Source organism: Styela clava, chromosome 8 (genome assembly GCF_964204865.1).
Source record: "Styela clava chromosome 8, kaStyClav1.hap1.2, whole genome shotgun sequence".
Lineage (NCBI taxonomy): Eukaryota > Metazoa > Chordata > Ascidiacea > Stolidobranchia > Styelidae > Styela > Styela clava.
The window spans coordinates 16621777-16677797 of record NC_135257.1 but is presented as its reverse complement, the minus strand read 5'-3'; the positions used below and the strand labels follow the sequence as shown (position 1 = coordinate 16677797).

The following is a 56021-nucleotide window of genomic DNA, read 5'->3' as shown; positions in this document are numbered from 1 at the left end:
ATTGAATGTAAACGATCTTATTGCTAGCACATTGTGCGCCCTAATGAATTTCATCGAAGCGTACAAGTTTTTTACTTTATAACGTACAAAATTTACAGACCAGTCGTCGCTAGTGGTGTTACAGCTCTTAACAACTTAATGACAAGATATTTCCACGCCATTGCGACGCCATCATGTCTTCCACATTCTAGTTGATAAAACTCAATTCTAATTTCAATGATATCCAACAGTGAAAAATTAGCCTTGATGTTTCTATAAAGACGCGGGGTTCAAATTGTTTGTTTGTTTCTATGCAAAGTGTCAATCCCGATAAATGCCCACAATCGTTACTAACTCTATTTTGGTCTTACACACATGATAAAAATTCGAAAATTGATAATTTTACCCAATATCTATGCCACCCTATAGCAACTAACCCCCAAATGTACCCCATTTCATGTTAAAAATATGAAAACAAAGTTAATTTTTCCCAAAATTCGAACAAAGACTTTCGTAGGAATCAAATTACACCAGGTTTAAGAACATAACAGGTTCCATCCAGTCATTATCAAATTAAAATCTATATTCTCAAGACCTTTGGCACTGATTGAAATAATTATATCTAAGTTCCCATCCGTACGATGTACCTAATTACCCTTGTTGAGATAATAGGAATTTCTGTTTATAACGTGAATCACGAGCTCACGTTTACAGCATTTAATTGGATTTATGATCAACGTATAAATACGACTCCGATATCTTTCGATAGGGAGAAGAGAAGACGATGTAAACCATTCTAAGCTAGTCTGGATAAATGTTATAAGATTTATATTCTGTGTGTTGTGGAAATTTACGAATAAAAACATATAGAGATTTTTAACGCATCTTCATTCACGTGGGCGTTGAAGCTGAAGGGTGAACGGGTGACTTTCAAGTTCTGAGACAATCTACGAAATAGCAATATATGATAACATCACATTCATCTACCATTTATATATGTTATAAATGGTGACAAAACCGACTTGAATTAACCTTCTGAAACGGACCAGATCAACGGACAACAATCAGGACAGGCAACAATTTGACGGAATCAACCAAAAAGCTGACCAAGCGAAAGCTTTCAACAAGTGCCGAGAAACCGTCTCTACAATACGTGCAAAAATCAAATTCGACCAACTTACGAACGTCTGGGAGATTCGAATTGCCTGGAACAACGATTGAAGTAGCAAATTGCTGACAAGCCGAAATAATCAAAAACATTATGAAAAGACAATAATCTCAATTGAAAACAGTTGAACTATGGTAACGGACTCTGGAAACGTTAAAATCATGAATATGGACTGTATTGAACATCGATCGAAATGAACTTTTTTAGAAAATGATATATGTTCGAGGTGAAAAACCTAATCAAAAAACGAACTGTTGAAAACAATGAACTCTATGGACTGTTTTACGGTAATTCACGCGCTCTATTCCGAACAATAGAGAAATTGTCGCGCATACCTAATGCCTAATGGATATACAGATCAGGAACATGTTAATCTACAATTTGTTTCGTGATTTGCAGGTTTTTCTCCTCATTGAGACAGACATTTTTCATTCTTCCACTAATACTAAGGTAAAGTACTTCTTTTTCTTATATATACATGGCGTTTCATTCGGCTTTCAATTTTTATAAATTAATTAATGGTAAAACTTTGAATATTCTAATTTCAAATACCTTTAAAGAGATTTATATTATTGAATATTTGTGGTTAGCATTCTTTTTCGATTAAATAGATTTCGTTATTATTAAAATGCTCTCTAAAAGTAGATTCGAGCGAGTCATACTTTTAATTATTTACAAAGCCGTCATATAGAACGGTTAAATAATAAGCTCGTTAAACAAAAATTGTATCCAAAAGCGTTATTTTTTCAAAAAAGCCCTGAGATGGCATAAACTTAAAAATGCGTTTTTTTCTTCCCGACATGGGACAAGCATATATTGACCAACTAGGTCTACAAAATCGTAACAATGCGATAAAGCGAGTATAAGCATTTTAACTTAGCGAAATACATTGAATTGAAAATATGTTTTAACCGTCCAAACCAAAATTTTCAAAATAAAAATACGCCATCCTTCTGTAATTCTACTTTACAACCTTTACCCTTTCTATAAACTTTTCTTTACTTCAATGTGTTGTCTCATTGTAGATCATATACATGTAAATATTTTTTTGACCTATATATATCATTAATTTTAGCATTGTGTATTGTATTTTTCTATATATTTTCAATTTATTAGAGGTGCCAAATCTTTAAACTTCCAGTTAGTAAGATGGGGAGATAATATAGCAACTAACCCCCAAATGTACCCCATTTCATGTTAAAAATATGAAAACAAAGTTAATTTTTCCCAAAATTCGAACAAAGACTTTCGTAGGAATCAAATTACACCAGGTTTAAGAACATAACAGGTTCCATCCAGTCATTATCAAATTAAAATCTATATTCTCAAGACCTTTGGCACTGATTGAAATAATTATATCTAAGTTCCCATCCGTACGATGTACCTAATTACCCTTGTTGAGATAATAGGAATTTCTGTTTATAACGTGAATCACGAGCTCACGTTTACAGCATTTAATTGGATTTATGATCAACGTATAAATACGACTCCGATATCTTTCGATAGGGAGAAGAGAAGACGATGTAAACCATTCTAAGCTAGTCTGGATAAATGTTATAAGATTTATATTCTGTGTGTTGTGGAAATTTACGAATAAAAACATATAGAGATTTTTAACGCATCTTCATTCACGTGGGCGTTGAAGCTGAAGGGTGAACGGGTGACTTTCAAGTTCTGAGACAATCTACGAAATAGCAATATATGATAACATCACATTCATCTACTTAACAACCCATTTATGCTATAACCCATCCAAAAAAAGAAATTCTATATTTCGCGCCAATATTAATGCCTTTCATAATATATATATACATGTTCGCCAGTTACTTTTCTGACAAATAAATATTCACTCAAAAGAGGAGATCAAGTCAAATAAATAATATATTATGTTATACACTCCAGATTATTAGATTTTCTTGTAACCTTGATATATGCCGTTATCCTTCATTCCATGCATGTAGTTTATTTTTTTAATATATTTGGGCAATAAACACCTTGTTGAAAATTTGCGATACGCATATTTTAATAATATGACATGTAGCCTACCTTACTAATAGTTGCATGTTTCTGTAGTGTAATTTGTTTGTAGTTCTGCCAGTTTGTTAAAATAAGTTCTGTGCAAGTAGCAATACTTACATCAGGATTTTTTATAATAAAATGTTTATCTCTTTGTTTTATATTTTTGGTCTTATTGGGTGTTGATTTATCGAGTGAAGTTGGATAACTTTAATCCTAACTCCGTATCTGCTGACCATATCGCCCGAGCCGAGTTATCTGAGAAACATCTGCGGAAAATTAGTTTTTCGGGAAAATGTTCATTCGTTTCGCCGCTGCGAAAGTTTGGTCCGAATTTTTGAGCATCGTTTTCTTTTAATCAAATGTTTAACGATCGCAGGTTTAAATCTCTTGGTTAGGTTAGGATCATACAACGATAAATCTCTGGACACAAAATGGCGGATGTGTCGTCGCGCAATCGCTCATAACGTTACCAATGCATGTTCTCACTTGATTTATAGTCAGGGATTCCATCGATCTGGAACCCAAAATAAGGACGACTGGAAAAATTTCTGCATTGTGAGCAGAAATAGCTGGCTTTCCTATGGGCTCCAGGTTAATGTTACAAATACAGACGTCACAGTATGCGAAGCACTCACTCTTCAAGCTTCGTTTAACTTTGAATTCTTTCCCGTATTCACGAAAAACGTTCTTACGTTTGCTCATTTTTAAATTTAGGCTAAAATATCCACCACCACGACAAAACCTAAAGATCGCCACACTAACAATGCTTCATGCCTATCTGTGCCTTGCTGCTTTGTGTTCCAAATATGATTATTTGCTTTTATGATTCCGCAATAAAGCTTTGGCGATAAGACAAACAACACAAAGCTTCCTTTATAAAGTCCAAATAAGACAAAATAAGGACACGCGAGCCAAAAATAGGGACGCAAGCTAAAAATAAGCCAAAAATAAGGACAAACCTTAGAAATAAGGATTAAGGACGGTATGGAATCCATGTTTATAGTCAATTTGGCAACGACCAAAGTGAATATCAATTAGGCAGCGATTTTGAATATCAAACGTCAAGTTTAATCTTATATCATTATCCAAATACCGTAGCCCACCATCACTAATATTTGAAAGGAATTCTGTACGACATACTAACATTTAACACAGAGGAAAACTGTTCTACTTTCCTATATATCTCAAAATACTATCATATTATACGTACAGGCCATGGTAGGATAGGATAGGATTTACATATTTATCCCGGGGGAGAGGAAATCCGCTAAGACGACTAAACCATATGGCGAACGACGGCCTCTCGTCAGGTTACCATTCCAAGTCAGGTATGGAATTAGTTATTTGTTTTCAGTTTCATGGACTTGGTGGCGGAGGAAGCCGTCTGAGCGAAAGTCGTGAGTGAGCGTCGTAAAAAGGTCACAAATCTATGAATTAGCACTTGTGTGCATTTGCGCACACGGCCATTTTCACTCTCAAGTATTGTTGTTTTGAGGGATAGATAGACATCCTGATTCTATAACATTGCAATTTAGATCTTATATCAGCATATGTCCCTGGGTCCAAACGGCGACCGTATGGGTGCGAATGAGCGCGGGTGAAAATGTCTATGTCTGAAAAACATGAAGGTTACGAAGTGACATTACAAATGTTCCAAGTGCAAATAGACAGATGCTAATGTGATGTAATGCGCGGCGGTGTGGCTCAACGGGCTAAGCGTTAGGAATACGCTCGCCACCGCACCTCTAATTACTCTGCGTGGGTTCGCAGGTTCGAATTCCATGCAAGGATGGTTATGTGCGAGAGGATTGCTGGACTCCTCGCCGTCGTTGGGTGGTTCACGTAACCGCTGGTCGGTTACGGCTTCCTCCACCACCAAGTACATGCTTCCGAAAACAAGCAATATAACTAATCCCATACCCGACTTTGAATGGTAACCGGACGAGAGGCCGTGGTTCGCCATATGGATAAGCCGTCTTATCGGCTTACCTCTCCCCCGGGATAAATATGTAAATCCTATCCTATCTATATTTAATTGTTATACTTGTGCTTCTGTTTCGGTGAGAAGGCTACCAATCGCGGTGTCGTACGGGCAGAATGACACCATAAATTATTTTATTAATTTTGACCCAGTGACTATCGGTAGCTTTTAATATAAGCATTAACATGTTTTGATTCTAGAATGTTCAATTTAAGTAGTTTCAAAGTCTAAGTCAGCAAAACGAAAACATATATGGGTTGGTTATGAACAATTGCTAATAGAGGTATCGGTAGAGGGAGCTAGGGGAATGCGAAATATATGTTTATTTCATTGAGATTCCTATCTCAGAGAGGGGGTCGGCAAGATGTAGGTTATAGGCCACACCCACTGGAACTTGGAAGTGCTATAGTGCTATATCAATATATTATGACAAATCCTCCGTGTCTGGCTTTTTGTGTCTCCAGTTCTCACGATAAATTTGGATCAGGTCGGACAAAATTAACTCTTCCTGGACCGGTACGTTAACGTACACAGGCAGACAGGTCAGTAGGCTTACCCAAAGCGTATATATAATATACACATACGTCCCGCTTTAGGCCGTTTTTTAGCGTCTTGTCCCGACAAATTAGCCAAAAGTTGGCGTTCAGCCATCCAGCATAATACAAGAACATGTTCTGGTTACTGTTGTTTCTGTGTAGCGCAGAGCTAGCCTACTTACTGCTGTACTGAGGGTGAATGCGTTTGTTCCGTTGTTTCCCCCTAACATTGTTAGAAAACGTACGGTATCGCATGTAAAACCAATACTAATTAGTCTAAATTCGAATTATTTGTACTGGCATCGGTAACGTCTATTCCTTGCTATTTTTCGAACTGAACCCGATATTTGAACAGAGAATAGGCTATGCGCATGAATTCTCGATGACAATATGGTCAATGAAGACAGCCGGGATAGCTTTAAATGTACCGGCAGACCGGTAGGCTATCCTATTAGAGTTCATTATTCATATTTTATGTTTTAGTATGAATTTAAAATCCGAAAATTGTAATTAGCATTGTATATCAATTACATTCAAAACTTGACCATGTCTGTTGATACCTCACATTTAATGGTACGTTCAAAATTAGCGTATCAAAATCAAATTTTGAACCTGAACCTCGATCCACAAATACGAATGGATGAATTATGGGTGCAAATCCGAGTTAATTGTGGATTCTCAGATGCTCAACTTTTCACTTTGAAATGGTTAGACGAGGAAGGTGATCTGTGTACAGTAACATCTCAACTGGAGTTGGATGAAGCATTAAGACTGTATGAGCTAAATGAGGATGATACTCTGTTTCTTCATATATTTCAAGGAATACCTCCTGAGCCCGGGGTTCAATGTGTGGGCGAACATAAAATTTATCGTCGTGGGGCAAGAAGATGGTACAAACTAAAGCGTAGGTTGAAGAAATTAAAAGGACGTCGTCCACGAATTCCGATTTCCAATCCTACTGATGATCCTGGTTCTGTGCATATTCAAGAGGGGGAGGCTCAAAGGGTTCATTACAATCCTGCCACTGGTACAGGTGGTGAGGCAGTGCATGCGACATCGAGGACAACGTCTGGCTTTGGTTTGAGAGATTTTGATATGTTGAGAGTTATTGGTCGAGGAAGTTATGCTAAAGTACTTCTTGTGAGTTTGAAGAAAAGTAAAAAACTTTATGCGATGAAAGTTATAAAGAAAGAGCTTGTCACTGATGAAGAAGATGTCGACTGGGTAAATGTTCAATATTTTATGTTCAAATTTTCATTAATGTGTTTATTGATATAACTAAGTAGGGTTCCAGGTTCAGCTCTTCTAACTGTTTCGAATATTCGACTAACCAGCGATGGAGCCATTACATTTTGTTGGAGCTAGAGCCAAGCTTACCTTAACAACACCAAACAACTAAAACTTCTAGCAGCTCCAGCTCCCAACCATCTAATTCTTGTTCCATACTTTTAATTTTCTTCTTTTTTTTATGTTTTTTGGTTATGATTTTTTTCAATATTTGTTTTCATAATTTTGAAACTTTTCAGTTAAAGTTGTATAATTGGAAGTTTAAAATTCGAAATTTCAAATTTTAATCTACCATACAAATTTTTGAGTCCCACTGCAGCGAAACTGCATTTGGGCTGATGTTCATGGTGAGGGTTCATGGTCACATCAAAAAAACGAGCTGTCCTGTATGTAACCCAGCTCTGAGGTAAAAAAAGATCAGGCTTCGTTGCTGTAGCTGGAGCCATTTCAAACCAACTCATTGGCCCTGTTACTATAACATTCAGATGTTCAATTCTCATTTACCAGTGATTTTTATCAAGCCTATTTTTTGAAAAATTTCTTATTCTCTATTTTTTCAGGTACAAACTGAAAAACATGTTTTTGAAACTGCTTCAAACCACCCATTTCTTGTTGGATTGCATTCATGTTTTCAAACAGCTGATCGCCTATTTTTTGTTATCGAATATGTGAATGGAGGGGACCTTATGTTTCACATGCAAAGACAGGTCAGTTATTACTTATCGATTTTAATCGGTAAGTATGTTGATAGGTATTTGTCTGTCTGTTACATGCACGCGATATCTCATGAAAGCGAGATTGAATCTGCTCCAGATTTTGCATGTGCATTCATCATATGTCGTACCAGAATCCTATTGATTTTGGATGAATTATGTGGTATAATTAGCGAGTTTAATTAATTATTTAGTGATGAGACACAAGGTGTCACTATGGAGTAAGAGCGCTGTTTTGGGGGATCCCCTAACTTTCAAGCGATAAGTCTTCGGTCTCTGACTGATATTCTCGTTAACGTGTTTATTTAATATATCAAAAGTAGTACAATATTGTTAAGTTTGTTCAAAGTGGTGTTATTGTTTTCTTTTACTTCTATGCATCATGCAGTTGAATTTAGTTCTAAAAGACATTGATTTTTGATGGTGTTTCATGGTTTTTATCAGACTGTAGATGAAATCTGTTCTAAAGCCACACTAGATCTTTCTTTCTAACTGATAATAAATAAATACTCAATTTATTAATCTTGGATGTATCTTTGCAAGTTATTTAACATATCTTTGCTTCCTAATGATTGGTGTAACCTAGCATTATGTGCCATGGAATTGATAAGACTGGATAATTTATTTTGAATTCTGCCACTGCTCGAAATAAACACCCAGCTATACGCGATTCAAGAGTCCCGGTGCACACAAATGTATTTCTGTAAGGATTCGTCCGACTAAAATTAGACTTTCTCATACAAGCAGTTTACAACAATGACAAGAAAAGAACAATCATGCGGTTTCAAACACACAGGATGGCAATTTGAATAAGTTTCCAAAACTCGAAATAAGATTTAAACGAGCGACTCATTTATAAATGATAGCTGATAGGCTTCACTTGAATGTTTATAAAACATTTTTATATTTCAGAGAAAACTTCCAGAAGATCATGCTCGTTTCTATGCTGCAGAAATAGTGCTTGCATTACATTTCTTGCACGAAAAAGGCATTATTTATAGAGATCTAAAACTTGATAATGTTCTTCTTGATAGCGAAGGTCACATAAAACTGACAGATTATGGCATGTGTAAAGAAGGAATTTTGAAAGGTACATTTACGATAATTTCTCTCACTATTTATTCTTGCTTGTCTACAAATCATGTTTAACAGGATTTTTAAGTGTATACTTTTTATAGGTGACAAGACGTCTACCTTTTGTGGTACTCCAAATTACATTGCTCCCGAGATCCTTCGGGGAGAAGACTATTCATTCTCGGTTGATTGGTGGGCACTTGGAGTACTCATGTTTGAAATGATGGCAGGAAGAAGTCCATTTGATATTGTTGGTATGGCAGATAACCCTGATCAAAACACTGAAGATTATTTGTTCCAGGTCAGATTTTCTCATACTATAATATGCGAGTGAAAGTTATTACAATCCTAATGTATGTCTATGCTTCATTTCTGAGCTCTTTCGCCCGTATATAATATAATGCATCCCCAGAATCCAGATATTGCTTAGTAAAATGTTTACAATTACAGGCACTTTGTGGTATGTCAACTAAAATTTCTGTTAGCTACGGCTCCATCTATATTGGTAAGCCTGATTTCAGCTCCATTGAAATGCGCAGGCACGACTTCAGGCCAGCTCCGCCTCCTTAGCCCTGCATGAAAGGATAAAAAACTAAATTGAAAAAAACAGGCATACAATATTTCCACCGCAATTAATGAGGGACTACGAAAAGACAAATAACACTGTTCGTTGTTTCATGTTACAGGTAATTCTTGAAAAAGTGATTCGCATTCCTCGTTCTCTGTCAGTGAAAGCTTCATCAGTCTTGAAAGGATTCTTGAATAAAATGCAGCAGGAACGTCTCGGTTGTCATCCTGAAACTGGTTTCCAAGATATAATTGATCATGCATTTTTCAGGTCTATTGATTGGGAGATACTGCAAGCAAGACAGGTTATTTAAATGTTTATATTATCAATTGAAATAATAGCGTAATAAAAATGGTTGTTCTAAATCTGGCCCCCTCAGAAAGCTGATTATTATTTACTAAATTGTGACTGGCTCACATTTATTTGCTTTATTTGTGCCTGATTGTCAATAATGCCCCTATGAACTAATCTTTCTGCATTCATATGTTGCTTGGATGAATAGAAACATCTAATTTGATTTCTTTTGTTCAGGTTATTCCGCCATACAAACCTCTTATTAGTGATGAATATGGTCTTGAGAATTTTGATGCTCAATTCACCGAAGAACCAGTAGCACTCACACCCACAAGTCCAAGAACTATAGCCAAAATTGACCAAGCTGAATTCGAAGGATTTGAGTACATAAATCCTTTACTAATGACTAGTGAAGATGTAGTGTAATAGGTTCGCCAATGTCCAATTATATCAGGTGCTGTGATTCCGTAAAGGAAAATTATGAACAATATTTTTTTGTGTATTGGAGCAACAATGACTTCGGCTTTTCGGGAAGGAATTCTTCATTGCTTCATTCAGATCTACTCAAATCATATATGTAATCTTATATCAATAATCTTTATTTTATATCGAGCATTATTATCTTTTTCAATTAAATTTTTATATTCCACTGATAAGGATCTTAAAGGACCATCGATACTGGCAGACACGTTATTCCCATTCATATGCATCCACTGAATTCATGGTCTTCTCATAGCTTTCCCCCTATACACATTTTGCTTCTCTGCTGTAACATTTCCTACCATGTGCAACATTGATATACAAACAAATAAATAGATAAATTATTATTTTTAATAATTTGTTAAATCATTGCTTCTGTAAATTCACTCCAGAAAATATAGAAAAGAACCATATGCATGCACAAGGAAAATATGTTTGTATTGTTGATAAATTTTTCGAAAAATTGTATTCTTACTACCGGTTAGTCAGTATTCGATGCAGTATTTAGTACAAATGTTAAAACGAAAATTATTTTCACTTCGCATTGTTTTATTTTCTGACTATCCTATTTGTTATCGGGTGGATGATGATCATGGCTTTGGTTTCCTTTTTATTGAATCAATTTAATGTATTGCTACATAATAAAATACTAATGAACCAATCTCCATCTGCGTCATCATTGGTTAGGGAAGCTTGATTTAGGGTTGTCCTTTGATGGGTACTCCCGAAGTATGGGAACCAAGATGGCGGACACCGGAACGTAGTATGTGTACCAGGTTAGGGTTAGGCCATAATTCCAGGTACAAATACTACAGCCATTTAGTTAGTCCCCGAACTCGTAATAGAACTAAAATTGGAATAAAATTATGGCCTGACCTGGTACACATACTACGTTCCGGTGTCCGCCATCTTGGTTCACCCTTTGATGAACCATTGACGAGCATATAAGTTCCCAATGTCTAAGATCATATTGACTGATCCAAGAAGTGGCGTAGCCAAAAATTTTCAAATTTATATTTGCCAAGTTAGATCGAAACAGCTAGCGGGCCCGGCCGAACGACGAAAAACGTGTGTTTTCATAAGTTTTGAGGGTCTAAAAAGCATTTCAAGCTACAAAAAATCGCTATGTATAATACAGAAAGATGCTCTTTTTGTACATTTCAAAAGTGGGGGTTCCAACCCCCATAAAACCACCCTCTTGGCTACGCCCCCTAGATCCAAGCATGGTTTATTGTTACATGCTTTGTATACAAAGGGATTTGCAATAAAAAAGTGTAAGCGCAACCTTAAATGGACGAAAGCTTTAGTTGTGGGTGTAACGAAAATGTGGACGGAATGGAAATAGTATCCAATCTGTTGTCCGCGGGTATAATTTGTTGACGTCGGCATAGTTCTTCCATCCCCGTTCAGCCTCTGATGTTTTGAATTTCACAAAACTGCCCACTAAAACGTTGTTAAAACTTACGAGAGATTTGTTGCGCTTTATGCTCATTTGAAAATTGTCATTTTCAATCGAAACCAACTGGGAGGGTATATCGATACATAAAGGTGCCATAGTCGCTACGTACAAACATAAAATCCAGAGTACATCTATAAAAGCGAGCTACTTCGTGGCAGAAACAATCGAAGCCATTCTCACATTGTGAATTCGATAAGCAAGTATTATTCGGATTGCCAATGTTTATGTTATGTTCGGAAATAAAAGAGGCGTTTGCAAAAATAAGCCTGTCAAGACAGACAATTCTCGTCGTGTTGAAGAGCTTGGGAACTCTGTAGCAAAAACTTTGATTGCAAAAGCGGGAAAGTTTTTATCGTATTTCCTGGCGCTTGACGAAAGCACTGACATCAAGTCTACTGCTTATCATGCGGGGAGTTAGTAATCATGCTTTTGAGATTACCGAAGAGCTCGCAGCCATTGTCCCAATTAAGGGCAAGACTATGGGCATTGATTTGTTGGGAGCTGTGATGAAAATGATCAAGCGTCTTGGCTTGTCTTTGGCGAAACTTTTGGGAATGACCACTGGTACGTCCCATCAATGGTTGGGAAACAACAGTTTTATTGTTCTATGATAATTGTGAAAGTTTGGCGTGAGGGTATTGTTTGTTTTTTCTTCAATCTGTGTAGCGAAACTAAAACATACCTACCATCTTAAGTGGCTCGCGCACTTAATAGTAAACTACATGTGGCCCTTCGGCCAAAAAGGTTTGACGACCCTGCTCTACTCCATTGCTGTCTTCTTTTTTGTTTCTTATTACACAAATATTGATTATTGTACGTTGTATTATTCTGGGCTTCCAAGCTGTGTATAGGGTGTAAAAGCAAGAACGTAGCTGCCTATATTTTTTTCATGACATGTATATATATGCATTTACAGGACCAGTCTCTAAAACAGAATTGCATTGTCTGCAAAAATATAAAAACACTATGTGTTGGTATCATGAATAGCCTAACTAAGAATGTCGTTATCTCGTAAGTTTTGTTTTCTAAAATTTACTTGTGCAGTTTATATAATCTTTCAGGACAACTATGTGAATACGAGAAATACGTGAACACGAAGGTTTCATGACTGACTACGGTACCGGTAGCGTATGTGAGTTTAACTAGAATCTGTTATCTGATCAAGCAAAAGCTTCAAACCAAAGTTGCAATTATGCAAAATTAATTTTGAAGGCCAGATTGTATTAAAATAGTCGTCATTAATTAGTAGCGATTACTCTTTCAAGAACTGTAGCAATTAACATCAACTGTATGCCGGTAGGCTACCTCGATCTCGTAACAAAAGTTTAAAGTACATCCATACAGCATAGAAAATAGCACAGCTTTCGTGACCTAAAATAAAAACAGCAAATATTGGGGTGAAGTATCCGGTCCCATACGACTCATACGTCCCATACGAGGGAATTTGAAAAAAATAGAGGTAATAGCCTTCTGGTGGCAGTTAGGAATTGATAGATTAATTTGTTCTAAATAATAACAGCACTTCTCCAATAAAGAGATCTTCGACAAATAGTAATTTTAAAATTCCCAATTTGCAATGATTTTGAATTTCATTTCAACTAGATTTCATGCCATCGTTGTTACTTCTCAATATTTTCGAAAGTACTTGATATTTAGGAGATCTCTTGGGCCATGGTGGTCTTCGCCTTAATTGTGATGGGATCTGTAACATAATTTATCTATTATAAATGTATTTATAGATTTGGATATCGAAATTTCACACTTTTAATGGAGTCAAAGTTTTCTACTGACATTCTAAAATAGTCTTGCATAAGCTAAAATATAAAAGGGCTCTGTAGTTGAATGCAATATGAAAACATATTTTCAGCTATAGAACGTCAGAAATGTATTCCTAATTGGATTATGTTTTGAAACAAAAATATTTTTCCTGTTAATTGTCCAGTCATGGAAAATGAAATGTCGAAGCTCAAAAGTTTGAATGAACTTTTTTTTAATTAATTTTCTATTTTGTAAAATTACTAAAGTTTGAATATGGAATGTAGAAAGATTTATTTTATCAAATATGACTATTTTTCAATGTATTACAAAATTTAATTCATTTTTAACATCCATGTGTGTGTATTATTTACATTTGCTCAGGACAAAAAGGGGATAGCTACCTCAAATGGAGCATGGCAGCAAATGTTAGTGCATCGAAACTCTCGAATCACTTAGATCAGACAAATGTAATTCCAATTGATACTCTATATCAGTGTTCTTCAACCTTTTTTTATCGTGGTATACCTTTTACAATTTTTCAAGAACTTTGTATACTTTACAAATACCAATGTTCATTCAATACCTAAATAAACATTAAATTTCAAGCACAGATTGTACTGCAATATCATCATGCAACCTAATAGGCTAGTTATAGACGTTGTGATTTGACTGCCTTTCCTTAGCGTGAACGGGAATATTGCTCAATGTAAATCGAGCAACATGCATGGCAGCCAAAATCACCAACCCAGACATGTGCCCACATTATCAATATAATTTGTGACGTGACAATGTGCTCGAGTCGGTTATTTGCGTAAATACCATTTTATATTTCATGTGCGCCTTGTTTGCATTGTGTGTTATATTTATACTGTCATGAATATTGAAAAGAAATCTTTCTTGCTTAATTTCAATAGAAGTTTAATGCCGTTACAAAGTATTTTTCAGAAAATCCTTTTTTAGCAATGCAGCGTTCATTGTGGTTGTATTGTTGAGCCATAATATGTTGTCATCCAAAATATGTTAAGATGTGTGCTGTATATACAATTTCACTGTGTCTGATTTTTTATAATTGCAGCAAAAAGTAGCATTTGCGCAGAACAAGGATCAGGGGTGCACATTTGAACAGGATAATCACATATTATGTGGGTTCAATACTATTTGGACTTTTATCATTAGCCCCCTCATGCATTCAATTTTACTATATAATTATTTTAACTGCGCTGGATTCTGTCACAGGCATTGTCGGGATTATTCGTTCACTTTGTGAATCCACAAACTGTGGATTTATGGACTGAACTGGCGGTCATGTTATGCACTTTAGCACAAGGTTCCATTCTTAGTGATTTTTACCCATTCAACCAGCACACAAAAATCGACTAAACTAATCCTTTATTTTCGAAACAAAAAATAGCACTTTAATAAGCTGCTGTTAAATTCAATAAGTTGGTATAGTTGATTATTATAATATATACAAGTAGGCTCATCTTTCACTATTCTTTTATATTTTTAAGAATTTATCGTTGCTTTACTATATACAAGAATGATAATCTTTCACTTTTCAATATATTGAAATAGGACTTTAAATTTAAACAAGTTTATGTAATTTATTTTTATTTTCTGGATGGAAGATTTCAATCAGACTTAGCCATTGGATTAATTCCAAGATTGTGTATTGACAGTCAGACAGCATGACAGATCAACATCCACTGTTTTGGTGATATAATCATCATTGTCCAAGTTATCGTTAGCATACACGAGCAAATTCATCCGAACACAGAGTGCATTGCATGATAATCCAACCGATTCGAAATCTGAAACGCTGTCGCAATTTGTGTAGTAAACTTGAATGATGTCTTGAGCTGGAAATTTAAATTTTAAATTATGTATAATATAGTACATATGCACAGTTGAATAGGATTCAATTAAATTGATTTATCTGACAAATTTTAGCAACTATGAATATTTAGTTTCAATTTCATGCCGAACATTACCAATATCAGACCTTAGTCCAGTGTTTCACCAACTTCCATTATTCGGGGCGCCCTTATATAGACTCTTTGAGACCTGTGGTAATTCTATAAAAAAAATACCTAATTAGGCTTCTACCGCGTTTCAATCAATTATTTTATGTGCGACTCTTAATAAATAAAAAAACATAAGCGAACAAGAGGAATAAATATATTGCAGCCGAAGAATTGAACAAATCGCAGGCAATTTACTTTGCAATTTAAGTTAATGTAGTTACCGTGAACGACACGTAGTGGCTTCCGTCATTTCATAGCTCACTAGGAGGCTTTGAGAATCCCGGACCAAGAGGATATGCATTGTTAAAAAATACTAGAAATTGATAAATTAAAAAAAAAATGATCAAAATTTATTCAGTTATCTGATAATCTGGAGTTGGATATAATATTTGTATGAAATACTTACGAATGCATTGATATAATGTCCAAATTTTTATTAGGGTTGGATGAATCTCTCGCTGTTGTGACTGTGATTGCGTTTGGTTGGCTTGCTGTACATTCAGGTAGCGGGGTAAATGATCTTTTCGTTCTTGTATGAGATTGCTGACCTATTTGGTATAAACCATTGGATTACTAAATTAAAAAAAAAAGTTCAATGCGACTCTCTACTACGAGATATTCCAAAAGTTGCCTCCAGAATCAGATTTACAAATTTCTGTTGAAATTTTATGTTCGCTTTTATATTTTCGAATGCTTAAACTTGAGATTTTGACTTTTGAAACTTTGACACCGGATCCAACTTTGAGATTTGGTATAAATTTTAGTGTAAAATATTACTAATGTCATTTATTATTAAAGAATAAAACATTTGGTACTATCTCTAAATAAAGTATGCCAATATCAAGATGTCTAGGTGACCTCGAAATGCTGTCATAATAAGGCAGTTGTGATATGTAGTTTTCTTATCATTTCAAGTATGATATAAATTTATAATGATTTTACTTGTATTCGACGGCCATCTGTTGTTATCAGATAACGGGCAACTGGGTAGTATTCCTCTTTGCATGTTCTGTATTGCTCTTGCACATGGTTTGAGTCTTCGTAGCTCATTGTATTTTCTGCATAAAGCCATAGTTAATGGCACATTCTGAAAAAAAAAAGTATTTTAAAAATGAAATTGTTGTCAGAATAGAGATTTTTGTGAATTGTTTTCAATGAAACTCACCAAAAATTCTTTTTTTCTAAAAAGCTTCTGGTCATATGGAGGTGGGTGCACTGGAACTTTAGTGCCTGGATAATAGTAAGGTGTTGATGGGCTGGGGGGATTGAAGTGATATATCTTGTTCCCCGATGCCAATCCTACAGTAAAGCAGAGAAACATCAAAATCCGTAACATCTGAAATTAAAAAAAAAATTATTCAGCATGTTTTTTTTTTATACATCGCTTCATTATTCCGTTAGTTCCGAAGAAGCCACTGTACAAACATCTACCGGTATGTTGAGCTACTATTTTTGGAGGAAGCGAAATATTTATGGCTTGGCATTGGCTTTTTATGACATAAGTGAGGTGCCGAGGGGAGAACTTAAAATCTGAGATGTGTAGCCTTCGATGTCAGCAAGTTAAGTTTAACGCTTATACTGCTAGACCATCAGGCCCACTAAGTTTGTAGCAAATTAGATTTATTAATTAACGCTGTTGAAAGTTGAAGAATTCTGGTTGGTTTGAATCACATTATCCCAGTTCATATGGATATTGTAAAGAAATAAATTATCAGACAGGCGTTTTTTATGGTTAATTTTTAAATTCTATTAAGTTGTATGATTTCCATTTCTTTCTTTGTTAGCCTGAATCACATTAATATTTCAACAACGAAAAAATTGACCTACGCCATACTCACCGTGATCCAATCTTGTCTCATTATCATAGATCTCTTTTAAATAACCAAATGAATTTGCTTCTGTTGAATTCTAATTTATTGACTAGTTCAGGTTATATTTATATAACTCTTGATCTTATCAGTATCTCGATTTTATTCTAATTTTTTTTCCAAATTGGAATTTGTTCATGAAAATTTTTAGGTACTTCCACGTTCAAAAATATGCTAAATCTGAAAAAGGTTCTTTCTTGTTTTCGATTCGGTATGCTATTTATAACTTGCCCCGTGCATTTTTATATTAGCAATATTGCCGTGTCATACTGCATATTAGTCTTGCTGCGGGTTTTTATCCTCTTCACTAAAGAGCTAACCTGTACCATTTGATTGAATTAAGAGTATTCAAGACATAATCACACATTTATAAAATCTTTTTGGACACGTTAGTGGACATAACGATCGTTTCAATATTATGTTGTTGTTCTCTGACACTTTTTGGACACCTAGTGGAAAACCTAAAAAGTCGCTTTTCTCTTTGATTACTGAACCAATTGTTTTGAAATTTTTAGTGGTTAAAGATGAAATTTTTCTTCAGAAGGCTATTACTTTTATTTATTCTAAATATTTCTGTTAGCTCTGTGAGATTTGTTTTTGTTTGCTATGAAGTCACCGAACGTTCTGCGGACGCATATGCTGGCACTCCTCTTCATGTTCTTTTGATCACGTACCATCGAACGTCGGTGGTTCGTAACGAAATCATTGCTTTGCTAATATTTGAGGAAAGGTGAATGGCGAATAGTGCCGTACTTGGTGTTATATAACAGTAGTGACTCGTATCGTTGGTGTTACTACAGTCTCGGACCAGCTTGCAATTTCAATTCACGCTGTCACAAGACAGGAACTTTTAAAGATAGAGCAGTTCCGGTACCGTAACACAGCGCGGTGATACTGAACTAACTCGTAACTGTCTCGTAAAAGCGTGGCTTGCAGTCACTGTTATACCTGAAGTCTTTGAATGTTGGTGCTTTTCTTGGGATGGTAAACGTGTTCATATATTTGAGCATAGCTCGCTTGTTCTGAACAACGATCAGTTTTGATTCGAAGTACTCATCTTCCTTGTTAAACGGCTCATTTAATTATTATATAGCTGGTAACCCATGGTTAATTTCCCTCACATAAAAGGCTTGGCTAACGATTCAATTCTATGTTAATAGTTTGTAACTGGTGTCTCCTGCGTGTTATTCCCTCAAGTTAATACTGAAGGCAAAGTCTGATATTGTTTTGCTCAAATCTTGATGTTGTCGGGGTGACTGTGGTTGTTCGAAATATTAACTTTTTTTTGCAACTAGTTGGCTAATCAATTTCAAATCTTCAGAACTTTGTAAAAAGAAAGAAGTTGCTGGTTCAGGAGTCGGCAACCTTTTGTCGCTCGCGTGCCAAAATTAAGGGTTGCAAGTCTTGGCGGGCCGCATAATTTTTCGAAAGTTAACAAGAACGGATGGCTGACTTAGTCCTCTTACTTGAAGAAAAAAATTTACAAATGACATTTAATATCACTCTTTTTTTCTGGCGGCACACTGGATGAAGCCAGGATTAAAACAATTTCTGAATGGGAATCATTAATCCGAGTTCTCAGCTTGTTCTTTGTAATGTTCATTTTCGAAAATAATTTTTTGCACGCATATGTACTTCTAAACATCGATGTGGACTTTTGTCAAATTTGGATAGTTAGAAAGTTAGATTCAGAAAGTTTCATTCACCCTTTGCACTTGCATCGAATATGAAGAATATGATATTATAAAAAATATAATCGTCAAAATAGCCGTTTTGTTACTATAATTCAGTGAAGCATCGCTGGCCGGATTATTTTACTCCACGCTGGATCTGGCCCGCGGGACATAATTTGCCGCCCCCTGCTATACTGGGACGGTATGTTAGTCGTTGACTGGAACTGATTATTTCACCCTAATTTTGGCCCCAACTATTCTGACATGCTCGATCGCGTGAACTTGTTCGCCAACATCTTTTCAGCAAACTCGATGTTTTCAGCCTTTGCGGTACCAGTATCGATGCGCAACCATCATCTCTTTATTTGAGCATAGTTTTCTTTTTTTCATATGTATTAGCGAGAATACAGGTCTCTTGCATGCTTGCATCTGTCACGGACGAAGATGTTGCTACCGTGGTTGTAGATGAATCAAAGACTCAAGGGTTCCGGATTGGTTGTTTATTGTACGGCAACTTCAGAATATCAAACTTGAAACATATAAACTGATTACATCACTAAAGAACTAAAAACACGACCGACCTCCAGCCCGAAGAACGGAGAAAAGAGAGCGAATGACATAGTTTTCCTCTCACGTGTAGTGATTAGTCGGAGTCCAGATCCGACAAAACAGCATTGAATAAGGGTCAATACAACATGAAATATATATATACACAATATAAACGCGGACGTTATGGTCCGCGACACATCTCATGTACACATGAATCTTCCGCAATCATATTTTTATTACGGTAATTGTAACAAATTAGGCTATTTAATTATTTATTTAATGTGTTTTCAACGCAATAAGCTATCTACAACAATACTACATATTGCATAATATGGTACTCGCAGTATGTGTACCAGGTTAGGGTTAGGTCATAATTTCAGGTACAAATACTACGGGAGTCACTTGGCTAGTCCCCAAACTCGTGATAGAACTAAAATTGGAATGAAATTATGACCTACCTAACCCTAATCTGGTACACATACTACGTCCCGGTGTCCGCCATCTTGGTTCTTATACTTCGGAAGTACCCTTTGATGAACCATGGGCGAGCATATCAGTTCCCAATGTCTAAGATAATATTGACGGATCCAAGCATGGTTTAGTTTTAATATTGTTACATTCTTTTGTGCAAATAAATCTGCATTATAAAAAATGTAAGCGCAAGATTAGTGGGACTAAAGCTCTAAGTGTAAAGAAAATGTTGACGGAATAGTATCTAATCTGTTGTCCGCGGGTATAATTTGTTGACGTCAGCATAGTTCTTCCCTCCCCATTCAGTCTCTGATGTTTCGAATTTTACAAGACTTCCCACTAAAAAGTTGTTGAAAATACAAGAGATTGGTGCGCTTTATGCTCATTTGAAAATTGATTCAATATCATAGCCAATGGAAACGAATAAAAAACGCAGGTTTAACACTCAACTTTGACATCTTTGTCTGTTTGGGAAAAGTGTGTGCAGATTCTCGAGTCAATACCTAATTGCGTTGTACAATCAAAGCGTTTGATTCAGCGACGCGCAGTGGCGTGTCCAGGTCAGACCAAATTTGGATAGAATTTACACATTTATCCCGTGTGAGAAGAAAGCCGATATGGCGAATCATGGCCTCTCGTCCGGTTACCATTCCATGTCGAGTATGGGATTAGTTAGTTATTCGTTTTCGGAAGCATGGACTTGATAAAAGAGGATGCCGTAATCGACCAGTGGTTACGTGAACCACCCTATTATAATTACTTTTGGTGATTAGTAGTATTTAATTTAATCTAGAATCTAATCTGGCTATATTCTAGCTATGGTGAATGAAGTGATCTAGTCTAGAGTCTAGTCCACCTTTTCATGCATCCAACTTGGCAATTCCTTTCGGGAATTTGGCGTTAGGAGACTCCAACTATAATCAACTTGGCGATATCGTTTTAGGAACATTGTTTTATACATTTCATTCCTGTTAACCAATTCGGTATCCAATTTCAAAATTCATACAAATCTATCAATATGGTTGGGCGAAATTTATTTTATTTGTATAAATATATTCTTTTTTACCAAGTAATATATTTTTTTTACTCTTTTTCCTAGTTTTTTTTTGTCTACTTGATTTAATACGTGAACAGACTGCCATTCCGGCTAAACTTTACTAACTAAAATAGGTCTTTCTTTAGCGCCAAACACGGTATGTTGTGGTCCCGGTATTCTGTTATCCTATAATAATAAGAAACACGAGCAGTTGGAGCGCATATTTCACAGACCACAACGCGTTGGCAGAATGGCATGGTATGGTGAGAAAGATGCCAGCAGAAACACCACGACCATGAAAATTTCAATGAACGATTATCAAAAATCTTGACTGTGTCTATCATGATAAAAATATCAAAAAGTATATAAAATATATTCTATCCCCAAAACTGCATACGTCTACAATGAAAGATAACTAGAAAATTACAAAAAATGCAAATTTTTGCTCTGGTGATCACATTCCCCATGAGAGCTAATGTTAAAATCGTTTTTGGTTCGTTTTTTGTTCATGCCACTTTCGTTTTTCGCGCGTTGGATGGTTTTCGAATTAATAAGGTCTAATAACCTGATACTTTTGGGTGAGCGAACACGTACCACTTATTTTGGCATCACCTTTTAATCTGAAATATGTACGTTTTATTTAAACCATGCTCAAGGGTTTGTTCGTTTTTCCGATTCTGTAATCAGTTTATTTATTTTGTTTTTATCAATTATTTCATCGCCTTTATGCTGATTTATGAAGTCAAAATAAACTTATACTCATATATGGGGATATTCCAGAATGAGAATTTTTTTTGCTTCATTATTATTATTATCATTTTACTTATTATATCATGACTGTTTGATCTGATCGACAAATAATATCTCTTCCTCTCTTATTTCATCCGTGTAGGGACGCAATAATTACTGTTGGATTTCGCAATATTGTTTCGTGGTGCTATGACGTAATAGGTTGGCGTTACAGCTTTGTCATTTCATAACGTTCCTTTCCCAAGCCCTTCAGTTCGAGGGTTGATTTTTTTACGCGGAGTGAAGAAACGAAGTCAAAACATCCAAAATGGTGAGTTTATCTTCCCTTTTTTATGTAATTTTGAGCTATCATGTGTCTGTCGATATATTTCGCGCAATATGAACGAATAATATGGCTTGTTGAGCGTGATTTAAGTGGATATAACTCTTGCGAAGGTAGCCTATAACCTGAACGGGAAGAACCCACTTTTCAATTTAGACAGAAAAATCTGACATCCAGTCTATGTAGCGATCTACGTATTTTTTATTTATTTTGTAAATGCCAGTCCTTTGCTATATTATGTAAAAACAGGGTAGATATCTAAATCTTCAATCAGTCAGTGGCAATGGTGACTGGTAACAAAATAATAAAGATTGTTTTATATGATTCAACACCATTTGAGGTTGGAGGTTGACTCTCCGATATTGACACTGAAATGTCATACTTCAATATAATAGTATTAGTAATTTGGGCTCAGCAGTGTGGCGCATCGCGGTCTTACTACTTACTGAATAGAGAGCGAAACAGCGCAGAAGAGAGGGAAAGAGCGCAAAACAGCGCAGAAGAGATGGAAACTTTTTTCTTTCATTATTTATTAGCGTCTATGAAATTTTAAACAATTTGATGGGAGGCAACATACAGTAGTAGGGAATGATCACAAGTTTACACAGTATGTGTACCAGGTTAGGGTGCGTCATGAAGTATGTGCACCAAGATGGCGCACAACCTGAACACAGTATGTGTACCAGGTTAGGGTGCATCATGTTTGGTTATTTAAAGATGTTGAAGATTACTGACATAAACTCGTGATCATTCCCTACCACTGTATACCGTTTCCCATCAAATTGTTTAAAATTTCACGGATGCTAATAAATAATGAAAGTAAAATGTTTCTATCCATTCTGCGCTGTTTCGTGTTCTATTCAGTAAGTAGTAAGACCCGGCGCATCGTGCTACTGTGCTAAGCGTTGGGAATACACTCACCCAGTCATCACCACCAGACCACCCCTCTGATACCCTTTGTGGGTTTGGCGGTTTAAATCCTGGGAGGATAAAATGTGCAAGAGGATTGCTGGACGCCTCGCCGTCTTAGGGTAGTATATGTATGTGTATTTTTACCTTTGTGAGTGTCTTTTTTAATATAAACTGTCGGATTAGGATTATATACTTGATTTGGAAAAATCAGGTTGTTCAAAAGGGCTCACTAAATAGCTTGGTGGCCTGTTGCACGCTTTTGCTGTAGACTGATGTTAAACATAATTTTTATTTTTAGGTGAACTTCACAGTCGATCAGATCCGTGAGATCATGGACAAAAAAGCCAATATTCGGAACATGTCTGTTATTGCTCATGTAGATCATGGTAAATCTACATTAACAGACTCCCTTGTTAGCAAAGCTGGTATCATTGCTGGTGCGAAAGCTGGAGAAACTCGTTTTACAGATACGAGAAAGGATGAGCAGGAGAGATGCATTACAATCAAGTCAACGTAAGTGAGCTTTAAAACAAATACATTTCTCAATATACAGTAGGGCACAATTCCAAGATCCATGAAAAAAATTAGTCCTGCAAATGACTGGATGATAAGTCAATCATGACATATGTTGGCTGTCACATGACCAAAATTTCCATTCCTCCAGACTGATTTTTGCTAAAAAAATTCAAATACTGTAAATTTTTTTTGCCTTGCGTAAATTCAGATTATTTTTTTGGGGGGAATCCATGGGAATGTTTCTAGATTGTGCGTCCTTAATAGTTTATTAGGCAGTACCGGTTTGGTGTTATGGAGACTTAGATTGTGTGTCCTTATTACAGTACGGCACACTATACAAATCGGGTGACATTTTCCCGTTTCAGAGAAACCATTTTACAGATGATCAGACACCCCTCCTTTGGGAGACGTCTGGAATTGTTGTCCCTCAATATCAGTAATAATACAGTATAATGAAGTTGCGCAATATACTACAAAAAAGCGCAATCTAGTAACGTCGTCATTGAATTCCTTGGGAAAAAATAATCAGATTTACCGAAGGAAAAAATTTTTACCGTAGCTTTCGGAAGTTTTTAGCAAAAAACAGCAATTTTGGTCATGTGACTGCTGCGATCAATTTATATTATTATTGAGACAAGCATGGCGCGATATGAAGCATCTGCCGAGGTCCCAGACGCCCCGCGTTTGTGAGACACATAGAGTGTTTGTTTTATTGAGCCTAATGGAGGGAAATTCTTAAAATTTGGATAGTGTGCTGTACTGTAATAGTTTATTAGGCAGTACCGGTTTGGTGTTATAAAGACTCCACATCATCTCGGTTTGCATTCATTATTATAATTGATGTCTTTTAACCTGTTTTAGACGCCCAATCGAGCCCAATTTTGAATACCCATTTTTATTAATGTCATACGTGATACGACCCCCAAAATTCACCCAATATACAATAATTATATACCATTGGAAAGGTATTTTAGAGTACTATACGCTAGATGTCACTGGAGGACCGTAAACTAAAACACCTCTTTCAAGAGGTCTCTCGTAACGTCAAAAAATAACAAAAATATTTACACTCTCTCATTCTATCAGCTGTTGGACGTCTATAGCTATTGTAAAGCTGAAATGTGACTATACAGTTGACTGCACATTGGTTTTCTCTTTCATATGATACTAAACGCTTTTCCATAGCGCGCGTCGTTCAATCGTTTTGGAAATTTTCCGTTTGAGAAGTCACCACATCGAATCAGGCCAGGCTAAGCTTGATAGATCGATCGGTTGTTTGATTGTGCTTTATCGCGTTGAAAGCTTTTGTGAGTCATAATAAAACATTTATTATGAATCATAAAAGCTTATAATCGTCAGACAAGGAGAATTTGCGAGATAAAACGCCTAACTTTTTTTCGGTGAGGCAGCTGCGATCAAACGACTCGATATTTTTATAACTTCCTGACGTTGTGAGATGTCCACTCTCCTATGTTATGTAGCATATAAAATGACCTTCAAAATAAGACCTTATCATACTAGCTTTTGTTATTGGTTAGCGCGCAACGCCAAGGTTTATGGAATCATTTTCTTGTTGTGCGACGTTTTTATATCGCAGCGGGAAGTACACGCGTGATATGTAAGCGAAATTTTATCACTTCTAAATGTCATATAAGGTTCATTCTCATATCGTTGTGTGGGGAATAAGATTTCCTTTCAAGCAAGACCATAACAAACATTTCAGACCTCATGGTATACACACAGCATTGCAAAACGTCTGAAACGTCGCGCATGCGTCAGACCGGGAGGATTAGGTTAATATGGTTGTTATTCTTAGAATTGGAGCCATATTGAAATAGATATTATTGAGTAAAAAAAGTTTGGATTTTAAGTATTGGTTACCGGTACATATTGTTGTATACGGTAAGTAAAAATTAAATATTTAATTACATTCATAAAAATAAGCACTGAAATTGATTCTTTTTTCAGTGCAATTTCTCTCTTTTATGAACTGCCTGAAAAGGATATGCAACATATCAAATGTGAAAAAGATGGTAATGGCTTTCTTATCAATTTGATTGATTCACCAGGACATGTTGACTTTTCATCGGAGGTTACAGCTGCTCTGCGCGTTACAGATGGTGCACTGGTTGTGGTTGATTGTGTTAGCGGTAAGTACTGGCTCTATTACTGCTCATGAGCATAAATCATGCAAGAATATTTGCTGCAGATTGTTACCATTCAATTTTTAAGTTGTATTTCATTAGACATGATTTCAATTGCAAATATTTTGTACTATCAGGTGTTTGTGTCCAAACTGAGACCGTACTTCGCCAAGCTATTGCTGAACGTATCAGGCCCATCGTTTTCATGAACAAGATGGACAGAGCTCTTCTGGAACTACAGCTTGATAAAGAAGATCTTTATCAAACATTCAGCCGAATTGTTGAAAACGTCAATGTCATTATTTCAACATATGGTGGTGCCGACGAGAAGACATCTTTCGGAGATATCCAGGTCAAATTACTGATATTTTGGACGGTGCTCTACCTGTTCTTAAGACTTACTGTGTGGGCAACCCATCTGTCGTATACTGTCAAAAAAGAAAGATTCCAGTTCTCCAAATAATAGTAGCAAGTTAGATATCAGTGGCTACTCTTATAGAGCCTTGATTAAAGCGAAATACTCTAAAAAGGGCCATAAATAATCAAAAAATGGATTTCAAGCACATGGTTAGTTGGAAAATCTGGATCTTAATTAAAAATACAGTATTTCCTGAATAATGAGCAGATTTTTTGTGCCTATTTTTTGGCCTGATTTTCAGGACTCTTCTTAACTTTATGCCAGAAAATACTGGAAAATGGGATAATAATTCCATCCCCATCAGTTTTCCATGACTCAGTGCACTGATTCTGGAGTATGTTTTCATTATATTTGATAATGCCACATTTCCATATTATGGAAAAATCGTCATTTTAATCCTAAAAATTCTGCTTTTTGTGTACCTAACTGAATGAAGTATTTACTTGATATAAATGTTTCAACTCCTATTCGTTTATTCAGTAATATGAATGGCTAATTTAAACAGGTATTTCCAAACAAAGGAACAGTTGGTTTCGGTTCCGGACTCCATGGATGGGCATTCTCTCTTAAACAATTTGCTGAAATGTATGCTGATAAATTCAAAACCACCGTTGAGAAGTTGATGGGAAAGTTATGGGGTGATAACTTTTTTGATATGAAAACCAAGAAGTGGTCTAAAGCCAAAACAGACACGAATGAGCGTGCATTCTGCCTTTATGTGTTGGGTCCAATTTACAAGGTAATTTGATTTTGAATCAGTACTGTGTGGATTTCACATATGTTGCAATTTATATTTTGATGAAATTTCTCTCATTGTTAAGAAATGGACAAGGAGGTATGATTTAGGTATAAACGTGTCTGGCGTAGACAACACTCCAGCTTCTGAAATTTAATTTTGTCTTTCCTAAAATAGAATATCTTTTTTGAGTTGGAGAATTGCCTATTACTGTTTTATATGAAGTAATTCTTTGACTTTGATAAGCATATATTTCACAATTTATCAGGCTTTCGATGCTATAATGAACGATAAAAAAGAAGACATTGAAAAAGTGATGAAAGTTACTAATGTTACATTGAAAGGAGATGATAAAGAAAAAACTGGTAAACCGCTGATGAAGGTACGTTTGTGTGGTATTTCTAAGGCCTGATCGATACTGCCTTTTTAAACCGATACTGACAGTTTTCTAGAACTAGGCCTATACCGATGTTTCCTCACATATAAAGATGGCTAGAAGTAACAAGCAACAGTCTGAGAATTCTGTGTTTTTCTTGCAAAAGAAATGAAATCTATAACAAAATGTTAAACTCATGCAATGATGACAAAAAATTGCATACAAAGTATGATTACGCCTTTCTTTGTGCATCGTTGAGTTTAGCGATTTTCAACACATATTATAAATTGACGGTGTAAGGGCCGAAGAAAATTGTATGCATGGCAAGAAAGAACACTTATTGTAACTCATTAGTTCCAGTCTCATGTGGTAGTTGAGAAAGCAGAGTTTTTCTGCATTGGCTCCAATCATATTAGCATGCATATATCGGTCGGTCCCTAGTTATTTCCGTGTGAAGTTTACTATATTTGCTCAACTAAATAGGCCACAAGAGTGAAAGTTAACGCGTACTTACAACTTCTCAGACACACTAGCGCAGCTTATAGAATTATGCCTCTTACTTTGAAATTACCTGTATTGTTTGTTTATATAATGGTACAATATGGTTAATGGCTTCAACATTTCTTTGCTTCCCCAGGTCTTCATGCGCACTTGGCTGCCAGCTGGTGACACTTTGCTGCAGATGATAGCAATCCACTTACCATCACCTGTGACATCACAGAAGTATCGTATGGAACTTTTATATGAAGGCCCCCAAGATGACGAGGCCGCAATTGGTGAGATTGATTTAATTGTTTAGATGTGTTCAACTTCTAAATTGAAATTGGGTTATAATATAGATAAATCATGAATGGGATTATTCAAATTTTAACTAAAAAAAAAAAAAAAAAGTTTTTTGAAAACATGTGGCACTTCAATTTTTTCATCTATAAGTAAGTGATCGGTAAAACCTATAATTAGGGTTGGGATTTGTTCCATGACATGACTTAAAACCTTACATCTTTTACTCAAGGTATCAAAAACTGCGATCCTAAAGCACCTTTGATAATGTACATCAGTAAAATGGTGCCTACAAGTGACAAAGGCAGATTCTACGCTTTTGGAAGAGTTTTCTCTGGAACTGTTGCAACTGGGCAGAAAGTTCGAATCATGGGTCCTCATTATACTCCTGGTAAAAAAGACGACTTGTACACCAAGCAGATTCAAAGGTGTTATTTTTATTACCGACTATCTGGTACTGATACTGAGCCTCATGTAATGGCCCGAGATTTTATTGTTGTGCATGCAAAAATTGTAAGTAAACCATACCTATCAAGAAGTGATGTAGTATTGTCTTCATATCCTACAACCCTTAAGCACCATACACTGCACCATACACTGATGCATTCCCTTTCAACTACAAATAGATATATGTATAGCGTATATATATTTTCATTCATTTTAAACTCTCTTCCTTTCTCAAGCTTTATAGTAAATTTCTTGGAGTGTGATCAGTTCAAATGTTTATTTTTTTATTAAATTAGCTTGACCTGCGTTCTACACGTGTTAATTGCAGTCAGATATGCGTTCGACGGTTGTCGTAGAATTACTGGTTCATTTCAACATACATAAGTTTTTAATTCAACTGTCTAATTTGTGTAGAACTATTCTTATGATGGGACGTTACATTGAACCAATTGTGGACGTGCCATGCGGTAATATTGCTGGTTTGGTAGGAGTGGATCAGTATCTGGTCAAGACTGGAACCATCACAACTTTGGCAACTGTATGTATTTTTGATTTTAATTTTTTTTTTTATTAAACTTGTTCCAACAACCTTGTTTTCGCTTCTAAAGCATTACTCCTTCTACGCGCAACGTAGATGAGTAATAATATTGAAAATCTAATTATTGAACTTCCACACTGAATTCAACAGGCTCACAACATGAAAGTGATGAAGTTCAGTGTGTCGCCTGTGGTTCGTGTTGCAGTGGAAGCCAAAAATCCAGGAGATCTTCCTAAGCTTGTGGAAGGTCTGAAAAGGTAAGTTATTTTCTATTTAGGGCTAAAATAATGGCACACCCATTATTTACAAAAGGAAAACTACAGAAAGTAATCTCTATTGTTACATATCGAACCGACACTACGTAACAGAAAGTCAACGACATAGAAAGGTGAAATAAATTAATTGATTAAAAATAATATAGAATAAAACATAATAAATACAATAGGTGAAATATTCGATCATATTTTAGCTGTTTGACACAATTCTGGTAATTTTTGCGGCACATTTACAACAATCTGTGTCACAACTTTTGGGAACCGCTGTCCTTAAGTCAATTTGGTTCATATTTTACCAATCTGTCAAAAACAAGCTTCGTCAATATAACGAGGATTGATTGCTTTCTTGGATATAATTTGCATTAGATTTGTGTTAATTTAAAATTGGAATAGATGACAGAGATAATGTATATATATCTAGATTGGCAAAATCTGATCCTATGGTTCAGTGCATCATTGAAGAGAGTGGCGAGCACATTGTTGCTGGGGCAGGAGAATTGCATCTCGAGATTTGCATGAAAGATTTGGAAGAAGATCATGCCTGCATCCCACTGAAGGTTTATAATAATATATGTAATAATACAAAGTGGTCGCTAGAAAAGCAGAAAATTTGAAGGTAGAATGAGATCACGAAGAAAATGTGTATATGTAGAGGTTGAAGTGGAAAGGTATCCAGCATAATAACCTTCAATAGCTAGACGAGCTTGGACTTCTAGATTAAACGCTGCTCTGAAGTGCACAGACAACATTTTGAGCATCTATGAGTGTAATATAACATATGTCTTTAAAAACTCTGTAAAAATAAATAGTTGTTTGACAAATTTTCTGCTTTTTGAGCGACAATGCTGTATTTTTGTTTAACGTTCATCTGCCTTTGCAGTACTGTATTAATAATTTCATTGATTCCCAGAAATCTGACCCGGTCGTATCTTACCGTGAAACTGTGAATGAAGAATCTTACATCACATGTCTTTCGAAATCCCCAAACAAACATAATAGATTGTACATGAAGGCAAAAAAATTTCCTGATGGTTTGGCTGAAGCTATCGACGACGTGAGTTGTTTTATAAAGTTTATTTATTGATTAGCTATAAAGGATGTTGTATTTGAATTATATGTTTGCCTCTCCATTTTTAATTCATTCAGGGCGATGTCGCTCCTCGCCAAGATTTAAAATTAAGAGCTCGTTTATTGGCTGACAAATATGAGTTCGATGTTAATGAAGCCCGCAAGATCTGGTGTTTTGGACCCGATACTACAGGACCCAACCTTCTCATGGACGTGACCAAGGGTGTTCAATATCTGAACGAAATCAAAGATTCGGTTATTGCTGGATTCCAGTGGGCATCTAAAGAAGGTGTCCTATGTGAGGAGAACATGAGGGGAGTTATGTATAACGTTCATGATGTTACATTGCATGCTGATGCTATCCATAGAGGAGGTGGACAAGTTATTCCAACCGCAAGACGGTGCATCTATGCTTGTCAGTTAACTGCCGCACCTGCGCTCTTTGAACCAATGTATTTGGTTGAGATTCAGGTATGTCATTTGCTGATGGCTTTCCTAGAAGACTAGAGTTGTTTGTTTAGTCTTTTTGTATAAGAATTCCAGCTATAAAACATCCCTTACTGTTAGAGTGTGGATATATCACTTATGCTTGATGACCACTTATAATTTGGTAATATAAACCTCTGTAGACATAAATTATGGTGATAGTATCTGAATCCACTTCATATCGTGAATATTTTTTTAATATAGTGTCCTGAATCCGCTGTCGGAGGAATCTATGGCGTACTCAATCGTCGTCGAGGACATGTTACAGAAGAAGGCCAACACAGTGGAACTCCTATGTTCAACGTAAAAGCTCATTTACCTGTGAATGAGTCATTCGGTAAGATACACAGTTATACTGTTGATGTATGGCAGGGGTTCCCAAACTTTATTGGCCGCGGGCCAAAATTTTAATCGGAGGGATGTTCGCAGGCCGGGAGTGTAACGCCCAAAATGCGCGACGGTTAGTTGGACTTCATTGGATTCACCACTGCTGCCATTTATCCAAAAAATGTCTGTTTTTGGAGTCTAGTTTTTGTCTTGACATGTCTAAGCCAGTGCTCTTCAACCGGGTATACAGTATACTCAAGTGTATACCGGACCGTAATATAGGTATATAACTGATAAAGGGTATACAAAGGGTGTACAGCCTAAGTCAGTGATTCTAAATTATAAAATATTCAAGCGGAGACAACAATGCAAACGCGGCGCATATGAAATATAAAATGTCAGTTAAGCAAAGAACCGACATGAGCACATTGTTACATCACAAATTATATAGATAATGCGGTCACGTGTTTGGGTTGGTGACTTCGGCTGTCCTGCTCTTTGTTTGATTTCCGTTGAACATTATACCCATTAGCGCTAAGGTCGTCAGTCAAATTTATAACTTGCGGACACTAGCCTATTAGATTGCATGATGATGTTGCAGTACGATATGTCCTTAAAATTTTATGTTTATTTTAGCCTTAAATAAACATTGGTATTTGTGAGGTATACAAAGCTCTTGAAAAATTGTAAAAGGTATACCACGATAAAAAAGGTTGAAGAACACTGGTCTAAGCTTATATGGTTCTTAACTAAATTACTGCCCTATGTAATTCTAATACCGGTTCGAATAGTTGAGATCAGGAGCACAGCCAAATTCCCATTGCCGCCGGTATGAGTCACCGCGATTACACGCTGGTTAAAAGAGCTGCCTTTTTTAGTGTATAATGATTTTTCTGTCGCATAAAATATCCAATCTATGAAAATTACGGTATTCTAAAATGTCCTTATATATTAATAATTTAATTGTGTCCAACGTAACTCACGGTTGCGACTTTTTACGTCAAAAAAAAAATCACTATACTAAAATACCACTGTGATCTGTGGACATTAAAATATGAGATAAGCTGTATTTAATTTTGATACGTATTTTTGCGAACTCGTTATCGCTGTTAGAAAAATCTCAATATCTCATATAAAATCCGGTATAGTACAATTTTACTTCATACAATGCAAAAAGTATACCAGTAAATCAAAAATACATACCACCACCTTGAAATCCACGCCGAACAGTCGCCACGTTTACGCCACTTGTTAAAAGAGGATTTTATGCAAAGTAATCAATCCATGACCGATACAGGGCGTGTTTAAAATGCCCTGCTGTATTAATTTAATTGTCTTCAATTTAACCTGCGGTTGCGGCGACAAAACGAGAACCACTCTTAAACACCACGGCAATCCTCTGACATAAAAATTTGTATCAATCACAATACATATCATTGTTGTCAATACATATCACTGCCACTCCCGATTATTTTTAAATATAAACTTTTAGAAAAATTTGTAAATCCGCTGTAAAATTTATTTCATTACAATAAAAATTGATCGAGTATACTTTACATTAGTTATATTATATATCATCACAAATTAACTCAACCTTGTTTAATGTTAATTACCAAATTTGTGGAGAATTTGATTTAGAGAGAATACACACCAACTAAAGGCGTTTATGGCCTAAACAACACGTTATGATGATGAAAACAATCGGCAATTTCAGCAAAAAGCAATTGCACGCGTTATTGGCAACTTTTCAATTTTGAAAAAAAATTCAAAAGGGGGGGGGGTGTTGACCCAGAAAAAAAACTTGGCTAAGCCACTGATTGAAATACCGCCGAAATCGTAGCTTCTTTATAGAGCTTATTTGAACTACGACTGCATGAAGTACTATATAACATTCGTATCTTAATTCTAACAGGATTTACTGCGGATCTTCGCTCCAATACCGGTGGCCAAGCTTTTCCTCAGTGTGTTTTTGATCACTGGAGCATTCTTCCTGGAGATGCATTGGATCCAGCATCTAAGCCTGGTAAGATCGTTACCGACACAAGAAAACGAAAGGGCCTTAGTCTTGAGGTACCATGTCTCGACCGTTACTTGGACAAGCTGTAAATATAAAAGTCATCAAACTGTTACCAATGCTGCGTGAACCATATTATAGATGATGTATTGAGTTCCTTGTTGATATATGTTCCATTCAAATTCTGGACATTTTGATCAGTTATGTCAGTCCTTGTGAAGAAGCGGACTTCAATGTAACATGTTCAAAATGATAACTGTAAATAGTATGATGAAAGATTTATTGTAGATTTTGCTCAAATGAAATATGATAGATTAATAACATGGTCCACGAATATGTGGGAGTGGACCGGTGATGCTCATTCTACAGGCTTGACAAGAGGCTTCTGATATGTGTGGGCCATGTTCAAAGTAGTTGTTTTATTCCATAATTTCGTGCATTGTGTAAGAGCTCTGATGTTGAACTTCGGTCGGTGACAAATAAAGTAACATGTGCGGTGATCATGGTGCATTGCTATGATAAATTGTAGTTTGGTGCAATTAGTCAACCGTAAAATATGTAGTCATGACCATGCAAGCACTTGGTGGGGATTTATTGAATAGTCGTTTCGCCTCAGTTGCTTGTTGCCTGTTGGTATGATTCTACAGTTCTACAGTGAAGTTTCGGAGTTACCCACATTATAGGTACATGACAACTCTTCAAAACCACTCCTGCAAGTATCTGAATTGAGCTGGCTTTAGGTTCGAGTCTGATGTGTTCATATAGCGGACAACATTTTACTCGGTTTCGCTCGCTCCTCTGTCTACTTGATGCACACTTGGAGGCATATTCTTATCCCGCAGCGACCGTTCGAGATAGCGATCAGAGACTGCGGACTTATTCATCTAGCGGTGTGTACTTCGCTCTGACTCTTAGTGTATGATGAATGCAAAATTTGGAGCAGATTCAACCTAGCTTTAGTGAGATATCGCGTGTATCTAACAGACTGACAAATGCCTATAAAGATATTTAAGTAATGATTTCTGAGCTGTCAACAAACTTAACCACGTCGCATTCAAATAGGTTCGTTCCTAGAGCTAGATTAGCTGTACCTATTTTCGATTGTGGTGTCTGACCTATTTTGATATCATTCCACTCCACCACCGGAATCGTTGAGGCGGTACTACAGGTTGCAGTCCATTGGTCTCGCCGACTGAGTTCACCTGATCCTGGATAGCGTTGAGAGCTGGCATGCTCCCTTACCTAAGGCAGTATTATATATTTTCAGGGTCACTTAATAAAAAGTATACCTTTTCCGAGAGTAGAGTGAAACAATATTCCCAAGCGTCCGATCAGTGGTGGGCACACATCGGCTTAATAACATCAGCGTGACGTCATTAAAACCAAAATGGTAGCCAGTGAATCACACTGTGACCTCCGCCATTTTGTTAATGCTTATGCGTTTTCTGGGATCTCGAAGACGCAATGTAGTCCATGATTTTTCACTTTCAGGGGATAGTGGCACTGAATTTTAGGAATGATTTTAATATAAGCCCTCTCCTTAAAATAAGACCTAGTCAATAACGCGAATTTTTTTACCTGGACGATGGCAAGAAATCTCTCCCATACGTTTTAAATGATTAATCTAAAGCAGGGTGGTCCAGGCCCGCGGGCCACATGTGGCCCGCAGCCTCATTATCTGTGGCCCACGTGGCACTTACTGAAGGGTAATAAAAAACGCATTTGGTGTTGTTTATTCCTGAAAATAACCAGAAAAATCTTTTGACATATCGTTACATCACTAATGTTACTGAATTGACTGGTGTTATGACTAGCGTTAAATTGAATGATATGCTTGCCTACGGCCTAGTCTAAATTGTTAAGAGACTTTCTATCTTTTTGGTCGGTAATATATCCTAACAATAAAGCATCATAGAAAACTAAAAATCAAATGCAAAGTCTATTAGTCTAGGTTGGCTTAGGTTAAACAATATAAATCGGGTCGATTTTTTTTCAGTCAGCCTAAACAGTACTGTATTGCAAAGAATATGACTTTTTTGTAAGAAAATTTAGTAAATACTCTCCTGTACCTCGCATTTGGTAATCAATCAATCTGCAGTTATTTTGAAAAGCTGACTCAAACTGATTTTAACTGTATATGGTAGGAAAAATACCACAATGCTTTTTGATATGTCGGTGATAGGGCTGGGAATTTCAGGAAAACCACTTTAACTGTTAACCGGTTAACCACCGCGTGATGTTTAACGTAATAATTTGTACTTTCAGCTTGTTACGTCACAATCCTTATAAAGCAATTTCGCGTGTTCTTATCCCGGTATCGCTCAAAATTATTCACGAATCGAGATAGTTTCATGATTGATCTGCTGCAAGAGATAAGCATCGTGGTTCGGGCGTGTGGAAGTATTTTAGAAAACCCGATTCCGTTGTTAAACGTCTTTCATGTGACAAATTATCAGTGTTCTATGTGCAAATTCTACTTCGAGATATATATCATAAAGAAAAACGGCATCAACTGCGCACTTGTTGTATGACATTGATTATCCGATTTTGCAATGAAATCGTGAACAATATATTTCGAAATTGATCGAAAACTGATTCTGAATTCATCATTGTCAAATTTCCATAATCAGCAATCTTGGTACTTTCATTATTGTTCACATTTATTGAGTCCCTCACCCACACAGTTAGTAATATTCTTTTGAATTGAACGACACAAGAGATAAATTCGCGATGACGTAATCATATTTGAAGAAATCGTACGGTATAAAGATGATTTGTACCTGAGATGCCGGTCAACGGTGAAAATGAATCGTAACCGTTAACCATCTGAAATCGGTTAACCGGTTAACCATTCCCAGGCCTAGTCGGTGACAAAAGAATATAAGGTAATCTAAAATCTCGTGAGCAATGAGCATTTTTCAAAGGTACGGGATTTTGCTTTGAGAATCTTATCGATGTTCGTGTGTGCACAATAAAAGTGTTCGTTCTGTATTACAATGTTTACCTAATCTTGGCACTATTGTGGCCCGCGAACAATGCAAAAATAATGGTGGCCCGCGAACCGAACAACCTTGGAGGAAAACGTGGGATTTGAGTAAATGGATATCGGTTTTAATATTTTTTGTGTTTAGAAATCTCCTAATTCTGTACTTTCTAGTTTGGTTTTTGATAAATAAAATTATAAGACATCTCACGAAAATAAGCCCTAGTGATATTTTTCGAAAGAAAATTGAAATAAGACACTGTCTGACACGGGGAAACACGGTAGGTTCAGATTCTCATACCAGTGCATAAAAATACTGATGTAGACCTACGATATTTGTGCCTGTCCGAATTAATGCGTTAACGACCTGTAAGTTAGGCGTATGAGGGGCGTTCACAATAAAAGAGATATTTGCTTTCTACAATAATAAACTAGTTGCAACCGGCCGTTGCCGCTTGATTGTAAAATTTAATGGTCAAAATTATACAAACTATTTTGTTTTGTTGCCCTCAAAGCGTTATGTGACTCATAGTTTTGCGGCCATTTTTATACTATTTTTTTCCAAGTAAATTGCGCTTCAGTGTTGAACAGTCCGCCGCGAAAATTCGATGAAAAGAATATATATATGCTGTGTTATAGTGTAGTTTAACTGCTATGAACGTCCTCCTTAATTTAATTCAAAAGGAAGTTTAACATTGGTGGAAAAGTTTAGAATAACCAAAATTTATTCACGTCTGCCCAAAATTTTCGCCTGCTTGAACAACTCTACAGTGCGAATAAAGTGACTACGCCAATCGTTATAATTAATAATAACGTCGCGCTGATGCGTACATCATTTTAACAAGTACTATCAAAAGTTTACAACATTCTGATTAGTTCGTGTAGGTTGGCTTATACTTATACTTACATTAGCGGGGGGAACAAGAAAACCTGAACGCATTTGAACCACCACTTCCTGTTCGTTCATATGTCCGGGTGGGAATAGTAGAGTGGTTAAGGCGAACGCTGGTCGGTCCGACTTCCTCCAACATTGGAGTCCATCTGAAACAAATAACTAGTTAACTAATCCCATACCCGACATCAGTGGCGTGCCTAGAGGGGCGAAGAGGGCAACCGCCCCAGGCAGCCCATTGTAGGGAGGCAGCAGAACCAAGCTGTAGAGTTTGCATTATTACACATGCTCTTCTAGATGTGTTCTTATTTAATTAAAAGCTAACATGATGTGTTCTGTGGTGATGGTTATTCAACAAGGGTTGTTTCCCCGACCCTTGAACCCCCAAAAAAAAATTCTATATTTTACAATCGCAACATTTTTGATGCTCATTTTAATAAAACAAACGTTTCTTTCTTACTTGACCTTTACTGGATTTATTCTTGTGTATAACGACATCTATAATCTGTTTATCACCCAAATTATTTAAGAAGTTAGGTACAAGGTACAGGTAGGTACATTATCAGAAACTCGCCTCGGGCAGCAGACTAGTTTGGCACGCCCCTGCCCGACATGAACCGGTAACAGGACGAAAGGCCGTAGTTCACCATATAATTGAGTCGTCCCATCGGCTTCCCTCTCCCCGGGGTAAATATTTAATCCTACCTAGCTAAAACGATCAGTTCGATGCTTCAAACAGACGTCGACGACGAAGGAATTCAACATCAACAAATTCAGCAATTCCCTTGCTACGGATTTCTAATACGTGGAATCCGAGCATGGAAATAAGCGATTTCTATTCAACTAGGCCTGGTATATTATTAAACTTAACTATCTTCACGAAACAATGGACAAGCTTATTTTATAGTGATATCAATCGAGGGGGCGTGTCTATGAACCACCTTATTCCGCTTCTGTAGTGCAGTGGCGAGTTAATTCCGGCGCATGCCGCCCTAAGCCTTTTACGCTACAACGTTTAAAATTAATATTTTTTTTGAATTTCAATTTCCAACTTTATTATAAGATATTATGCCACCAGGCACACGTACGTTTGAAAACCATTACTGCTCGTGAATATACCCGGCCTATACTAGAATAGGAAAAAATGCTATTCCATCCCACGTAATTTGAGCGCGTATGCAAAAAACGAACAATGCATATATGGAGTTTGAGAACCTGATTGAAGGCTGACATTATAATGGAATTTAAACACCAACTCGATGAAACTGAAACAGCATGCTGCCAAATCCAATAAATACCAGAGAATAAATAAAATTAATCGAAAACTTGCAACTACAGTTTTATTATTATTATGTGTTTGAAACGAAAGACAAGTTATGGAAAATAAACCCATTGTGCCTCAATAGTAAGACCGGAACGTAGTATGTGTACCAGGTTAGGGTTAGGCCATAATTCCAGGTACAAATACTACGGGAGTCACTTGGCTAGTCCCCGAACTCGTAATAAAACTAAAATAAGAAAAATTGGAGTAAAATTATGGCCTAACCCCAACCTAGTACACATACTACGTTGACCGCCATCTTGATTCACATACTTCGGGAGTACAGTACAAAACTATTTTTCAAAAGTCGAACCACGACGTTGATAGTTTCGTCATGTCGGATTTTATAATGATCAATGGCTTGAGCTGGAAAGAGCAGGATTTTTTAGTGCCTCAGTGTTTAACTTTTACTTCACTTCCCCGTGGTACATTGAGTGAATGTATCGTGCTACCATTTTACAATCGGGAATAACTATTTAAAGTTCATTCAACATCAGAACACGCGATTCCGAAAAGTGAAGATCTAGTGGGACGACAAAAAGGAAAACGGTGCTGAAAGAAATACAGATGTTAGTAATGAGTGTGAATGCCAAGAACATGTTTAGTCATTTTGAAGTTAGACATTCGTTATACGATTTTGGGGCACTGTACCTACAATCTACTAGTTATTATTAATTTCAACTAATTGAAAATTTGAAGCCCTATTGCTTTCTCTGTTCATAATTTATTTGAGACAACATCAGCAAAGTTTGTAAGTTATATAATTCATCCCAAAATTTTTGGCGATTGTGTAACTTTTATGTTACTCAGCTACAAATAGAAAAATTCAACTTGATACGATGATTCGATTTTTTTAAAATTACACTTGTTTCACAGATATTTTAGTCGACATCTGGAACGGTAACTATGGACACCGACACGAATAACACCACACAAGATACGATAAATTACGTGAAGCAGCAGAAACGCGATGTTTCTGGATCAAAACGCAAAGTCAAAATACTTTTTTATATATATTGCGTTGGCTCCTCTTTAGTGATGGCCGCCTACTTCGCTCTGGTCAGTCTTCAATCAAGCCTCAACATTGAAGGTAGCGCGGGTGAGTGGATTATTTTTCATTGCTAATAGTCTGCCGATATTGACAAAAATCTGCGCTGTGGCAAGTCATTTTAAAAAAATCATTTTATAGATTCCCTCTATCGTAGTTAGTTTGCAGATCATTATCAGAAATGCTGAGATGTCACAAAAAAAATTGAATAAAATGGAATGAACATTAATTATGGTTGTTGCGTGTTCAACGAGTAATTTACAATGCTTACTCCCGTAGTATGTGAACCAAATCGGTGGACACCGGAACGTGGTATGTGTACCAGGTTAGGGTTATACCATAATTTTATTTCAATTTTCCTTGTTTTAGTTCTATTACGTGTTCGGGGACTAGCCAAGTGACTCCCGTGGTATTTGTACCTGAAATTATGGCCTAACCCTAACCTGGTACACATACTACGTTCCGGTGTCCGCCATCTTGGTTCACATACTACGAGTACAGTTTTTTTTTTTTGTTAGAAACGTGTCGTATAACTAAATGACTCATTTCCTCGATAAATCTTTTTCACACTGTAAAGATTGCTCAAAATTTCATAACCACGATTCTCAGATACCCCAGTCGTATAACTTTAGGCAATTTTTACCTTTGTACTTTAAGTTTCTTTGGATCAGAATCTAAAGGTTTACTTGGAACAATATTTCAATTTGAACCAGTCGATTCTTACAAACTTTTCTTTACCTCTGATTAGAAAAGGTAAGATGTGGAGTTGGAGCAGGAGTCACATTTTTAATTACCCGGAGTCGGAAAACGGAATTCGATACTTTTTAATGGTGATAATAAATGTCTAAATTTTTTTCCGAAACCGAATGAGCATCAATTAATTAGGCGTTCTTAACGGTTACCTTTTTAGCCCTAGTAAGCGCATTTGCGCAATTTTAGACGTTTTGCAATGCTGTGTGTAAACCATGAGGTCTGGAATGTTTGTTATGGTCTTGTATGGAAGAATAGCTCATTTCCTACCCAGGAATATAAGAATGAACGTTATATGACATTTGGAAGTTTTAAAATATCGCTTACATTTCACGCGTGTACTTCCCGCTGTGATAGAAAAACGTCGCACAACAAGAAAATAATTCAATAAACTTTGGCGTTGCGCGCTAACCAATAAGAAAAGCTAGTATGATAAGGTCTTATTTTGAAGTTCATTCTATATGCTACATAACATAAGAGAGTGGCCATCTCACAACGTCAGGAAGTTAAAAAAGACGTGGATGCACCAATGTTTTAGTCTAGGGGCGTGCAACCTGCGGCCAAATGCGGCCCACAAGGAAGGTTGTTTAATTTAATCTAGTATTGCGATGCCTATATTTGAGCTTGTGCAAAGCGAACAACGCATGTTACAAGACCAATAACCAAAGCTTTTGTGTCTGACACTACTAGAAAGCCTATGCTAAGTTAAAGTGCGGTCCGCGGTTTCATCCAGTCATTTGTATCTGGCCCTCGTATATTAAAGGTTGCACACCCCTGTTTTAGTCACCATATGCTTTTGAAGCTGAAGTTGGAGTCGAAATTTTTTATGAACCGGAGTCGTAGTCAAAATTTTGATTAACCCGAAGTCGCGAGTTAGTCGGAGTCGATTAGAAATTTTCCCCTACCGCACAGCCCTGGTTGAAAGAGACAAATCATTTCTGAATAGCATGTAAGAAATGAAGATATTCCCGAAGTAGGTGTACCAGGTTAGGGTTAGTCCATAATTTTATTCCGATTCTCCTTATTTTAGTTCTTTTACGGGTTCGGGGACTGTTTGTGTTAGTCAAGTGAATATACCCCCTGCCCATAGGTTTCAGTCCCTTCACACAACTTGATGTGAAGTAGGCGAACAAAATTAGTTACCTCCATATTGGTACACATACTTCTGGAACGCCGAAAATAAAGCTAGGAGAAGTAGACTAACAGTCAAACTTACAATTTAAAAAAACACCGAGGAGTCAATCTAGGTAAAATAAATATTGCCGACGTTTAATGTGAGTTAAAAGTGGATAAAAGCAGATGAACAGGAGTGCGCAGACAATTTCCAAAAACGAACTATAAGTCCATTTCGTGTCCAGTTTGTACAATTAAATATCAATGTAAATTTGCTTTTCAGGGACAATATCTGTTGCCGCAAGTTATGTTGTATCGGCTATATTCGGCATTGTTGGCACTCCGAATTTCCTCCGAATATTCGGTTCACAAGCTACACTGATTATTGGAGAAATCCTCGTTATTGTATACATAGCAGGAAATTTCTATCCGGGTAAATAGCACTATCGATGTTCTATTAAGTATTTATATTGTATTATCGTCACGCATATTACATTAGGTATATTATCATTATAACGATTAAAATATAATGTAATGACCTTAATCGGTCCTGTCCGCCGACCCGCGCATAACAATAATCAATCACTGTTATTACTGCTGAAATATTTTCTTTATTGTATTGGGTTTATAATAGTGTTGACTTTGTTTTTTGTGGCAATAAATCTCTCTATCTATTCATTCTAGAATTAGTTTTAAACATATTTTTCTAGAACTTTACGTACTGTTGACCTGTTCTATCGGCGTTGGGATTTCCATTGCAATCATTTTCCCTGCCTTTAGTGCGTTCAATACTGAATTCGCAATGTTGTACAGTAAATGTGGATTTCTTGAAGAACACTTATGCATATCCAGCTTTCAGGGAAAATTTTACGGCTTCTATATGGCATCTCAGGTGAGACAACTGACTAACATCAACGCTTCGTATATGACTGCCAGTGACGTATGTACGTAAAATGGCGCCCATGGCACAAAGTTCAAAAATCTGCCCCCAAGATAGTTGGTTGGCAATTTATAATGACTGTTCTTGAAATGAAATACTTGTATGTTATTATTTGAGTAAAAATACGAGTTTCCGTTGTAACTAGTTTAAAAATATTTCATTGAAACATTTTACGATTAAAACTTTTCGCCCCTTTGCGCCCCTGTTCAAACGGCGCCCGTGGCATGATCCATGGCTGCCACACCCTGGATACCCCACTGATGACTGGTACTGGCATACAAATGATTGGGTGCTGTGGTCAGTAATGTAGATATTTTATTAATAAAATAAAATATATTTTACTAATTTATTAACATTTTATATCTGATCATGATTTATCATATAATATATAAAATGTATGTTGATGTCGCGACAAAGAATAAATGGTCAAACCGCGAGATACCTTACCTGAAACATGTGTCTCACAATAATCAAATATAAAATGCTTTACCGAATAGCTCGTGGTAAGTTTGCAAATTAGTTAATATCTTTTGCAGATATTGGGAAATTTGGTGTCCTACGTTATTTTATTTTCCGCTACCACCGATCATGAACCGCACATTCAACCGAACGTTACAACGAGCTTCCCGTTGGCAACACAGCCCGATATAGAGCAATACATCAATATGCACTGCGGTGCAAATGACTGTCAGGAGCAGGCGGTACTCGATGTCCTTTCAAGTCGATACAATCCCCCACATCAAAGCTCTGTTATTCTTCTTCTATCCGTTTTAATTTTGATTGCTTCGGTCGGAGTTTGTATCAATTTTTTTGTTGTTCCTGGGTGTGGAAGATTCCATCGGTTCCTGGATAGATTACGAAACGATTCTGAGCCAGAGGTTGTCGAATTTCATTCTAAATTCCCTGAACCTACTACCAAATTTCACACCATAGGAGAAGTTAATAACACATTCTTTATCGACGAGATAGATTATGGGGGGAAATATGATATGAACAATAACGAAAATGAGCTGGATATTGACAAGGATGGAAAAGTTGATGACAATAATAACAATGAAGTAGCAGTTAACAAAGCATCTGATATTCAAAACGTTTCAGTAGTCATTTTGGAAGATATTTTGGAAAATAAAGAGGTATAAAATTCCGAGCATTCCGTTTTTGCGTTATTTAATAGTATATACATGGTTTATACTACTTACATGTGTTTGACATTAGCGGTTCTTTCTTATTGAAATATATTCATGGTGGAGATTACTTCTCAAATCTGAGTAAGTGAGAGCAGAGATATAATAATATGAAATCTTCGCAAATTCGATTACTTTTCTTATTATGATGTATAGGCTTGCACGTAATTGACAAAAATCAATTCCGTAATTACGGCAAAATCAATTACGTAATGACCCCGTAATTGCGATATTTTTCCACGCATTTTAACCTATCGTAACAACCCATTGAATCCACTTTTTTTCCGAATGGGACATTGAAGTTGGGTTTTCCTATTCTTGGCAGTAATACACGCCGGCGGCAGATGTTGAAGACAACTATCAAGGAGTGAATTCAAATTAATTTTATTCTGATTTTTATTTTTTGTGTTAGCTTTGGTTTTTCTTTATCACCTTCGCAAATTAACCGTCCCATTTTTATGCGATCAATTTTATTTTATTATTACCGACACTGACATACGGATATTTATGGAAACGATAGTTTTTTAAATCCACCTTAGTACTGAATAAAAATTACGGGTTTCTAATTTATTAACCAACGACGAGCGTATTCTCTCATTTGATTACACTTGCGATTTCCTCGCGACGAAGACTTGTTTTTGCAGCGTTTTCTGCATTATCCGACATTACTGCCTTGTTGGCATTTTTATAATAATAATCATTGATGTCGACTTATTGACGATATTCCGATTACCATGCTTTATTTTACATTCAATCATTTCGCGGACTGAATGTTTATAACATTATTTGCGATAAATTTAGATCAAATATTATTTATTTGCGTTTAATATAAATACCGAACTTATATGACATGCCCTCTCCGAAAATACAACGTTATATCGCAAAACAATGCATTTTGTGACATTTATTTTACACTCACAACATTTATTTGCTAACTCAAGTCGGCGATCCGGACTGATATATAACGATAAAACCGTTAACAGAACATCAAGATTTTGTAATAGAAAATGGATCTCGCACAGAATAAACACACAGGCTCATATTTGATTATATATGATAGCAGTTAAATTTTCAACGGTCCGCGAGGAATCCGTCGTTTTGGTTCATTACGCAATCTCTCTTTTGTCGTCATATTGCTATTTGATAAGCGTGACATTAATTATCACGGCGAGGTAATGGCGCGAGTGATCAATCGCTCTTTTCGCTTATTTGGTTCCAATTCGTCGCGAAAGCTCTTCGTTAAATTTCACAAGATCGTCGTGTTGAAAGGTTATGGATATCTGAAATGAAACAGCCAAAAACAATATGATATTCCATGTTCATATATCAAATGTTGATATTAACAATAAAGAATGGTTAAGCATTGCTAATCCACACTTGGTGGGGAATTCCCACTATTCAAACGCGTAACTATAAAATAGAATAAAATAGAAACGGAACATATATACCATAAGTCAATGGTCGGCAACCACCGGGCCGCGGCCCATCACCGGTCCGCAGAAAGATTACTACCGGTCCGCAGAAAGGTGACCTAAAAACAGACAAGGCCCTGATAACATATATACAATCGAATATCTACAAACCCCACGACTGAAAGCTGGTGTTCCGTGTTGTTGTCTTCAAATTCTTTTTTATATTTTGGCATATTTTATGTCACAGTTTTCAAGGAGATTTTGTTTCTTGTGATAAATATCTGCACGAAGTTGAAACAATAACTAAACAGCTAAATGTAAACGGAAACGTAACAATTTAAATTTAATTATCGCTCAAACCCCATTTTTAATCATGTTCGGGAACATTGACTCGTTTTCGTAATGTAAACTATAAAAGTTGCTTAAAGCTGGGAAAATTTAAAACCCGACTCGTAGAATACCCTTAAAGAAGCAATAAATTCATTCAATAGTAGAAGTACAAGTAGGATTTTTGACGCCAGAAAGACGACCGACCATTGAAGGAGAACTACGTGTTTGCCTTTCCTGAATTCAGACCAAGATAAACGATGCGTGCTCATTTAAACAAGTTCATATACCATATTAAAATTGCATTGATATTAACGGCTTCGAACAGCCAGTTTTAAATATTTGGTTTAATCTCATTGGTACTTCAGTGTACTTTTGTTCTCTGGAGTAATGAATTTGTTACGTCTTTTTACAACTTGAGTCATTGGTCTAATTGTAATTTCATTCCTACGCAAAACCTGACAGTGATTATTGCTTAATTTGATAGTTTCCACGAAATTTAGAAATTTTCATTTGTTGTTCCGCGAAAAATTCATAATCTAAAAAGTGTTCCGCGGTTCGAAAAAGATGGTAAATATCGATGTTTCATACAATCTCCGGATTGGAAACAATAGCACAAATGCCGATCTCGCAATGAATATCATCACCTTCGTTTTTGTGTATATTGTCAGCATAAATTTTCTAACGCGTTTGAATTCACTACATAAGCATAGTTCGTTTATATAAAGGTGGTCCATCAAAATTTTGACCAGGCTAAACCGGACCGTCACTTAAAAAAGGTTGCCGACCACTGCCATAAGTAACGGAAAACTGGAACAAGTAAATAATAAATAAAAGTAAAATGGATACAAATGTTTAATAGACCATGTTTGATAGATTGATCTCCTGCGTTCATTAGTCATTTCACCCGAAGAAGTTGAAACCGGGCGTGTTAGCGTCCATCGGTCTTAACACAATTCTTCCCCCTATCTACGGTTATTATGTACATTGGCCATGGCCATGCTAGATAAGACGCGAGAGAAATTGAAACCAGGTGTGTTGGCGTCAATCGGTCTCAACGCAATTCTATCCCTTATCTATGGTTAAGTTGCGGGAGAAGTTAAAACCAGGTGTGTTGGCGTCAAACGGCCCTACTCAGTTCTTCCCCCATTAACTACGTTAATAATTTACATTGGCCACGCCAGATAAGTTGATAATAGGTTAGTAAATGGCAACGCGTCATGCGTTCACCTACGTAACAAGAGAGAGAAAAACGGCTGCGAATACCGGAACTCTAACTTCTTCTACTTGTTGAGCTTTCATTTTTCGCAATCGACGAAATTGACTGCTTTGAAGAAAGCTCGTTTCAATGCAATAATTACGACTTTACGTAATTCGTAACTTCCCTTCCGTAACTTCAAATAATTACGTAATTCCGTAAATCCGTAAATTACGTGCAAGCCTAATGATGTATAAATATATAAATGGGAAAATTTATAGAATAATATCGTCACGCTAATAACCGAATTGCGTGAGTCATTTTTTGGCGATTTTGAGTTATTTTTATAAAATAGGTGTTTATGTAATGCTGCGCACCTGTCTGTTAACTCAGATTTTATTTTAACAATTCCGAAACCCATGAAAATGGAGATTTAGTATGACATGCATATTTATTGTGACTATTGTGACGTCACAACGGCGAAATAACCTCGGCGAAGTATTTTCGAATTTTTGCATCTCGGATTCTAGCTTAGCGCGTAATAATTTCAATTTAACTGCGTCATACAAATTTACTTAAATCCGGCTACGATCAAAAAATTGAACCATAGCAAATTATTGACCATCAATGGCATAACAATATCATAAGGAAGTTCTTTACGTTTTTCTCAAAACTGCTAAAAATGACTTATGGAATTCGGTTATTAGCGTGACGATATATTAAATAATATGGATTGTAATTTTTGATACTTTGGGGATGTCAACAAACCGTTTATATCCAGTTTACGACGATTTTGCGTCTGTAATTCTAGTGCTCGCGCGTTACAACGCTCATATATACTTTTAATTTTTAGCAGAAAACCGATGTTGCCCATGAAAAATCAACGTGGTCGACGATCAAATCCACTTGCAGTGTGATGTTTAGTTGGGAACAGTTCTTCATCAGTGGTTTATTATTTCACTATGGAATGGCAAGAGCGTTCGTTTTCTCCGATCTCACAAGAGCATACGCGTCATGTACAGTCGGCATTCAACTTGTAAGACATCGAATCTATTGACAAAGACCTTAATTGTACTTGTACTTCTGGAGTTTCGGAATACTCTTATGTGAAACAAGAATAACTCTTATATTTTATCTTCTTACTTTTACAACATTATTATATCATATTCTATGATACAGCCATCTAGTTTCATCGATATGTAAATGCGATGCACACTTTTTGGAGGATACTTTTTAGTCATACAAACATTTTTCACAGGTCGGCGTGTGTATGGCTATGCATGGAGCTCCATCCACAATTCTTTCATTCTACGGAGGAAAACTGTTGAATAAATTTGGCAGGAATGTCCTCATTGCTGCCGCAAGTCTTCTCAATTTAGTCATGTACTTCATATGCCTATTCTGGAATCCACAAACCGACGATCAATGGTTGATATATCTTATGTTCTTGGGCTTTGGATTATGTGAAGGAATATGGCTTCCAAACACTATTGGTAAGTTGGCGCTCCCGTAGTATGTGTACCAAGATGGTGGACACCGAAACGTAGTATGTGTACCGGGCTAGGGTTAGGCCAATATTTTATTCCAATTTTCCTTATTTTACTCCTATTACGAGTTTGGGGACTAGCCAAATGACTTCCGTAGTATTTGTGTCTGAAATTATGGCCTAACCCTAACCTGGTACACATACTACGTTCCGGTGTCCGCCATCTTGGTTCATATACTACGGGAGTACCGGTAAGTTTATGATAATGATACCTCTGTCATGTTGGCGCTAGTATATCGAATCCGAGCTGTGAGTTTTGACAGTCAGGCTCAAATCAAATGCAACATCGTTCTACTACACATTCTAGATTGCATACACAAATTTTCTGGAATAACGTGAAGGCGATTTTTTTTTCCTGCAAATACGTTACTTTATAAACGTCAGAATCTCCCTTTTTTGAATTATATCTTGAATAAAGAATTGAAGTTATACCACAAATGCTAAGGAAGAAAATAAAAACATCCGACTATTACATGATTATATACATAAAGCTCCTTGAAATTAAAAATATAATATGCATCAGTGTGATTTCGGAGACATTACTGATAAGAAATATATTTTATTGAATAAGGTATTCGGATTTGTTTTTGAACTATCACACCAACTACGTTTATTTTTTAGTTATCATGATTGGACGATATAAAACGAAACAGGATATTGCAATGTCCGTGTGGAACGTAACGTTTATGCTTGGTGCTGCTGTCACTTTTGCATTTAGCTCAATGATGTGCGTTAATGAGAAACTATACCTGCTCATAGGCCTCCTGGTATTTTCTACATTTACATACGGTAGGTTCCAACCTACATTTCAAACATGTTGCAAGATTGGGGCATTTATTCTAAAGCAAATTCCAACTATGATTTCCCAGAAAATGGAATGTTTACTCCTCGGGCACAAATTTTGGTACTCCCGAACTATGTGGACCAAGATGGCGGACACCGGAACATAGTATGTGCACCAGGTTAGGGTCAGGCCATTATTTCAGGTACAAATGCTACGGGAGTCACTTGGCTAGTGCCGGAACTCGTAATAGAACTAAAATAAGGAATATTGGAATAAAATTATGGCCTAACCCTAACCTGGTACACATACTACGTTCCAGTTGTCCGCCATCTTGGTTCACTTACCTCGGAAGTACCCAATTTTTATCCATTCTGCATATTGAATTATGTTATGTTAAGAGTTGGATCTGAAGTATTTAAAAACTTTGAATAGTTTGAACGTAAGAGTGTATCGACATTCTAATATTTGACTCAATTTAATTTCGGTGTCCAAACCTTTGTTATTGTTTTTTGGGAGTTGAATTCTTTTCCCGAGCTTATTAAATTGCAAAATTTAGAAATATGCCATTGCAATCAATCATACTTTGTTCAAACACGATGTAAGTGAATGTTTTGTGTCTAGGGCGAATCGAATTTTCCACTAAACCTAAAATGATTACATTTAGGGTTTTCGGAATACAAGTTCTCACGAACGAGAGCTAGATCCACGGCGAGTCAGAACAGCTCCGACGTCGTCGATACCAGTCAACATGCCTGTACACTGTAGTAGTTCAAATTTGAACCGTCGGACGCAGATGTATTGCGACAAACATTGGTCTTGCATGTTGTCACGCATTTCGACAGGAGTAACTCAATACTACATGAATGAATATACTCAGGCTGTTTTTGAATTTTTCTGCAATTGCCAAAGTTGTATATATTGACGTCAAATAATTAAACTTGAGTAGGATAAGCAATGTACGAATTAATTATGTAAGAATAAATTTGTGTATGTATTCTATATTTAATTTATGCAGCACCTGTTTGATCGTTTCGTGTAAGCATAGTGGAACCGTCATCAGCGAGCAATGAGTTGGGTGATATGTCTAAGAATGTAAATGTCAAACTAAAGTTGCTTCAAAAAAATAGAAACCGGACCAGAAATCGGATTTGCGAAGTACAAGCCTGGTATAGCGTTATAGGTTCCGGGTGAATTTCCACATTTACATCACAATAAATTGAGTGTAGATAATTGGGGGTCCACGTAACCGCTGGTCGATTACGGCTTCCTCCAGTCCATACATCTGAAACAAATAACTGACTAACTAATGTCATATCCGACATGGAGTGGAAACCGCACGAGAGGCCGTGGTTCGCCATATGGTTAAGCCGTCTTCCTCTCCTGCGGGACAAATATATAAATTCTGTCCTAATCTAGCCGAAAATCCTTGTTTAGTGTTTTGCAAAATACAAGGTAAAATCGGCTTATAAATATTATAGGCTACTTATGGATAGCGGTTCTCTCGCCATTACTCGGTCAAATACTATTTCCCTGACAGGACAACCAAATGCGAGAACGTCAAAAAATAATTTTTGCGCGAAACGGTGCAGATAAAAGACCAACGGCCTGGCATATGAATATTGGCTGAATAATTATCAACTATTTCACTTTTTCCTTTAGTTATTGGTGATATAAATCCTTGCGCCCACAACCCCCTGGAGAATAACACAATTCAATCAATGATAAAAGTGTGATCAACAGTCCGTATATTTTTGGAAAAAAAAACACATCAAAACTCGTAACTCAACTCTTTGCAAAAAAAAAATGAAGCAAACACACATAACACACAATTACTTTGCATCAGCTCACTAAGTAATGTCTATATTGCTTGATAATGTCAACGGCACTGAATTTAATTTCATCCAGACAGTGATAAATATGCATAAAAGCAGATTTGTTATAATTGATTTGAAAACAATGAAATCTATATGAAAATACTTAAAATCTGTAATAAACTATTTGAAAAAATTGAACATGTCTCCATAAATTTCACCTACAATGTTAGATTCAAAGCATCAATGAGACAAGAAAAGTTCGAACTCAACTCGTATACAGATGCTGAATATTTGAAAAAAGATTTCATTTTGAAAGGCAATTCTTAATTAAAATAATAAATAGATCACACAGTGCATAAAGCTAAAACGTGAAATTTTAAACACACACAAATGAATAAATAAATTCCACTTGGCAAATTCACATCTTTTGAAAGATGAGGTTGGACACAGTAAATATAGGACTTTTGCCACAAACTTTGTTTTACCAAGCTTCAAATATCTCATCCGAATTGTTAACTAAGTTAATTGGCTACTTATACTATTACTTCATTTTACAGAAACTTTAAAAATGTATGGAAGGCATGAAAATATACAAAGCATAAGAATATAGTTTACTGCATACTTTACTTAATAAATTAAAGTTTTTCATCTAGATTTGTTTAATATACTTTTCTACATCATACATAACTTCCAGAATGGTGGCATTCGACCATGCCTGAATCTCACATGAATCTCTGCACCATGATCCATTGCTATTTGTCAACTCTGGCAACCCCTTCCAAAGAGAATTTTCAAGATGAATGTGATGAGTGGAAAGATATCCTTGAATAAAATCAATGGTCTGTTTCAACGTTTCAATGCCAAGTTCATTTGCAAAGTGCAACTTCGCACGAAGAAAATAACCGACTGGCCACAACCATTCTGGACCTTGATGATAATTGAATCCTTTTGCAATAGTGCGATCATCAGAATCGTCAGCGTTATTGTAATCTCCTCTGTATATCATGTCATCTGGATCTAAAGTTTTCATTCCAAGTGGTCCTAACAATTTTGACTGTGCTACATCTAGTGCTTTCCAGGCATGCTGAACATCAAATAATTCTGGTGCCACCACCATTGCAATGGGAAAGTTAGGACGCAACTGGTAGTCACACCAAGGTTGACTAGCACCAACACTATCCATGTATATGTTTCTTTTGTGTATTAAAGGTGACTCCCTGCTCTCTGAAACAAAGAATGCACTTTCAAAATTCTCTTGTATCTTATTGTTCCATTCACACCAAGACAGCTTGCTTGTATTTCTTCCTTTGACAAAAACACCATCATAAGGATATTTGCCTAAATTGTTGACTTTTTGTAACCAATTGACAGCAGATTTGCACAACCCCACAAGCTCAACTGCAGAACCATCCCTGGGAGTAGCTGGAACCCCCTTAGTATTAGCTTTCAAGCTCTCTCCCATTTTATCCATCCATGTTCCGCAATTATCACTATTTCCGCCATAAACAAACCCAGTCGACAAATCTATACCAGCTTCAACATTGAAACCATTATCAGCCATATTCTGGTCTATTCCAATACCAGCCCCACGTTCCCGAAAATGAATACCATGAACATGACGCTGCAAGCAATCTTGTATTACATCGAAAAGGGGTTGCTGGGATTGTGGTGGCAATACTGGACCTTCATTATCTGTTGGATATATTCGACCAACAGGGAGATTGAGAAATCCATAACCATCTTCACACATCTCACAAATATCTTGAACACATTGCAGCCACCACCAAATTGCATCCCTACAGTTGTATCTACAGATCTTCCCTTCACCAAGCAAATTTGGAATTAGGCCATGGCGAACACAACTTGCGAATCCCAAAACAAGTTTTTTAGCATCTTCATATCGTCCTGGGATGAGAATAAGCCCTCTTAATGCTATGAAAGTATCTCGTCCCCAACATCTCATTATACCAGTAGAAAAGTGTGGTAGACCAGCGGCAAGAGAAGAAAGATCAAGTTCATCCTCATCCAATTTAGGAAGACCAGATTGCTTTACAATACTATATAATGCAACAGAACCAAGAGCGAGAGTTTTGACAAATGAACTACCTTTCGATATAAATGGGGTCATCTGCCCCCAGCTTGCATCAAGTAATTTTACATAAGGTAAAACTAGTGTCATGTCAAAGTATGCTGGTATCAAATATCTTGGGAGCTTCGAAACATGATCAAACACAGAAGAGAACCATAAACCTAGACGTTTTGTTCCTTCATGTTTTTGCAACCTTGATGAAATGTAGTCCATAAGCCAATTGCCTTCACGTAAATTCTTACAAACAGGGTGTCCAAGGTCGTTATGAGCTCGTATCTTTGCCATGACAGACATTATACCGACCAGGCCACAGTATTTCAAAGAATCCCATCCTTGAAAGTTATAGACACCTATGCCAAAACCATCTGATTTTTCTTCTTCGTCACAACGAAACAGAACTCTATTCAAATCTTCCAAATTTAATGCAGATAAAGCAGTTCTGAATTCCATATCCTGGTTGGCAATTAATTTTTTCACAATTGATCGAACTTCAATTGCATTTGCTTCCGCTGATTCCATCAATTTCATTCGAAACACAAGAACACTGCCAGGTGGGAAATCAGTGAACACTATTTTCTGTGCATTTTTATTCTCAGGATCACACTCTATGACACAACAACTGCTCTGGTTCAGAGAAACATCACAGTCTGAGTGAATGTTGATGCCAGTTAATCCATTGATGACATCAGGATATTGAGCAAATGAAGAAAGAAGTTGATCAAAGTTCTTGTCATCATCCTGAGGCTTGGCTTCGAAAGCAATACTTTCAATATGACCTTCTACAGTCAGTGGTGCGACTTGTCTGTGTGTTGTATTGACAAATGCAGTGTGAGCTACCAGAACATATGACTGATGCGTGATAGGATTATGTCTAGTAACAACAACAACATCAGAATCTCTTTGATCAACGAAAACTTGAGTGAAACCATTGATTGCCATTGTTTGGTGAAGGAGATTAAGAACACGTCTTTCCCTTAAGATTCCACTTCTACCTCCTACCATACCCTTGGTGTTATCATCAGCATTATCAGACCATTGTGCATAGTTTCTTTTCTCATTTACCACATGAATATGATGTGGCACTAATTCATCATGACCACGATTGGAACCAGTTGCACAGCAAGCCATTGAGACAAGTGCACTAAAAGGAAGAGGATCTAAATGAGTTCTTTGTTTAATTGCACTTTCATTGTCATGAGTTACGTCGAAGAGCAATGCATGTGCTAAACTCGGAACCAATGGTCTTGTGTTAGGTTGAACAAAAGACGCCACAGGTTCTCCACCATATCTATACACCAATCTTCCAAGTTCCTGCGAATCCCATGCAACTAACCCCTCTCTGATCAATGAGTTAATGCCAAGTTTATTTACAAATATGTTATCAAGAGCTTCACTGCCTGTGAACAACTCTGCGAAAACATATAAATCAGGCCTTATCTTTCTAGCTGCCGACAACATGTACTCTGCAACATGTATGGGAGTTGAATGACAATTATCAATCCTGATTCCATGGAAGTAGTGTGCGGTCATTTCCGTATATTGTTTCATACGTTGCCACAATACAGGACAATCTTCTGGCTTTGCACCGTAATTCAATTTCACTGAATCTCCCCAACAGACCAGCTCACGGCGAAAGTAGGTTTTAGTTGGATATTCTGCAAAATTCTTCATAGGGTCAGCACCCATCACCCAGCCATTGTGTGCCATAATATATTGAGCATGATTTTTATTAGAAATGGCCTGTTCATCTTTTTGCCAATCTTTGTCTGGAAAAGAGTGATAGAAATACTCTGTTACTAATGGGGATACTGCAGAAACGGAAACCTTTTTCGGGCCTTTCTCATCCAAACGTTCGTACCGTATAGTTGAAATAATATTTTTCACAGCTGAAATCATGTCTTCTTCCACTTCTCGCTTTTTCATTTTGTTAAGCCAAGCAAGGGTATTTTCAAGGTTTTGTCGAGCAACATTCATATCATGAGATTCCAAAGATTGGTAAAACTGGCAAACAGCTACATTGATATCAATTGTCGACTTTAACCTGCGAAATTGCATATCTTGTATGATAGAAATTGTTTCAGAGAACTTTCTATTTTCTTCAATGCACTTCAATTCACCTACTGCAGCGTCAAACTGATGTAAAATACATTCTACATCAACTTGGAAGAACTCCCATAACTTCAACTCTGGAATAATTTTGTTTGAAAGAATTTTTTCAAGAGCTGTTAAATCTTCCTCACAAGATATAATCTTTGGCACTGCATCGTCTATGTATGAGCCTTTTCCCACGTCAAGTGCAACATAATAAAGAGCTCTGTCCAGAACGTATGCTGGTCTCATATGTGGAGAATTTACTAAATTGAAAGCACATTGGGGATATTCCTTCAACCATTCACTATTCTTTGCTGTATGATTCCATACAACATCAGTCATTGTTAACATACTCCATTCATTTTTCAACACATCGACAAATTTACCAAGATCAGTCCATTTAACATCACTTGTCTCACCAACTGAAAATGCTGGATTGAGTTTTAGTTGCTCAGCAATACAATAGGAAGAATTCGAAATACCAAGTTTCTGGACAGGTGTCAAGTGAATAACATTATAGCCAGTTTTATAAGAAACTTCTATTCTCTTTTTCCAATCAGAAAATGATCCAAGTGACTTAGGTAAAATTGTATGCATGCATATACTATCCATGGGCAACACACGATCATCTGAGCCAACCCGCAAAATAGGATCAACAACAAAATACCCAGAGCCAGATAGCTTTTCTCCTACTTTGAAGTGATATTGAAAAGTACCTGCTTTACATATATCAATAGCAGCAAATGCATCTGAACGATCACCCAGAGTTGCAGCATTGTTAACCCACTCCAAAGTAAAGAAGTTAGGTTCCAAACACGCCTTTCCAGGCATAGGATGATTGCAGAAAACTTTTACATCTTTTGAGACTAGTGTTGGACCAAGCATAAAGTGCACACACCATCCTCTTTGGAGCCTATATAGTGTTGAATCTTTGAATTCTCCATCATTCAAAATCAAAACCCGAACTTGTTTGCTTGAATCCATTGAGCAATACAATTAATAACGTTCCCCTATTTTTATAACATGGGTATGTCCCAAGGCAGATTTATCGTACGGTACTTTATGAAAAAAAAATCTTGAACAGAAAAAAGACCAAAGTTAGTTTGTTCCAACTTAATTGTATGGGAGATTACATACAATAAGACGCAAATACAAAAGAGCAAAATACCCTCATCCTGTTTGTAATAACATTATTATTGACACTTTACCTGCTTCAACTCATTAATTTGCTCTACTGCTCATCGCATTGGCTATTTCAACACTACTAAGACCACTAATTGATTCGATCAGAAATAATTTATAATTGTTCACTTATTTTGGCCTTACAATAAAACCTGTTTCACTTCATGCGGTAGCCAATATAGAGACCGAGTACATGACAGTTGAAAATATATCAGCATATAAATTGAATTTATGACACTCCAAATGAAATAAAAAAAATCTCGCCAAGTACGATACTGGAGTAATGGGAGTTCAAGTGGTA

At 36.5% G+C, this 56021-nt stretch overlaps 5 protein-coding genes across 6 annotated transcripts; 3 read left to right on the top strand and 2 right to left on the bottom strand.

Annotated features, from left to right (window-relative positions):
• Nucleotides 1-6151: 6151 nt before the first annotated feature.
• LOC120345485 (protein kinase C iota type-like) lies at nt 6152-10764 on the top strand. The gene is made up of 6 exons (XM_039414945.2): nt 6152-6907; nt 7531-7677; nt 8596-8773; nt 8862-9058; nt 9444-9629; nt 9857-10764. The coding sequence occupies exons 1-6, from the start codon at nt 6230-6232 to the stop codon at nt 10043-10045; spliced, it is 1575 nt and encodes a 524-aa protein (XP_039270879.1). The 5' UTR covers nt 6152-6229; the 3' UTR covers nt 10046-10764.
• A 4186-nt stretch (nt 10765-14950) lies between these two features.
• On the bottom strand, nt 14951-16671 carry LOC144411684 (uncharacterized). The gene is made up of 4 exons (XM_078115692.1): nt 16506-16671; nt 16283-16427; nt 15747-15888; nt 14951-15175 (listed from the first exon to the last, which is right to left on the bottom strand). The coding sequence occupies exons 1-4, from the start codon at nt 16659-16661 to the stop codon at nt 15061-15063; spliced, it is 558 nt and encodes a 185-aa protein (XP_077971818.1). The 5' UTR covers nt 16662-16671; the 3' UTR covers nt 14951-15060.
• Nucleotides 16672-21845: 5174 nt separating this feature from the next.
• LOC120345482 (elongation factor 2-like) lies at nt 21846-33546 on the top strand. The gene is made up of 15 exons (XM_039414940.2): nt 21846-21997; nt 23220-23434; nt 25406-25587; nt 25719-25933; nt 26505-26738; nt 27004-27117; nt 27749-27887; nt 28124-28319; nt 28753-28876; nt 29027-29133; nt 29573-29708; nt 30062-30205; nt 30298-30690; nt 30910-31042; nt 32945-33546. Exons 1-15 carry the CDS (start codon nt 21995-21997, stop codon nt 33136-33138), a joined length of 2529 nt encoding a protein of 842 aa, XP_039270874.2. The 5' UTR covers nt 21846-21994; the 3' UTR covers nt 33139-33546.
• Nucleotides 33547-38771: 5225 nt separating this feature from the next.
• LOC120346169 (protein unc-93 homolog A-like) lies at nt 38772-49505 on the top strand. 2 transcript variants are annotated; one of them, XM_039415838.2, is made up of 9 exons: nt 38772-38811; nt 39119-39341; nt 41437-41586; nt 41864-42045; nt 42630-43226; nt 47071-47250; nt 47473-47707; nt 48382-48549; nt 49209-49505. In XM_039415838.2, the coding sequence occupies exons 2-9, from the start codon at nt 39149-39151 to the stop codon at nt 49307-49309; spliced, it is 1806 nt and encodes a 601-aa protein (XP_039271772.2). In that variant the 5' UTR covers nt 38772-38811; nt 39119-39148; the 3' UTR covers nt 49310-49505. The 2 variants fall into 2 exon arrangements, with proteins under 2 accessions (XP_039271772.2, XP_039271771.2); XM_039415837.2 differs by having other exon boundaries at nt 47068-47250.
• A 754-nt stretch (nt 49506-50259) lies between these two features.
• On the bottom strand, nt 50260-55630 carry LOC120346827 (glycogen debranching enzyme-like). The gene has a single exon (XM_039416664.2). The coding sequence runs from the start codon at nt 55520-55522 to the stop codon at nt 51008-51010; it is 4515 nt and encodes a 1504-aa protein (XP_039272598.2). The 5' UTR covers nt 55523-55630; the 3' UTR covers nt 50260-51007.
• Nucleotides 55631-56021: the final 391 nt, after the last annotated feature.

What these genes read in the sequence shown, in the direction of transcription:
- LOC120345485 (XM_039414945.2), top strand. Translation starts at nt 6,230, where the DNA reads ATGTCTGTTGATACCTCACATTTAATGGTACGTTCAAAATTAGCGTAT. An exon ending in ATGAAGAAGATGTCGACTGG is followed by an intron (nt 6,908 to 7,530) that starts GTAAATGTTCAA and finishes CTATTTTTTCAG; the next exon opens with GTACAAACTGAAAAACATGT. An exon ending in TGTTTCACATGCAAAGACAG is followed by an intron (nt 7,678 to 8,595) that starts GTCAGTTATTAC and finishes TTTATATTTCAG; the next exon opens with AGAAAACTTCCAGAAGATCA.
- LOC144411684 (XM_078115692.1), bottom strand. Translation starts at nt 16,661, where the DNA reads ATGTTTCTCTGCTTTACTGTAGGATTGGCATCGGGGAACAAGATATAT. An exon ending in CAGATGGCCGTCGAATACAA is followed by an intron (nt 15,889 to 16,282) that starts GTAAAATCATTA and finishes TATACCAAATAG; the next exon opens with GTCAGCAATCTCATACAAGA. An exon ending in GACATTATATCAATGCATTC is followed by an intron (nt 15,176 to 15,746) that starts GTAAGTATTTCA and finishes TTAAATTTCCAG; the next exon opens with CTCAAGACATCATTCAAGTT.
- LOC120345482 (XM_039414940.2), top strand. An exon ending in TGGCTGAAGCTATCGACGAC is followed by an intron (nt 30,206 to 30,297) that starts GTGAGTTGTTTT and finishes TAATTCATTCAG; the next exon opens with GGCGATGTCGCTCCTCGCCA. An exon ending in ACCTGTGAATGAGTCATTCG is followed by an intron (nt 31,043 to 32,944) that starts GTAAGATACACA and finishes TAATTCTAACAG; the next exon opens with GATTTACTGCGGATCTTCGC.
- LOC120346169 (XM_039415837.2), top strand. Translation starts at nt 39,149, where the DNA reads ATGGACACCGACACGAATAACACCACACAAGATACGATAAATTACGTG. An exon ending in AGCAGGAAATTTCTATCCGG is followed by an intron (nt 41,587 to 41,863) that starts GTAAATAGCACT and finishes ATATTTTTCTAG; the next exon opens with AACTTTACGTACTGTTGACC. An exon ending in ATTTTCTACATTTACATACG is followed by an intron (nt 48,550 to 49,208) that starts GTAGGTTCCAAC and finishes GATTACATTTAG; the next exon opens with GGTTTTCGGAATACAAGTTC.
- LOC120346827 (XM_039416664.2), bottom strand. Translation starts at nt 55,522, where the DNA reads ATGGATTCAAGCAAACAAGTTCGGGTTTTGATTTTGAATGATGGAGAA.